The sequence below is a fragment of the Felis catus genome, chromosome X (assembly GCF_018350175.1).
Source record: "Felis catus isolate Fca126 chromosome X, F.catus_Fca126_mat1.0, whole genome shotgun sequence".
In the NCBI taxonomy this organism is placed as follows: domain Eukaryota; kingdom Metazoa; phylum Chordata; class Mammalia; order Carnivora; family Felidae; genus Felis; species Felis catus.
The window spans coordinates 19,607,280-19,679,368 of NC_058386.1; the positions used below are offsets into that span (position 1 = coordinate 19,607,280).

The 72,089-nt window shown below is 44.7% G+C and overlaps 1 protein-coding gene across 1 annotated transcript; it reads left to right on the plus strand.

The window, feature by feature from the left end:
* The first annotated feature begins 3,869 nt into the window (after positions 1-3,869).
* PTCHD1 (patched domain containing 1) lies at positions 3,870-60,358 on the plus strand. The gene is made up of 5 exons (XM_004000355.4): positions 3,870-3,951; positions 4,166-4,241; positions 4,661-5,012; positions 41,151-41,811; positions 53,358-60,358. Exons 3-5 carry the CDS (start codon positions 4,662-4,664, stop codon positions 55,010-55,012), a joined length of 2,667 nt encoding a protein of 888 aa, XP_004000404.1. The 5' UTR covers positions 3,870-3,951; positions 4,166-4,241; position 4,661; the 3' UTR covers positions 55,013-60,358.
* The last annotated feature ends 11,731 nt before the right edge of the window (positions 60,359-72,089 follow it).

Genomic DNA, 72,089 nt, shown 5'->3' on the forward strand with positions numbered 1-72,089 from the left:
TATAAGTTAAAGAAATTAAGTTTTAGCCATTTGATGGACTTCTATGCAGCCATTAAAATGTCCTATGGCGATATTAATCAACATGAGAAAATGGTTACAATTTAATGGAAAAAAAATGTTTACCAAACAGAATGTTTATTATAACTTACAATTTTAGAAAAAAAAGTGTATAAGCATTTTATATACATTGCCTAAGCCCTCCTGCCAAAGACCACCAAGAACACACCAGCAGTTGAATGAATTGGGTTTATTTTTCACTTCAGTGAGGAGAACATGTACCATGGGGAACTGAGGAGCATCTCAATAAGGATTTGGGCTTGTGTTAAGTAATATGGGGAAAGATTTAAGGCAATGGGGCTTGCTGTGGAATGGATGCTGTCAGGAAGCAGGGGTAGTTTTATGACTGGGTGTTTTAATAAATCTTTATCTAGGAGAGAAGACCAGACCAAAACTAAAGCTCCAATTTCTTTAAAAATAAAAAAACATGATACTCTTATTATCCAGGATAGGGGCACGGTTGATCATTTTGGGGATTTGGACAAGGTTCATACTTCACCTATGTTCAGACATGATTATGGGGTGGTCCTAATTTTGTCTGGATCCATCACAGTTACAGAATGACCTTACCTGACATTAGTGTTTAGAGAATGGTTTTTATTCAGAAGAAGAACACTGAAACTTAGTTGTGAGTAACAGGGCAGCTCCTAGCGACACCAAGTCCCAAATGGTAATACCAGGCCAACTTCTGGATGGCAGGGACTGATGTTCATTTTCACACATACACATATTCAAGAACGACCAGAATCATGAAAAATATCATTAACTAGGTGTTTGTGATATACCAGGCACTGTTTTAAGTGCCTTACATTTTTGACCAATTTATTCCTTACAGCGACTCTATGAGGTTAGTATTATTAATCATTCCCATTTTCCAGAACAGGAAAGTATGGCATAAGGAGGTGATGTTACTCACCCAACGTATCATAGTAAGTAGTGGGGCATGGATTCAACTTAGTGGCTATGGAACCAACGGCCTGAATGTCTGTATTGTATTGTCTATGTGTACAATAAATTATCAACTGAGGCTACCCCTGAAAGGTGGTGGGCGCAACAGGGATAGGGATGTCGTTTTGTTTCCTTCTTTTTCTAGTTCTTATTTTCTAAATTTTCTACAATTAATATGTATTAATTCTTCATCAGAAAAAGGAATAATTTATGAATGTACTGATGGAAACTCTATTCCCAAGGTCATTGCCCCAAATGCAAACCTAGGTCTTTGGTGGTGGCAAGGCTCCTGTGAACATCTGAATCAAAAGAAGAAAAATCAAATCGGGAGGAGGCAACGCCCCCCCTCTCCCCCCCCCCCCGCCCTTGCTCCAACTTAATTTAGATAATACTAACTGAATTTCCTGCAGTAAAAAGTGGCAGCAAGATTCGCTCTCAGGCCATTGGGGGTTTCTGAATTAAATCGGGGACTGTGGAAGTTGCCCCCACATATACACAAAGACGATTAGGAATAGAGTAGAAAGGACTAGAAGCAAATGCCAGGGTCTCAAAGGAAGGGCCCTTTCCGAGTGGGAGGACAACACTCCCACCCCCGCCAGCTGAGCAACTCTGGGTTTCTGCCCGCTCAAAGATTCAGCCCAGGTGTTGAGAAAGGGGGCACCTGCTCCTCGGCCTTCGTGGGGGCTAACATTAAAAGGCCAAATTCCAGGGACGAGGGCGAGCCAAGGTTAGGAGGGAACCATTTGGAGGGACAAAGACTTCAGAATGAAAAGAGCTTCGCCAAAATGTTAAAGGCTCCCTAGGAGACCTGTCGGCTGGTTTCCCTTCTCCCGATTCTGTCGCTGCGCTGGCATCAGGGCACATGAAACATCTCTGTTCGCTCCCCGCGCCAAAGACCGACTTTAGGCCTCCTGAGAGGTGCCCACCCACCAGCTGCCGCCAGCTCAGCGGCAAAGAACTGGGCTCACAGTATTTCCCATTGCCACCGCACGCGCACCCCCCGCCCTTTCCGCCTTTCCTTCTGCCCCGGCTGAGAGCCACGCAGGGCATCCACCCTGCCATTTAGCACCTCGGCGGCGCAGTGGTGGGTGGTTTCCCGAAGCGAGTGCCCTCGCAGCCACTTGCGCTTGCCTTGCCAGTTGCAGGGGCACAAGTCAAAGAGGCTTTTCCCTCCTCGATCATCGTGAATCAGCAAAGCGCTGCAGAGCAGCGGCGTCTCCTCGAGCAGGAATTACGATGTTGGGGGAAGGGCACAAGTGGAGTGTTGCAAGGGAATTTCTAGCCCCCTCCCAACGTGTCCCCCCCAGGGACCGCGGTACTGGAGTGGGGATGGGGGAGGTGTTGGCTGGAAGCCTTTGGTTGAACCTAGGCGCCCGGGGGAGCCTTCGGAAACAGAGATCGGTGTGGGGAATGAGCGAGGGTGGGCCGAGAAAGTGGACCAGAGTACAGATGGGTAGAAGGACCTAGGGAGCAGTCAGAGCTGAGCGGGTGCGCCCCAGGGGTGGGCACCGCAGCAGCTGCAGGTGTTGCTGAGGGAATGTAGGAAGGAGGGTCTGGTGTGGGGGAAGGGAGGAGAGAAACCAAAAAAGGAGGGTTTCCCAGCCCAAGACTTTCTGATTCTAACATGCAAGTTCCCAAGTTCAGTTTGAGAAGTGGAGGGCCGCTTAGCATTGGGGAGTGTGGAATAGGAATATTAGGGGAACACCTCCCTGAATCGCGCTCTCCCACCCATTTCTCTCTCCCTGTCCTCTTCTCCGCTCTTCCTCCTCCTCCTCCCCGTACTTCTTTCTCTCCCCTATTCCGCCTTTCTTCAGCTTCAGTATGCAAGTCCATGCTCAGTAGTGCGGGCTACACTCCAGGGACCGCGCCTCCAGTCGCCACCGCCTCTCCTTTGACCCTTGGCATTAGGAATCCAAGCGGCAGCGACTGGAGGCGTGGAATGGGAAAACCCAACACTCGAAGCGCAAAACCTTGGGACCCCTCCACCGCGCACCGGTCCCCACCCCCTTAGCCGGACTGAGCGCCTCAGTAGCCCAGGCTCTGAGATCCGGCTCGGTTTGAGTTGCAATGCATGGACCCCGGGGCTTAGAGCGCACAACGAAACGCGCTAAATTGTACCTGTGCGTGGCCGTTCCCGCCGCCGCCGCAGGTCTATCCCGGGCCCGAAGCCGGCGCCCGCCTTCTCGGGAAATTCTCTGGAGGGGGAGTGCGAGGGGAACCACAGTGGCTGCCTGCTAGCTCAAGGCTGGCGCGCACACGCACACGCCCAACTTTGCCGAGACGTCGGCGCCCCCCGGGCTCCCCCGCGCCCCCTGCGGCTCGGCATGCTCGGAGACCAGTATCTCTCCAGGTCTGAGATAAGGTGTCCCCCACTCCCACACTTGCGCCTTTGAGAATGAGAGGGCGGGGTGTTGGAGAGAAGGGGAGTAACGCTACAGACTCCCGGTTCACGAACACTCTACGCCCGCCCGCAGGGGCGCCCGCTCCAGCCCCGCCGCACCAGGTCCCCCAGACCCGCCTGTGACGACAGAGGGAGGAGGAGGAGGCAAGGCGGAGAGCCCGGAGTCCAGGAGCTCCACCGACTGATCATCAGTACCAGCACTTTTATTACTGGGGGACGGGTGGGCGCGCAGGTTGAGGGGCGCGCAGCAGAACTACCCAACCCCAAGACACTCTGGAGCGACGCTGAGGGCGAGAAGAACGATCCTCTACAGACGCCTTTTGGGTGGCCGTGCCCCAGACGCACACTCGGACCCCGCGGTCCCGCGGCAGCTGCAGTGTTGGGGATAATTTAAATGGCTCTTACTTGAGAGGAGGCGTGATTTCCACGTTCGAGCGTCTTCGCTCCCCACCCCCTCTCCGCACCAGCCAGTGCGCGCCACCACCTGAGCCTGGCGAGAGCCGGGGCGCACGCAGTCTTCAGCCTCCTCCTTTCCGCCTCTGGGGGTACTTGGCTCTGAGCGGGTCCACCCGACGCCCCCCGGGAGAACTCTTTACTTTTTGTTTGGAAAATCAGGGCCATTTCTTTATTCATCTCTGGGTCTCCCCGGAGGAGGACAGGGGAGGGGAGGGCGTGCGCGGCGGCCGGGCCGGGGGAGGGGAGCGCGTGGAGGGGAGGGGACTGGGTGTAGCCTGGAATTCTCCGTCCTCGTGTTCCTAGGCTGGCGCGCAGAGTCTCCCCGAGATAGCGCCGCCGCCGCTCCCCGCGCCACCCCGTCGTTGGCCTTGGGGGTCGGGTGAGTGGGGTCATGACGCGCCGCGGGGGCTGCTCCGGGCCCCTCCCGCGCTGAGCCGGGACGCGGCCCCGCCGCGCGGAGCCCCTCGGGCTGGGAGGCGGCGGGGGGTGGGGAGGGCGCACGGGGTAGGGCGGGGTGGGGGCGGCGCGGAGGCCGCCAGGCTGGGGGGCTCTCTGGGCCGGCGCGGCCGCGGGCAGGAGGGCGTGTCTCCGGCCCGAGGGGACCCTCCCGAGGCGCGGCGCGGGACTCCCCGATGGTGGTGCCGCGGCTCCGGGAGAGCTCCGGGTCTCGCCTCCGCCGCCGCCGCCGCCGCCGCCGTCGCCGCCGCGGGCGCCACCACCGCCGCCGCCGCCGCCGCCGCCGCCCGAGCCCGCGCCGAGCGTGCGCCTCGCCCTCCTCCCGCGCCCGCTCTGCTCTAGGATGCTGCGGCAGGTTCTGCACAGGGGCTTGAGGACGTGTTTCTCCCGGCTCGGCCACTTCATTGCCAGTCACCCGGTCTTCTTCGCCTCGGCGCCCGTGCTCATCTCCATCCTGCTCGGCGCCAGCTTCAGCCGCTACCAGGTCGAGGAGAGCGTGGAGCACCTGCTGGCGCCCCAGCACAGCCTCGCCAAGATCGAGCGCAACCTCGTCAACAGCCTCTTCCCGGTCAACCGCTCCAAACACCGACTCTACTCGGACCTGCAGACCCCCGGGCGCTACGGCCGGGTCATCGTCACCTCCTTCCAGAAAGCCAACATGCTGGACCAGCATCACACTGACCTGATCTTAAAGGTGAGAGAGGGGCGGGCGCGGGCAGCCTCCCGCCCGTGCCGCTGGCGCGGCTGGGCTGGCTCTGCGCGGGGGTCCGGGCTGAGAGCGCCGCCTCTACCATCCCAGGCGGCTGCCGCAGGGGCTCCCCTGCACCGCGTGCCCCTCGGAGGCCGCCCGGAGCCTCCTAGCCTCCTGGGCGGGGAGCGTCCGGGTCCGGGTCCGGGCCCGGCCCTGCCCTCGCCACTGTCGCCGCCACCCCGGCAGCTGCTGCAACAGTTGGGGCGGCGGCAGCCACGGTGCTGTGGTCGGTGCGCTTGTTTTGGTTGCAGTGGTCTTGGGGGTGGGGAGGCTTGGGGGTAACGGCCAGGAAGGAACAGAACAAGAGGAGACATTCTGGAAAGTCCTGCTACTTGAAAACAAAGTATTATGCTTGGGGGCGATTCAGAGTCCCCTCTCCCATTCTTTTCTCCCTTCCTCTGGCCTTCGGAATGATGTGGGAAAGGCTGCTTGCAGGGGCCGGGAGAGGCCAAAGGAATGTGAGGCGGGATGCTGAGGAAAATGCCTCGTACCCACCCAGAAGGAAGTATGCTCCCTGGCGAGGACATGGGGCTGCCCTTCCGCCCTCTTCCCCAGAGCGAGGTGGCCATCTCTGTCTTCTGGGGTAGGGAATGATGTCTGTAATTCGCAGTTATTTCGTCTTTCACAGTAGCTCCCCTCTTTCGAAAAGCAGAAACTTCTTTGGGAAAATAGAGATTCGATTAATCCACTTTTATTTGGGTGCATTTGGGCGTGAGGATGAGGAGCAGAGGCAGAAGGGGGAGGACAGAAGCCAGGCTGTGTGGCTCCAAGAAGAGCACAGGAAACTCAGCAGCTGGGTAGAGGGTGACACTGGTGGAAACAGGTTGTGCCGTCAGCCCGAGGTGGGAATTTGATGTGAAAAGTGAGGTTAATGGTGGTAACTTTCAGGAAGTTCCTAAGAAAAGCAGAGGAGTGAGGACTAGAGATGGAAAAGTGGAGACCTTCCCAGAGAAAAGCAAAAAAGAGGTGAGAAGGTTCCATACAAGCCCCTGGTGGGGATTATGGGGCTTGTTTACTTAAGGTGCCCCTCTGCAGAGGGCCGGCAGGAACCAGTCGCAGCCAGAGCCCTGGGGCAGAGGCAGGAAAGGTGCTGGTTTTGTGAGGGGCTCGGGTCCAGATTTGGGATTATCGGTCCGGTTAGATTTCTAATCTACTTATGCCAAGGGGAGTCAACCAGTGAACCTGGGGAACTCTCTCCTCTTTTCCTCTATAGGTAACCCTTTATCCCTGGAGACCAGCTAATTTTTCTATGTTATTTTCCTTCCTCCATCTGTTGATGTGTTATCAATCAGCAATTAGTAACGAGGGGAATGCGACTAGGGACTCAATGGAATCAGGACCTTCCCACGTTGGGTGGCTTGTGACATTTTTAATGGCACACACATCATCACAGAACCTTAGTAACAGTAGTCCGGAAATATTTGCTTTTCTTATGATCATGCTTCCAACATTGAAGTGTTTTTTGTGTGTTTGCCAGTACTTCAGTGAACATAATATGACACACAGAACAATACTGCTCCAAATGCTTGCCCAAGAAAACACGTAATAGTTTCATTGCAGGTTTAAAGAAACTATAACTTAGCCAGTCCCGACAGTTGGAAAGCTGCCCCATGTTTTGATATATGATCTAGTAAAAGATGTTTCTCTCTGTATCCGCCCCCCCCCCAGATGATGTTTCCACTGGCTTCCCCCCCTCCCAACAAACCGTCACGCCACTGTGACGGGCAGTCACCAGTTACATTCACTCTCAAGGTTAATGAGACACCAACAGGCACATCAGATCTCTTTTCAACAGGATTGTTTCTCTCCTATTTGATTTTGATCTGTTCAGGACAGAAAACTGTATTATCTGACAAAGTTGGGACTGGAGAGAGAGCGAGGCTGTCTTTGCCTCCGTGGCTAAAGGGCAACTTTAAAGGACAGTGGTCTTATCAGTGAATTGTTTTCAGATTCAAGATGGTTTTTCATGTGCTAGGTGTCTGGGGAAAATCAAAACCAAGTCAAATAGTGGTCAGAAGCCATTTCTAGCTGATGGCTGTCTGGTCAAATGAATTCACATAGTTTATAAAAACTCAAACCTAGGAAACTGAGGGAATTGCCTTCAATTGTATATATCCTTTTTTTTTCTTTCTACATCCGACTCCTATAGCGGGTAGGTATGGAGCTGGGCACAGAAAAATGGACCTCCAGTAGTCATGGAAATAGAAAGTGTGGGAATGAGCACTTATCATTATTTTTCTTTCTTTCCATTAGAGACATGATGAAGATTTGTCCTTTACAAAAGGTGTTAAGAGTGAAAGAGTCACTGTTTCTGCCCATACTAGTGTTATCCTGATACTTTGCTGCTGGCATCAAGGACGGCCCTGACAGCTCACATTGCACACAACGCCATCCGGCTCCTGCCCATTGAATGGCATCACATTTGAAACGAAGTGGACAAAGCATAAGCAGGGCTTTATAAAGGCTTTCGCAGGCCCCATTATGAAACCGGAGGACGTATGTTGCAGGGCTGTGTCACTTACTCCTCATAGTACTCTGCGGTTGTACCCATTTAACGAAGGAGAGCCTTCTTCTCAGGCTATTAGTCCAGCTACTTTTGACCAAAAATAGAAGAGGGATGATGACAAAAAGTGAAAACCCAGGTTGATTTTTTTTTTAAATATACTTCAGAGTATCACCAAAAAAAAAAAAAAAAAAAACCACATTTGAAAATCCAGCCTATCTCATTTGGAGGAGCTTTCTCAAATTTGTGCAAGTGACATGGTTGCCGTACTCCGGGTCTGCAGCGTAGATTTCGACCCCAAACTATGACAAGGGTGACCATCCCTAGCAGTGGTTTCCTCTGAAGTCTCTGGGGCCAAGATGTAGTTTGGGGTGTAGGTGGGTGGGGCCTGATGGTGCTGGTAAAGGATCAACCATTAATTTCTGAATGTCTTTAAATGTCTTCGTTTCACTAGAAGATTAAATTTAGCCCATTATTATATTTTAACAGAAAATTCATGATGTTCATCTCAGAGCAAATTTCAGAGGAGTGCCTCATGAGCTTTCATAAATATGTTTCTTCTTGATCGCTGAAAATGAAGTGTAAAGTGTTGTTGGTAATTGACCTGGGGTGTGACCAAGACAGTGCTTGATTTATTCCAGAATCATCCATGTAGAAGGAAGAACCTGTTTAACCCAGTGCTTATAATAGTGACATGACCTTTATAGCACTCTATAAGTTATAAATGTATATGTATCAACGTATATAACTTATAATGTATATGTATAAACATATACAGTAAACACCTTAGGGTATAAGTGCTATGATCCCATTTTACAGATGAGAAATCGCCATAGAAATTAACTCACTTATCCACGGAAAGAAGACAAGGACAGAATCAGGGCAGGACAGGGTTTTGACTCCCAGACCAGTACTCTTCACTATAATGTACTGCCTCGCATATGATAAACTACTTGAATGATTTAAATGTACATTTTTAAAACCCAAATGAACTATACTTGGCTAAAGTCTCACGCCCATCTCATAGTGTTGTCCTAACAGTAGTAACTGGATAATAAGGACATTTTCTTAACTGATTCTGTCTGGTGTCAGTGAAAATCCACATATAGAAACTCTAAATGCCCAAAGTAAAGCATAAGATACTTGAAATTAGCAATACACAAAGACAGAAATCTAAAATGTTTTACTGGAAAAATCCCTGGATGACTGGATGAAGCTATTTCCTATGTGAGCACCGTTCAACTGTCCAGGTGGATTCAAATCCAGTGCCTCACACAGTTTCTGGCACATAGTAAACCCTCAAGAAACAACTTGTCAAATGCACTTGCCCTAGTTTACTCAGACACTTATGTGATGGGTAAAGAAAATTCCATAGAAACTACTTTGACATGCATTTTCACAATGACATTTTTAAAATGTTTACGGCTCTACAAGCAGTTTCTAGTCCTTTCTTTTTCCAGGATTCTTCCTGGATAACCTCTGTAGTCCTATTAAAACGTATTTCAGTTTGGGAATTGTGTGGGGGCATTTCCTTTGTACACCGTCCTTTTCGAAGGACCCTCACAGGATAGTTTATTCCAAACCAATGGAAGGACACATCCTCACCATGCAGACATTCTTCCACTTACTGGGGAATCTCACTTTGTTCAACTGTTGACTTTCTATTTCATTTAAACTTCTCACGTTTGAATACATTAAATAGAACTAGGTTGCAAAACAAGATTCAGAGAATTTAATTTGGGATTAATTACTTCAGGCTTCCCAAGACGGGCAGCATAACTGCTAGGTCAGGGTCATGAACACATTGTAGCAGTATCCAGACCCCAGTGTTTCCAAATACTGCCTCAGCACTTGCAATCATTGTGGGAACTGCCATCATCATCACTCTCTGTATATAGGCTAAGGATCGGCACATTCCAACCTAGCTTTGAGGTCAGAAGGAGTTTTTATGTTTTTAAAAGATTGTAACAGAACAAGACAAAAACAAAGAATATGAGGCAGAGATGGCATGAGGCTCTCAAAGCCTACAAATATTTACTCTTTGGTCTTTTACATGAAGAAGTTCCCGTACTGTATTCCAAGCCCCTTTACTGGGACAATTACAGGAAGTTAACACTATTAAATAGCCTGGAAGGCAGTGGGTCTCACCCCTCCCCCCAGGGGACACTTGGCAATGGCTGGAGACATTTTTAACTGTCACATCTGGGGGTGAGTTGCTGCTGGCATCTAGTGGGTGGAGGTCACAGATGCTGTTAAACATCCCGTACGCACAGGACAGCACCCCTCAGCTAAGAATTATCTGGCCCCAGCCCTGCTTGAAGAGGTTCATTGTGTTTCTCTTGCTTTCTTAGGGTTTTTTTTTCCCCAGCTGCACTGAGTACACAGAATAAAAGAATGCCAACAAGAAGTTCATATGTTACAGAACTTGGGCTGGGGACAAATACTACCACCTCTGAGGAGATGCTCTTTTTGTGAAGTTGGGCAGAGATCAGATTGTGCAGGGTAAACTTCCCCAAGATGCAGTTCTCCTGCTCTGTCTCACACCTCTGTCCTTTATGGTCTAAATCTCGCCGTAGCAGGACCCGAGGAACTGAATGCAGTCCAACTGCTGGGATGGCAAAGCTGAGGCTTGTCAGCGTGGCCGTCGTTGTCGGCAGGCCTGACCCGCCGTCAGCAGCAGTCACCCACGAGGCCGGCCTCCTCCTGACAGTGTGTGAGACCTCCCTGTGAGCGGTGGCCTGCTGAGGAGGCACAAGGCAATGCCTTGTTGCCTGGTCCATCTGCTTGGCTTTGCTGAACATTAAATGAAAAAAGAAAGAGCTCGCCCCCAAGGAACAGTGGACCAAAGAGCCTTGGGTTTGGAGGCCACCTTCAAGGGCGTCTGTGCAGATGCTGGTGCTGGAATCTGCTCTTGCATCTCAGGGCGCTTTTCCTGGTGACAGGTGCTCTGACGACTCGAGCAGCCCGGGTCCTCCAGTGAGTTATTCTAGTGGCAGATAGTCTTAGAAAAGATTGAGCACGAGCCTGAAAGGGCAACATGCATGCATCTGCTGGGCCAGCCAATTGGCTTTTGCATTTTATCTTTGCACTAGGGGAAAATTCGGGAGAGAGAGATCACTATTCATTCTCCTTTCACTTCATAGGTGTGCATCCCAATCATCCAGGCACAGTATTCTTCTCAGGTTGTCTGCCTCCTGAGCACATTTCCGTGGTGCAAATAGTATTCTCAAATGCCCACCCGGCTTGTCTCTTCGAGATTTGGGGAGCAATCTCTTACTTCCCCATGTGGATAAGCACTTGGGACAAATCTGGGTAAAGTGTTCATTTAAACTGAAATGTAAAGCTAAAGCAGTAGTGTGAGAGGAAGGCCACCTTTTTAGTGACTCCTAGTATCTTAACAGATGCTCTATTAGAGTAAGAGAAGCATGATTTTCAAATCTTAACACCAAAACCAAACTGCTCAAGACTCAGCACACTTCTTAACCTCACAGAACAGCTGAGCATCTAACTGGTGATTCCTTACAAAGCCCGAGGGAAGGAGAAGCAAGCTGAAAGAAATTCGTTCTTCCCTGCCTGAGAGGGGGCAGCACCCCTTGGCACAGGAGCTAGGGAGGTACACGGTGCTAGGGATCTGGTCAACTCTGACTCAGTGAGATGGTGAGATGCGCCATCTGGTACCTGACTTTGGGGCTCAGTGTGAGCCCCAAGTGATACTCAAGAGAGGCTTGACGCAGACCTTTGAAGTCACCTGCTTGGTAGCACATCACAGCAAGCAGGCCAGTCTGCCGCCACATGCCCGGAAGGCCACAGAACTTCCGAGGAGTCCTGCCAGACTGATTTAATGACCAGCAGGGGAGGTGAGTAATCTCTAACCTTTAAGAGACCAAAAAAAAAAAAAAAAGAGGGAAATCAACACCAGTTGTTATTTTATATGGGAAGCCCTGAATAGTGTGTCATGCCTTCAACTTCAGAATTCATATTTTGAACCAAAGGAGGCAATGAGGGAACCGGGAGGCTATTTTTATCTTCTTGCTCTCTAAGAAATCCTCTTGAGAATATTGTTTCTGGTATTTTCAAAGATCCCCACTGTTAGGTCTTCCACTTAAAGTTGAACTTGTGGGCTCCGGGTATGGTCGAGATGAGGATTTTAATGCAAGCAGGTACCTGGGAAGGTGATACCCAAAAATCTCGGCAAGAAAGTGGGGACAGGAAATGAAGAAGCAGGCAGCCAGTCACAGGAGCCAAGTGTCCACTGTGGGCATCTGGGGCCCCATGTCACTGGGGAACTCTGGGGGACACTGTAGAGCACATGTCCAAACTATCCCACCTGTGGAAGAAGAAGCCGGCTATTCATTCCCCAATATCCGGGGGCACTAAATAAGGGTTTGACAATTCCAGATTCCATATGTGTCCCTGTAACAGAATTGTTGTTTTATAAAAGCCTCAGGCAAAGAGTCGTAGGTGTTCAGAGCGAGAGGACTTGGCATGTAGAGAGGAGCATGAGCTGAGAGATGTATCTAGAGTTATACATCTCAGGGCTTAGGACTCACATTCCTCAGGAATGTTCATCCCTTCACTCAATAAAATGGCCATGACCCCATTTCCATGAAGTTTACAGACAAGAATGATCCAGCGTAGACGTTTCATTATTCTTGAATTCGATTTGATCCACTGCCATTTTAAGGATTTCAGTTCTGCCACTGGATGGCAATAAAGATGATTCCCAACAGGGCCGGGACACCACGAGGACTCGGGGTTTTCTGTGCTAAACCCCCAGGTCTGAGTGGCCTGGATCCAGCCCCCCTTCCCTCTGTGAGTCCTAGAGAAGTCTGCAGCCTGCTTCTCATACCTCCACCTCCACACATGGACCTGTTGCTCTCCTCCCTAGAAATGCATTCATTCCTTACTTTGGGTCCAACTCACCTGCCTCCTACTTTATGAGGCCTTCCCACATTCGTGGCTCCTTCCCTTCCTTAAATCTATCTGGCTTTAAGCCATATCCACATTCCTTAATGCTTAACTATACATTATTATATAATTTGCTGTATTGTCACGTGATACTTTCTCTTGAACAAGATTGGAAGCTCTTCAAGGGCAGGAACAAGGTCTCCTACTCCTAAATTTCTCCCAGAGCCTACCACAATGTGGAGTATGCGGCAGGTAGTTGATAAATTACTGCTGGTTGATGGCTTGTAGAATGGAAAATGTGCTCTTCCTTCCCTATTGATTTATTTTGGTCACACTAGAACTGCTAATTTCTCAGCATTGAAGGTGAGATTCCTTTGCCCATTTTCCCACAGGTTCCATGACTTTGCCAAATACCACAGCTGTGCCAACTCTGCCTAATTATCTCAAGGGGCAAAAATGCATCTCTGCTAGAGAACTATCACTAGAAGTGCCCCCCCAAAATCTTTGTGATACTCAGCACCTTAGTTTTGTGAGGCCTGCATTATTGCCTTTTGTTTTGGTTCTTGCTTTGGTTCGGCATCTAGGCAGGTGCTTGTACTGAGTAAAAGATTACTGGCTCTTGGACTCTTTCATGTGCCCACACATCACCTGGACATCTTGTGAAAATACAGATTCTGATTAAGCCTGGGAAGACCCCCCCCCTGCCAAATTCTGGATCTCTAACGAGCTCTCAGGTGATGCTGGGGGTCAGTGGGGCGCACTTTGAGCAGCAAGGCTCAAACTTCACTGTTGTGAACAGAATACTGGATTTGGGGTCAGAAAAGCCAAGCTCAGGTCCCAGTTTTCCTAAGTATGTGACTTTGAGTTAGTTGCCTAACTCCCTGAGAAGCAGGTTCCTCCTGTGCATTGACTGTAATATCACCCACCTATGTAAGGACGCACCAAGACAAGGTATGTGATGGCACTGTGTGACCACACCCTTCCGCTGGGTGGATTAACATTTCTGCTCTTGGCCTTGAAAATGACTGTTATCCCTTCATGTGTGCCAGCACTTCCAGAGCCATCACTGCCTGTTGAGTAAATACACATGTAAGCATTTATGTGTTTGATCCGCCAGGCAATAATGGGTGCTCAGTCTACGTTCTTAATACTCAAATTGGCAATGTGTTGGCCTCTAATGACTCTGAGTCTCAACAGATGACTGGCGTCGTCCTACTGCTGAACATGCAGCTCTTAAGTTCCTAGGCATGCAGGGGTCGGGGCGGGGGGAAGGGGTCGGGGGACGGACGGCTGGATTGCATTTTGCCTCATCAAGATGCTTCCTCAGAGTTCAGAACCTCATCTTCCTGCTCGACAGGGCTTCACACACAAAGGAAGCCTTCACTTGCTGCCCAGGGAAGTGTCTTTGGAATTAAAAGCTCTGGGAGGCCACGGGCCCCTGTTGGAAGGTTTCCTTCACCACTCCTCACAGCAAGCCAGACAGGGATTCTCCAGCAATTTCGGTGAGAGAGTTAATTTACATGACTAGAGTGTTTCCCTGAGAAATCTCACCGACATAAGTAGATCTGCAAGCACTTCAAAGGGAAAGTGTGTCCGGAATTGTCAGAGATCAGGAGAACCAGGCAGAGTGATCATCGTAAAGCCCTTTGAAACTGTGAAATGTAAAATTTTGCTGACTGGGGGTTTTAATCATTTAGGTCAATGCATTTCCCCCACCTTCTCCTTTCTAAAATTTCTTTTTATGGGGTTATAAAAGAAATCTATAATTATTTAGGATCAAAATCAAATCCAGCAAAGAAAATTCCCCTGCCTCCCTGGTTCTCTATGCCTGAACTCTTCAAATGGAACGAACCTCAGTGTAAGTGACAATTAGCAGTCCTTCTCAAATCTGAATATGCTTTCAAATTTCCTGGGAATTTTATGAACACGCATATTCTCATTCGGTGTAGGTCTGGGACAGCAGCCCTGAGTTCCACACTTCTAACAAGCTCCCAGGGCCGCTGCAGCTGCTGGTCTGAGGACCACACTGACGAGAGCGGTGGCTTGGGAGAAACCTTTGTGTATTCTGACTAATTACTCAGGGCCATTTAATTGCCTCCATTCTGTAAAACAGTGCTTCTCCAGCTTGAGCGGATCTCCCCTGGAGGGCTTGTCCAAACACAGATTTTGGGTCTCACCCCCAGAGTTTCTGATTCTATAGGTCTGAGGTGGGGCCTGAGGATTTGCATTTCTAACAGGTTCCCAAGATGATGCTGTTCCTGCCGGTCCAGGGAACACACTTTGAGAGCTGCTTCTATAATGCATCTTAGTAATTAGCTGCCAGGTCTAATTCCAAAACTACAGTCTCCCTCTGTGTAGAACCTGGTCCACATATATAGGCAGGGTGCAAAATATATTTGCCCAGCAGTTAATTCTGAACGAGAGTGTAACAGCTGTTGTGCAAAGGGAACTACGTAAGTCCAACCCTTTTAAGTCTGCAGTTCAAGGCGAGCATATTGGGCAGAGGGGCCGGCTCTACTGCCTGTCTCCAGGGGCTGGAGGCTAGAAGAAGATGGCTGAACAGAAGAAAGGACGCTCTAAGATGGAATGGGGGAGAGAGAAGCTCCCTACCCACACACACACACATCTACACTGTGGATGTTGTTGCTACCATCACTGTGCGATTGCCAAGGCTTCCAGAATTTCTCCCAAAGACTTCCCACACAGGGTGACCTGCCATTTGCCTTTGTAGAAGGTCTCTTTACATCAAACCAGAAGGTGCAGTGGGTACACAGAGGAGCTGCACGTTGCATTTTTGAGACCAGGACCCAGCTCTGTGGTTGCCAGAGGTGAGGTGTCCGCAGCGAGGGCCCTGGCAGCTAATGTTCAGTTTCAACTACTGTCTGATGTCAGTGATGTTAAAGGGAGGTAAAGTAGAACTGGAGCGAAGTTCAGTAAGTGCTGGTTTGGGCATAGTGGAAATAAGTATTTCAGAGCCCCAAAGTTCTGGGTTTGAGGCTGTGAACCATTAATGTGTCCTTGATCAAGTCACTTAACCTATCTGGGGTCTCAATTTCCTCACCCATAAAAGGGGACCAGCAATATCATCACGGGGTAAGAAGATAAAAGGAGATACATATGTAAACAAAATTCATAAAGTGCAAAGTGCCTAAAGCCACACAAATTGCAGAGTATCTGCAATGAATGCATGTTTGTCCAGAGCAAGAGAACAAGCCTCTGAGGATTCCCAAGGGAAAAGAACAAGCACCAGAATCAATTCACATGTTTGACATCACCATCTCCTTTTGTAAAAAGTACCCGTAGGGTCCGTGACTACCTTTCGTTAACCAAAAGCTTTGCTGACATGGCCTTAGACTCCCAGATAGTGTAATATTACATCTTTCTCTATTTTCACTTTGAATGACCCAAGGAAAATTAAAAAATAGCATATCTGTTCATCCACTGTTTATACTTCTAAAGCCTTAAACCCGCACTGTCCAATTCAGAAGCCACTAGCCATGTGTAGCTATTTGATTTAAATTTAAATTAACAAAATTAAAAATTCCTTCCCTCAGTTGCAATAGCCACTTTTCAAATGCTCAATAGCCACACGTGCCTGTAATGGACAGAACAGGTAAAGAATATTTTCATCATCAGAGAAAGTTCTAGTCAACAGTACTGCTTTTCACAGATAAATAACTGATACATCATAGGGCTTAATTAATAAGCAGTGGAATAAAGATTCAAACACAGGACCAGCTTCTAAATCATCATTTAAAAACAACTACACCAGACTGCCGCCATGAAATACAGAAATACATGAGTGAGGCGTGCCACCCCCCCCCCCCCACCCCGTGTCTGATGGCCTTGAGGCAGTATTTCAATCAGTATCAGAGTAAGGGCGGGGTGGGGGGGAAATCCTGCAGTATCGGCTTCAACATGTAAAGAGTTTGGAAGTGGTCCCGCCCACCCTTACACAAAGAAAAACATAGACAAACTGAAAATCAATGACTTCTCTTGGACATATCAAAGAACTGAGGTCACAAGGAAACTGTCATCCCAAAATCTGTAGAGGCAGACACATCCAGAGAGACACAGACATAATCTGCTTACCTGAAGCACAAGGCTCTGGTAGAAACACTTACATGGTAATTTTGACAAATCGATGGAACCATGAGTGTAGAGAAGCATGAGACTCCTGGGAGCTGCGGTCACTGTCTTTAAAGGGAGAGGAATCAGGAGGCCCACACTTTCTTGGGCTTCACTTCCAGAAACCCCACCAGATTCCAAGGTGAAGGTCTATCAGGGAGAGGTGGAAGAGTAATCATTGTGATGAAAACCACCCAGTTTCCTCCATAAGAAAGGCCTACTGTCTAGAGAAGATTTTGCTAGAGAGCAATTCTGAAACTTTGTCCTAGGTTCCTGCCCACTGAAGCCCCCTTCAGCCTTTCTGTCTCACCTAAGTGGGGGAAAAGAGTTCACAGGTGTCAGGACTTCAAGGAAACAGACCAGGGAAGGAAGTAGGGGATGGGGAAAAAACTTTACCCCTGGAGAAATATTTGTGAAAGTCACAGCCCCAAAACACACAGGCCCACTTAAAGACTGAGATTTCATCAGGAGATTATATAGCATTTGCTGTCCCTAAATCTTACCATATCAACAAGGTTCCAGTATAATAGTGGATTATAGCTGCAAGACACAAACTCTCTCCGTGAAGGAGTACACAGGGAAGCCCGAAGTCAAGAGAATAAACAAAAACAATGACGATGGGGGAGTTTGAAGCTTTTGGCACATATACTCACAGCAAACATGAAATACATCCCAACTCCCCTAGAGTAACATAAGTCCTCACTATAAAGGCCTGTTTACCTCAGTTGATATTAACTGAGACAAGTCCAGATTTGGAAAAGAAAATTGTATGGCATGCCAAAAGAAAAAAATATATAGTCCAAAGAGACAAAGGAAGCATCAGTACCATACTCAGATATGACACAGATGTTAGAATTATCAGACAGGAAGTTTAAAATAACTATCATTAATATGTTATGGGCTTTAATGGAAAAAGCAGACATTAAGAACAAATAAATGATACAAGTAGAGAGATGGAAACTCTCAGGATGAATCACGAGGAAACGCTAGAAACTGAAACTGTAGCAGAAATGAAGAATGGTTTTGATGGACTCACAGTAGGCTCAACACCGCCCAGGAAGGAATCAGTGAGCTTGAGTACAAGGTAACAGAAACTTTACAAACTGAAGCACAAAGAGATACAAGAGTGAAAACATCTCAGAACATACAAGAATTGTAGGATAATATCAAAATGTACACACAATTAGAATGCCAAAAGGACAAGAGAAAATGCAGCAGAAGAAATATTTAAAGTAATAATGGCCAAGAACTTTCCAAAATTAATGATGGACACAAAACTACAGATCCAGGTAGCTCAGAGAGCACCAAGGGGATAAGTACCCATAAAACCATACTTAGGCATATCATATTCAAACCACAGAAAACCAAAAACAAAGAGGAAATCTTGAAGGAGCCAGGTAGGAGTGGGGTTGGGGGGAAACGCTGTGCATATAGAGAAACAAGGATAAGAATTCAATCAGACTTCTCATCAGAAACCGCACAAGGAGTTAGACAGTGGAATGAAATATTTATAAAGAGTTGAAAGGAAAAAATCTCACCAGCCTAAAATTCTATATCCAGCAAAACTATGCTTCAAACTGCAGGAGATATAAAAAAAAAATTTCTCAGACAAAAAGTGAAAGAATTCACTGCCTGCAGACTTGTCCCGTAAGAATGTTGTTCAAGCAAAAGAAAAATTATATGGGTCAAAAACTCAGATCTATTATATGAATGTTAAAAAAGGAATAAAAGGTAAAATAAAATCTTTTTAGTTTTCTTATTCTTTTCTTTTTTTAGTTTTCTTATTTGTAATTGATCTAAAAGATAACTATTTAAAGCAATAAAAGTAACAATGTATTATGTGATTATAACATACAGATTAAGTGGAATAAATGTCAGCCATGTCACCAGGGACAGGAGGGAGGAATTGAAAATACTCTCTTATAACCCAACTATACTACACATGCAGCATTACAGTATTATTTGAAGGTGCACTTAGATTAGGTGTAAATAGATGTTGTAAGTACTAGGGCAACCACTAAACATTTTTTTTGAAAGAAGTAAAATTGATATGTCAAGGGAAGAGATAAAAAGAAAAAACTTAATTATCAAAACCAGATAAGACAGAAAAAGAAGGGGGAAAAGAAAGAACAAAGGAAACAAATAGAGAGCAGTTACAACCACAGTACATATTAATCCAATTGTATCAAAAATTACTTTAAATGTGAATGCTATCAATATACTGATTAAAAGACAGTGACTGTCAGAGTGGACTAAGAAAAAACAAGACCCAACTCTATGTTGTCTATAAGAAACCCACTTTATTATTTTTTTTTAAATTTTTTTTTCAACGTTTATTTATTTTTGGGACAGAGAGAGACAGAGCATGAACGGGGGAGGGCCAGAGAGAGAGGGAGACACAGAATCGGAAACAGCCTCCAGGCTCTGAGCCATCAGCCCAGAGCCTGACGTGGGGCTCGAACTCACGGACCGCGAGATCGTGACCTGGCTGAAGTCGGACGCTTAACCGACTGCGCCACCCAGGCGCCCCAAGAAACCCACTTTAAATATAAAGACTTAGGTTAAAACTAAATGGATAGAGGAAGCTATACCATGTTAACACTAATCAACATACAGAAGGAGTAACTATATTAATTTCAGATATGGCTGACTTCAGAACAAGGAAAATTATCAAGAATTAAGAGAGCATTATATAATGATAAAGGGATGGATTCTCCAAAAGGACATTAGATGCTAAACATGTCTGCACCTAACAACAGAGCATTAAAGTACATGATAGAACAGAACTGAAAGGAGAAAGAGACAAACTCACTATTCTAGTTGGAGACTTCAACATTTCCTCTGTCATTGACAGGGCAAGCGGGCAGAAAATCGGTGGGGATACAGATGACTTAGAAGGAAGGGGCAGGATGTCTTACATTCTGAGGAGAGTCATGATCCAATTTTTATAAGGATAGCTCATAGAAGTGTAGGGGTTAAGTTGCAGCAGCAAGATACTGGCGACAGAGAAATCCCCTCCTCCACCCAGGGAAATGTTTTATGTAAGCAGGAGGCTTTTAGTAGGATAGCTATAGAAGAAAAGAGGAGATAGATTAGGCCACCATTTTCCAAAACGTGTTTTAGGAAAGTTTCCCTTGATGTTGCAAAAAAAAAAAAAAAAAAAAAAAAAAAAAAAAAAAAAGTTCTGTGACTAAATACCTTTGAGAAACAATGTTTATGGTATCTCAGTATCAGATCCCCTGTATTGAATGCACATTAGCTGCACATTAGCATATCAAAGGTTTTTAAAAGTTACTCTTAAAGAAATCTATTTAACTCTGTCCAGTTCAGCATTTCTCAAGTTTATTTGGTCATGGATACTTTTTACCTTTTTTGTGACACCTAATAACATCCCAAGGAACTAATATGCTTCAGAACATACTGAAAATATTATCCCTAAAATAGGGAGGTAGAATCAACAGGACGCCAGGTTCACTGGATCTGTGAGTAAACAAAGGGAAAAGGGTGATACTGGCCTAGAGGTTCCCCAACTGGGTAAGGAGAAAGAGGAGGATGCTGTTAAGGATAATAGGAAACAGGTGGAAGAACAAATCTGGAGGAAAAGATTCTGCTGTTGGATATACACCAGTTGAAATATTGCCATAATATGGATTTGCAAATCTTTAGGAGGAAGCTGGAAATACAGACCTGGAGTCTGGAAGAGAGGTGAGGTATTGATGTGAATCAGTGATAGGACGGCATAAAGGTGACAAGCCAAACCATGGCAATGGAATTCACTGCCTAAGATGAGTTCATTTGAATGTGAAAAGATCAGAAGTGCCAGAGACAGAATCTTGACTAATATCGGATTTACAAGGTAAGCAAAGGTAGAAGGAGTCAGTTAGATGGACACAGGAAAGCCAGGTTTTAAGGTAGGAGGAGAGGAGAAGTCATGTCATGGAATTCATCATGGCAGAGGAAGAATTTAGGTCAAATCACACATATTTATTGACCACCTTTGTTTGCCAGGCACGTAGTAGAGGATGCAGCAGTGAAGAAAGCACACCCATGCTTCAATGGAGCCTACTGGATTCCCTTTGAAAAGCTCAACATGCTTAACCATCTTACATATTTTTAAAGTACTGCTTTGACCCCACATTATTGACTTAACTGTGAGTATCTGCTAGGAGTTTAGGAAAGGGAGGACTAAAAAGTAGCCATTGGATCTGCATGCTTAGAAGTCATTGTTGAGTTTTGGTTGAGTGCTGGGATACAGTCTAGTCTGGAGTGGTTTGAGGAGTGAGTGGGAGGTGAGGAAATGAAGTTAGCAAGCATGAATCACTCTCTGAAGTGTGGTTGGAGACAGAAAATATAAAGAGCTCCTTAAAGAAGGGGAGATGTGGCAGAAGCTGGAAGTGAAGTAGGGTCAATGAGGCCTGTTTTTTAACATGGGAGAGACATCAGTGTATTTCAAAGCTCATGGTAAGGAACTAGTAGAAACAGAGACATGTTGGAGGAGATAAACAAGACTAGGAAGAAGGAAAGGAAAGCCAGAATCTAATGGAAGAAATGGATCTTAGAGTAGGGGTCATGACCTTGATTTCCACAGGAGGAGAGGACAGAAACATATAGATGTGAATATTTTTATAGATATGGTGGCAGGAAGTTGAAGGTAATTTCCATCTGATGGCTTAAGTTTTTCTCTGCAAGACAGAAAACAAGGTCAGTAGCTGAAAGTGAATCTTGTCAAGTGCTAAAGAAAGTGAGCATTGGTCTAATACCTATGGGCATGGAGGGCAAGTGACAAGTGAATGAAGAGAGACTAGGTAGCAAATCAGAAGCCATCTCTTTGGCAAAATTCTGGTTTGAGAGTCTCATCTTCCCTTTTGTCTCAAGATGGGCAACAGCACAGAGAAGAAACTGAAGTGGAACTGAAAGGCAAATTGAGAGAGTTCGCACCTGATAGTTTTAAATCTCAGAAAACCAGTGTGGGTTATGTAGAAAGGAGGATTCCTTAATTCCAAGGGTTGGTTGGCATTTGGATGGCTCATCAGAGGAGAAGGAAATGACCTAGAATGGTTCAAATAGAAGTTGGAACTATGTGACTTCCAAGGGTCCCATCGTTCAAATTCCATCACATGGCTCAGTGGTTCTCAACCCTGGCTACATGGCAGAATCATTGGAAGAACTCAAACCCACCATGCCTTGGTCTCACACCCATAGATTCTCATTCTCTGGGTCTGGCAACATGGTGGCCTACTCCAAATGTGGTCCACAGACTCGCAGCAGCAGCAACAGCAGTGGCATCCCTTGGCACCCTGTTAGAACTGCAGAACCCCAGGCTCCACCCAGACCCACTAGATCAGAGTCTGCATTTTTACGAGATCCCCGATTGATTTGTGTGCACATGAAAATCTGAGAAATGCTGGACCAAAAGCATGGTCTACAGTGGGGTCTGAGCTGGGTACTTTTTTAAAGCTCCCCCTTGACTTCTTTTTTTTTTTTTTAATGTTTATTTATTTTTGAGAAAGAGAAAGAACACAGGGAAGTGGCAGAAACAGGGGAAGAGAGGATCTGAAGTGGGCTCAGCACTGGCAGTGCAGAGCCTGATGGGAGGCTCAAACTCATGAACCACGAGATCATGACCTGAACTGATGGTGTATGCTTCACCGACCGAGCCACCCAGGCATCCTATCCCCCAGGAACTTCTAATGTGTGACTACAGTTGAGAACCACTACTACACAGAAAAAGAGATACTTCTTAAACTGTATTTAGCTTGTGATACAATGTCATAGTATTCTATGTGCACATGCACACAGACACATACAAACACAGTATGTGTAAAAACTGGAGAAATCCAAATAGACCTGTGGTTGAGTTAATAATGTTGTACCAAAGTCAGTTTCATGGTTTTTTAATTTGTTTAATGTTTATTTTTGAGAGAGAGAGAAAGAGGGAGAGAGTGAGAGCATGAGTGGGGGAGGGGCAGAGAGAGAGGGAGACAGGGAATCCGAAGCAGGCTGCAGGCTCTGAGCTGTCAGCACGGAACCCAATGCAGGGCTCAACCCTACGGACCATGAGATCATGACCTGAGCCGAAGTTGGCCGCTTAACAGACTGAGCCACCTGGGCGCCCCCCCTTAGTTGCATCATTTTAATCATGTACTATGGCTATGTAAGAAGTTATCATTAGGGGAAGCTGGGTGATGGATATACAGGAGCTCTGATCTACATTTACATCTTCTTGCAAGTCTTAAGTTATTTTCAAAGAAAAGCTTAAAAAGAAAGCATTTTGAGCCGAGACAGATCCTGCCTAGGATGAGGATCAGCTGTTCTCCATCATCATCTAAGAAATAAACAGGCTCCATCATTCATTCGGAGGGGAGCCATTGGAGGATTTAAAGCAGAGGGACTACAGGTTTGAATCTGTGTTTTAGAAACATAAATCTGGTGGCAGTTGGAGGATTGACTAAAAGCAAAAAAGATGAGTTGGGAAGCGGTCTCTGTCGTCCAGATATATTATCAGGGCTATCCCCAAATCTGGAGCGATGGAAATGGAACACGAGGGATGGATTGGAGAGACTGGGGAGGTGGAATCGGCAGGACTGGAGGAATGATTCCAGGATTGTCGGTGGCTGTGTGTATAGGCCCCCGGGAAGCTTTTTAAAATACAGATGCCCGAGTCTTCGCCGCAAGATTCCAATTCCGAGGGGCGAAGCTGGGCCCAGGCCTCTGAGTTTGTAGCGTTCCACAGGTGGTTCAAATGAGCAGGGTTGAGAGCAGCTGGCTGAGGCTGAGGAGGCGGGAAGTGCAGGGTAAACCTCACAGGTTTGCAATCCAGTCGTGCCGCTAACCGGTAGAGGAGGAGGAGGCAGCAAAGAGACAGCCAGGATAAATTAGGGAGGTAGCCCTTCCTCTTCCCCTTGTTTTATGTTGAGGAAAATTGTGAAACTTGGGAGTTCCAGCGCAGAAATCCATAATGCTTGCAACCTAGCTATCTTCCCATGGCTTATCTGAACAAATACACCTTTTAATGAAAATAAAACCTGAGTCCGATTATTTGTGCCATCTGGGCACAACCTCAGCTTATTAAAAACAACAACTTTCTGTTAAACTCAAAGTGTGAAATATTTACACAAACAAAGAAATCTCCAGGAGGCTGAGCTAAAAGCTTCCAGAAAAGATGAAATTCCATGTTTTTAGTGCTGCTAGCCCGACCTTCCTCCTAAATCCACCGAGATACTGTATCCATCTTCCTCCACCCAAGACTTGCATGTTGGGTTGGTTGGTTTTTGCTCCCGGGAGGCTGTGTTTTGGAACCCTTCCAAACTCTGCAACAGGTGCCGAGTGTGGTCACTGACTCTGCTCTGCTGGAGCAGCAGGAGAGCAGGCGCACGTAGCCTGTGATGTCAGCCCTCACTGCTAATAAACCCCTAGGTTCCATGGAAGGTGTTCTGGGAGAATGCTCCGAGCCTTCAGAGCCGCAAGGGGGAAGCAGCCGATGGCTAATGGATTGTCTTTTACAAGGTGACCTGCCAAAGCCACCAGTCTCCCCTCACAAAAACAATCTGGGGATTCCCTACTGAGAGTTGCTTGCTGCCCATTGGGAGCTGTCTTTACAAAGCTGTGTGCAAAGCACCGTGAAAATGTTCCCATTTCAAAATGGTCTGCTCTTTAGCATTCCGGTTTTCCCCTTTAAGGACATTTTTGCCCGCTTTTTAACTTAAAAAGAGAAGTTACAAAACCCTCTCATATCCATTATAATAATGCATAAGCACATGGCAGAGTTTAACGATTATTTTAAGTGGTTAATGTGAAAAAATGTTCAGGTGGCATTTGCAAGGATACTTCTGTGTCCCAGGTTCTATTACAGCTCAGCTTTCTACTAGCTATGTTATTTACAAGGTAACAGAGTAACACGTAAGCTCATCCATTTTTTGAAATGAACCTAAACTTAGTTTGAAATCTGTCGGCTTGTTTCTATCGATTCTGATAAAGCTACTAAAGCCTGGAAAAAGGGAGAGGAAATGATAGACTGAGAATTTAAAAATCTCTTTATTCCTAATTCTAATCTCTTGTTCTTTCAGGAGCTGCACATATTAATACCTGCCTGTGTATTCCCTTGAGGGCTGGGCTGGAAAAACATTGCTGTACTGTTTAGTTTTGTGTGTAAATTGCCACAGCATCTTTACCTTTAGACATGAAAGTACATATACTCACTGCAATAGTCACCTTTCCCCACATGTTCTGGTTCCCCTTGTTTGCTTTTTTTGTTTGTTCTGCTTTTTTTCCTTCTGAGTTTTTGTGAAGTAGCTAGTACTTTTGCTCAGTCACTCATTTGCAGTATCTAACTAGGTTTCAGGACATGAAAGAGGAAACTGCTTAATGCACACCGGTGATGCTGAGGCGATCAGACAGGAGTCTGCTGGCTTGTCCAGAACATTTGTGTCTTGAGTATTGTGTGCCTGCACTGTGCTGGGAGTAGGGACATAATAAAGAACAAGGCTCAAAGAGCTGAAAGAAGATGTCCTTCTCATATGACAAGAGAGGAGACAGATGTGTCCCCATGCAGGGGACCTGGGAGGATCTCAGGGCAGACTTCCTGGAGGAGGTGATGCATGAGCCAGGCACATCACTCCTCGCAAGGCCTAACCCCCAAAAGGGAGGGTTGGGGACTGGGACTTGACTGCTCACTGGGCGGCACTTTCCAAAGCGGCCCATTCCTCATGGCTGCCGGCCCACAGCAGCTTCGCCCTCAGATAGAGGACGGGGCTCTAAAAAGTGCCCTGCGCATCCTCCTGCCTCACATCAAATACGGCACTGCAGAATATGATCGCAAACCTTGCCATCGTGCCTCCGCAAAAAAGACACATGCTGCTTCTCACAGAGAATGAAGCCCTCACATCAAGAGACGGGCAGTTGCTCTACGACAAGAACACCACCGGTCAGCCAGGAAGACTATGGGATTTCCAGGCGTTACGTTAAAACCATCATGTGCTTCAGGAAACTATGGGTGAAGATGCCAGCGACACTTTCTGATGGCAGTGGGGAGAGGTGCCAACACTTATGAAGAACTCATGATGTGCTCTTCTGCCAGGCACACCATCTGCATCATCTCATTCAGAATGAACAACGCTTCTAGACCATCATCCCATTGTGATGATGAAGACGGTGAGGCTCAAGAAGGGGAATTTGCTCCATGTTATCAGCTGGTCACTTCGTGAGCTAGGAACACAAGTCTCCGTGACCCCTTTGTCAGGTTCTTTCTAGCATGCCAGGCTGCGTCCAGCGCTCCTCTTTCTTTCAGTCTCTGTAGTCAGTCTCAGTTATCTTGAATTAGATAGTCTCCTACAAATCGGTAAGGAAAAGACGAAACAAGCCAATACGCCCAGTAGGGCAAAAGGCTGAAATAGGCCCTTTGGAAAAGATGACAGCTGCATGGCTAATGTGCACGTGCAAAGGCGCTTAGTTAGCTTCAGGCAGCGTGGAAGTGCAAACCGAAACCAAAATGAGATACCAGTACACACTCACCAGAACGGTAACAGTTTCAAAGACCGACAATGCTAAGTGCTGTGGAGGATATGGGGCAACTAGAACTTTAACACGTTGCTGGTGGGAATGTAAAATGGTACAATCCCTTTGGAAAACTTTAAATATATACTTACTCTCTGATCCCCAAATTCCACTCGCGGGTGGTGTCCTGAGGCTGGCTCTTACTGGCTCCTGAGAGCTGATTTGGCGTATCCCTTTCTAACTCACATCCCCTGGGTAGCTTGAAATTGGGCCACAGTGGGATATTTACAAACGCTTTTGAGTCAGAGCTGCTTTCGTTGATGAGCTTCCTGTTAAACACGTAGCCACACCACACTGTATATACCTGAAAGACACGACTGCATGTGGCCACCAAAGGATTTGCACAAGAATGTTCATCGCACTTTTATTTCCTTCTAAAAAAATTTTTTTTAATCTTTATTTATTTTTGAGAGAGAGAGACAGAGTGCGAGCAGGGGACGAACAGAGAGGGAGACAGAGAATCTGAAGCAGGCTCCAGGCTCCGAGCTGTCAGCACAGGGCCCGATGCCGGGCTCAAATTCAGGAACCGTGAGATCGTGACCAGAGCCAAAGTCGGCCGCTTAACCGACTGAGCCACCCAGGCGCCCCGCACTTTTATTTCTAATAACCCCAAACTGGAAATAACCCAAAAGGTCCACCAACAGGAGAAGAAAAATAAACTGTGGTATCTTCATGCAATGAAATCCTACACAGCAAAAATAGGTAACAAACTACTGCTAAAGACAACATGGGTGAAGCTCACAAGCTGTGGGTTGAGTAGAAGAAGGCGGACACACATCAGTGCAGACAGCACCGTTGCATTTATCAGAAGTTCAGAATAAGCAAGCTAATCAATGTTGACAGAAATCAGAAGCACTTTGCTCTGGAGGTTGTGGGGAGACTGACTGGGAAGGAAGATGAGGGAGCCTTCTGGATGCTGCAGTTGTTCTATTGTGATCTGAGTGATACTCATATAGGTATGTACATCTAAAATTCACTGAGCGGTACACTTAAGATCTGCACATGTTCCTGTAGAGACATCATACCTCAAAAGTGAAGAGCACACACACATACATTCTACTCAGCCGTCCTATTCATAAGGTGGAAGAGTCACTCCCATCCCAGCAGTGCAGAGCATGCAACGATGGTGAGTAATGACAAGAAGGCAGCCTGAGTCTTGGCAGACAGATGATCTTAGTTTTACTGACGTCCGACACACTGCCATCATGGACACTTTCAACACCTGTACCAGCAGCAGGGCCGGTGCATGGAGACTGCCTCCACCGGCACATACTCCCCAGGCACATCACTGCCTGGGAAGGAATCCAGTGAACACATCAGCTGTCTCTCCCACACACCTACCACCACCATAACAGCAGAAATCTAGAAGTGTAAAGATAGGAACTCTCATCCAACTTGGGCAATATGCCAGTCTTTGCCATCAACAGAGAACACCGAAGCCTCAGACCTTACCTGCTGAGTTATTCCAGAAGGATGCAAAGAGGCTGCTGTGTCTCTGAGTATTTTTTTTTGAAATACAGTGAAAGCCGAAGAAATGCCTGCTTCCTTTATCGTCAGCAAGAAGAAAGACGAGCGATCATGTCATCTCACAGTTCTCTGTTCCTGGCAGGAGGTAGGCCTAAGCCCTTCTGCACGAGTTACGGTGCGTTCTTGTCATGAGTATACCCTAGACCCACCGTGCTATTAGCTTTAGACTTTAATGAAAAGACTGGACAATATCCCACACGAGGGAGAAGTGCAGCTGACAGCACTGGCCATCTGTACTCATGAACTTATCAGAGCCGCGTGAGAAATATTTGTTGCATCATCCCAAAAAATCTGTCCACCGTCAAAAGATTGAGGATGAATAGAAGCTCGAAAGATTCCTCCCTCAGGGTTGCGTTTTATTCTATTTTGACATAACCATATTTGGGTTTGGGGTGTTTTGAGGGAGGAGTGCTAAGTACTCTATTTTTTTAAGTTCTTATTTAAATACCAGTTAACATACAGTGTCGTATTAGTTTCAGGTGTACAATAATAGTGATTCAACACTTCCGTACATCACCCGGTGCTCATCATGACAACTGGACTCCTTAATCCCCATCCCCTCTTTCACGTCTCCCCCCTCCCATCTCCCCTCCAGTAACCATCAGTTTGTTCTCTACAGCTAAGAGTCTGTTTCTTTTGACATAACCGCATTTTAATACATAGGAAACTGAGAGTTGGTTTTAGAATGCTTTAGTGTTTTGGAAACAGCAGGAAACTAATTCCGGAGACTTTGACCATTGTTAGACATTCTCTTAGTTGGGGTTCCCCCAGAAACAGACCTTGAAACAAGAAATCAAGTACAGATTTGGGAGGTGAAAGGCAACCAGAGGGGAGCAGGGCAGCAAGTGGAAGGAGACAGAAAGGGGAAGGAGCCTGAACTGGTGTGTGACAGGCAGGCCACGGCTGGAAGGAAATGGAGCACAGCCCCACCAGGGAAGCTCTGGGAACCAATTTAAAACACACTCACCCATGAATAGTCCCACCCATGGGGAGGGAAACAGGGTATTTCCATGCCAAGTCCCATCTGTCATTGGTTGAAGTCTGCTCCCAGGGGGTGTTAATGCCCCAGAACTTCTGGTCTGCCAAGCAGATGGCGGAGTGGGCTCTCTGACAAAGAAGCATGGGCGCTGGCATTTGCAGTTAGGCAGGTGTGCTCTCAAGAGGTGAGCACTAGAGGATCTGAGCAGGGTGCCAAGTGCATCTGCGACAGAGGAACTTGAAGCGATTGGCCAAGAACTTCTGTATTTGTGCAGTCTGTGGTTGCACTTGGGAGGCATACGCACAGAAGAGTGAGAGGCCACACATCAGCTAGATCTGTACCTTTATAAATCTACAATCCATTGATGTGGCAGCTCAAATGCTTAATCTGTACCATGGGTCTAAGAATTGTCATCACATTGGACTACCTGGCTTACTCCCTGGGCTAAGCTGTACAGATCTTTAAGAAAGTAGAGACATCAGTGTTCTGCCTTCTTCATGCCAATATGTCCACCGTGGTTCAGACCTTCATTTGCATCTCCCTGCCTCTGCTCTCCAGCCTTCGCAGTCTGTCTACCACACTGCACACAGAGTAATCTGCCCACGGTTCTGATCATCTCATCCTCTGCTTGAAACTCTCCACTGGCACCCAGTTGCCAGCAGGACAAAGTCTGTCTCCCAAGTTCAGCAGACAAGGCCCTGTGTGATTTGGACTTTGTTTGCCTCAAGCTCTACATAAAATATAAAAACTCTCATGTACCTACATCCAATGTCATGTCTATTTGAAGATTCTGCCCCCCACCCTGTATTAATGCTGTCCGTGGGTGGGGTGATCGTATAATTTATCATCCAGACTGGAATACTTTTGAGAGTGCAGGAGGGCATGTTAATTTCAGAGAAACACCAGGCATAATGTGGGACCATCATAAGCAAAGCAGGATGCTCTCCTTATCTATGGGTGTCTCAGAGGATGTGAGCACTAATACGACTTCATCCATTTATGCCTCACAGCAGGCATGAGACGGCAATGCTTTGGTTTTCAGACCCATCACTGCTGATGGAACCTACACTTTTATTACAGGTGACACTATCCTGTCATCAGGCCTCCAGGAAAGGAATCTGGGAAAACCCCTTACACCTCTAACTACTTCCTACCCTCCCACCATTGCAACTTCCTTCCATGGCAAGGCTCGGATGTTTTGTGGAATTTGGCTCTCGTATAGCCCAGTTCAGCTCACTACTGCAGAGGTGGAGCGCATCTATAGTGTCCTCATAACATTCCATCTACTTGCCCTAAGCACACCAGCCTTGCTGGCATTGACAGATGGCTTCCGCTTGGTTGTCTGAGTGACGTGGCTTCACCCAGCCAGGAGCAAAGACTGCTTTCATGTCCAAAGATGTCACTCTGGGTGATTCTATCTTGCTTTAATGCTGGCAATGGCTCACAGATTTGGGTGATTAAATTTTGCAAGGCTCGCACATGTAAAACCTGTGATGGGTCTCAGATAGGCAGCAGGTGGGAGGCCACAGCATTTTTGCTTTGCTGGGAGAAAGTCATCTCCATTTCATCACCAATTATAGCAATGAACCATTTACTGAACATATATTAAGTGTCTACACTATGCTGGATATTAACATAAGCGCTGGGGAGATAAGAAACATTAAGACATAGTTTTACCTCAAGAAACTTAAGTAAGAGTCTAGCAGAAGGACTTCAGGCAGAATCTCAGAATTGGTTAGTGCATGCCACCAGCTCTATATCTCTCAACTTTTCTGTATTTAAAAAGAATTCTCCAAAAATAGAAATCCAACAAATACACAACAAAAATTCAAGCTACTCTGTAATTAAGTATAATACATAATTATTTCAGTATCCAATCTCCTACCGAAATTGTTTCTCTGCTCTTATATTTTTTAGATTATAGTCTAACCATATCCATTTATCTAATGAGATCAGCCATTTGCAGCATAAGCGACGGGACTAAATTCAATGTCATCTGTTTACTTAAGATGGAAATGATATGCATGTAGCAGAGTAGCCTTTGGGTACAAGTGAAGTATCATTCAATGTCATCAGAGAAAATATAAATCAGCGAGAAGGAACAAACATGGAAGGCTCAGTCAGTACATTATTGTTGGACTTCCCGTATGTGCCAGGGATACAGGATGGAGTGGAACAGAGTCCTTGCCCTCAGGCCACATATATATTCTGGTCTTGACCAGCCTTTGGGGAGGGGCGATACACGCATCCCGCAGGATCCCCAACTTCAATCCAGTGTTTTGCAATAAATTCCCAAATTGCCAGACCCATTCGCCAGTATGTTCTGTAAAGTGTTTTTTCTCTTTTTCCTTCTGTGTGTGCATGGGGCAAGAGGCCGCTAGTCACACAGGAAACATACAAGACAGAAAGGATGCTGTTTAGACTGATGAAAGTCTCATCTCTACACGTCTGTCTTCTTCATCTCCAGCTGGCTGTGCATGCCTGTCATTGGTAATGGGCTGGTGGCTCCTCTCTGAGTTTTCTGTTGTAAATATCTTTGCGGGGTCCCAGTGTTCAGTACTTTGGTCTCGGCTGCTCTGTCACGTTTGGCTCCTTGACTTTGCTATGTCATCACCACTTTCAGTTCATAACTGCTGCTGAACATCTCATGCTGTGGCTTGACTGTGCTGAAGCCTAATCCCCAAACACAAATTTATCAATATCCAAATGGCCAGAGCATAGACATTGGGATATGAAGTCTTTACTTTGCCAAAGGAACTCCAGTTGGGGAACAATGTACCCAGCCCAGGATTTAAATGTGGGCTGATCCATATACTAAATCTGTGACCATGGGCAAGTTATTTAAGCTCCCTGAGGCTCAGTTTCCCCACCTGTGAATGTGGATGTAACAGTCTACCTCCCTGAATTCCCATGAGGATGAAATGAGGTGAACACGGGCAGCATTCTCTGCACAAGGCCCAGCACAAAGTACGCACTTAATACCTTTCAGTTTTCTTCCTTTGCCCCCGTCACAGTTCCTGGCCTGCTCTGATGTGCACAGTAATGTAACTAGGCAGCGAACCTGGAAAAAGTGGGATGGTGTCAGGGTAGGAGCTGATCCTGGAATTGGGGAGTGCCAACTTTTAAACATATACTACCCAGCTACTCTCTTCAAATATTTGCATCAATGTATGCACTTATCCCCTAGTTTCTCAGCGAAGATGTGAGCAAAAATATGTCACCTTTCCATTTCACTGAATATACTTTTCAAGACCAACTGAGGAACTGTTGTTGAGTTAAAGAAAAAAAAAACGTTATGGGGGACAAGGCAAGACAGAGGGTAGGAATGGAGTATTTTGTTTTTGCTCACTAACCTTTACTGGGAACCGCTTGTTTGTCAGAGACCATATCGACCAGTGCACATTCAACTTCTCATTTATCCTCCAGCAATCTCACTGAGGTGGGTACTATGATCGGCCCCATTTTACAGATGAGGAAAGTGAGGCACAGAGAGCTATTCCAGCTTAGTGTCGAGGATCACACAATCACTAAGTGCCAAAGCTGGCAGGTGAGCACAGGCAGCCTACGTCCACCGAGCCAGACTGTGCCACCAACACGAGCACTTCCCAGAAGGGCCCGGGCCCAAGCAAGCTGAATCATAGCCTTGACTATTTGCTCCATAAGGCCTCTTTCCAGATCCAGAAAAGGAGGGCAGTGGCTGGCATCACTACTCTGAGTTTTAAGGGCAGTAGTTTTGTTGGAGAACCTTGATAACAAAACGAAACAAAAACCCATTATTTCCAATGGGAAAATGCACCATCAGGTAACACACTCTTTTCTGAGTTGTATCACATGCTCGGTCTTGTAAAGCTCATGGACCATCCTTCAGGAGTGCCATTACCACATCATTATGTGTAATTTTTTTCTTATTCCTTCTTATATCAGCCATAATTTACACTGTTCTCAAGCTCAGTGCTCATTAGAACCTTAGTAAATCCTTGGAAGGAAATAAAAATTGCCAAAGAGTTCATCTGATAGAGACATTTTTTCATAATTTTGTAGATTTAATATTGTTATTAATTATTTGCCGCTTCAAATATTCCAGGGATGTGGGTTATACTGTTTTACATTTTTTTCTTAAGCCAAAACTGCTGAATGTGTGAATTCTAGTTGTATGCAGGGACTCATCATGCCCACAGTATCTGCAGTCCTGTTTGTGGATATGGGAGAGCTTTCCTAGCCCAGAACCGTTGTCTTTTTCCTAAAAGCCTGTCCCAGTACCACCAAACTGTACCTTGGAAAGCAAATAAAACTCTCTGGTACTCCAACAAGGGAGGTGCTGGGTCTGTCAGGGCTTGTGGAAAGGAAGAGAGGCTAACGGGGGAAAGAACAGACCCTCACTGAAGGTCAATTAGGTGAACTACAAAAAATTGCCAATACCAAACCACTTTGTTACCTACAGAAATGGCAATTTCATATGGTTTAATGCAACAGTAAATGCCAGGGAAGACGCCTTTTATATCTTTCCACACTTGATCCTCATAATGACGCTATGAGGCCAGAGTGATCCCCATTTTACAGATAACGAAACTGAATTAAATGCTGAAGTCATCGTTTTAGTTTGGGTTCCTCCACAAGTTGACCCAGAGTCAAAGACACAATACCAATAGTATGTTTGGAAGACAACCCCAGCAAGCACTGGTAAGAGAATGGCAATATGCAACAGGGAAGGGAAGCGGTAAGTTACAGGGACCTTGTCAAGCTAGTTACCCTCTGGGCCGCTGGAGCCTAATCCTGCTGGGGAACTCTGGGAAACAGGAAGGAACACGTGCTGCAGAGTCATCCCACCTTGGGGACAAGGGAGCTAGGGTATTTAGTCACAGGTCCAGGCTGCTTGGGACTAAGATAGCACATTAGTGCCCCAGTATTTCCACATCAGGCTGGAAGTAGGACCAGTGGGTAACGAAGTCATGAGACGAGAGGGCCAGGGTCCAGCTGTGTTTGCTATGGTCCCATAGGTAGAACTAACAGAGGCCGGATTTGAACTTATGGCATTCTGACCTCATAACTCATGTCCTTCCCACTAAAGCACAAGATACTGTCAAAACCCAGGAAAGATCAGGGGCACCAGAACTATCAGGAATCAACTCTAGGGCTACATCTGGATAGCTGTGGGACATGTGCCAGAAGAAATACCATTCCATGCTTCCCTGCTGTGTAATAACTGCAGACACATTTGTGGATCCCTCTAGAGTTTACAAAATGCATGCACTCCATCACTTCACTTGGCCCTCCTCTTGCCCATGAGGCAGACTAAAATCCATTCACTCACAAGATTATTATATTTTCATAAGTTTACTCTAGAACTATTGAGTAAATGTGGTAGGAATTGTTCTAGGTGGTGGAGATGTGGAAGTAGACCAAATAGACAAACACAGCAGCACAGTAGAACTCCTACTCCAGTGGGGGCAGCAGAATAAAGAAACAAAAAGAGATGCATAACACAATGTCGTACCACAGTCAGTGCCATGAAAAACTTTAAATGAGAAAAACTGACGGAGATAGCGAGGGATGCTGATGTTTCCAATCGGGGGTGGGGTCAGGGAAGACGATTACATCTGGGCAGGGAAGGGAAGGAAGCAAAGCTATCTGGAGGAAGGACATTCCTAGCAGAACTAAGAGAAAGATGAGCCATGTGACTAGGGCATGGTGAGAGAGGAGTTCCGAGATATCAGCAAGAACAACGTGCCATCTTGTTGGCTATAGTCAGGACTTAGGTGTTGGCTCTCAGTGCCATGGGGAACCACTGAGGGATTTAGAGCGGGGAAGTGGCATGATATATGTTCTAAAAGGCTCATTTTTTACTTATCTCTAACTCATGTGGTCAGCAAGACCCGACACCAGAATTTAAGTGGAAGTCTTGTGACTCCTGATCCAGTGCTCTTCCCACTCAGGTTCACAGTCATTTTCCAGACCTGGAAGTCCTTGGTACCGTGTTTTTCCTATCCCTTAAAGAGTTATTTGTAGCCTCCTGGCCAAATATTAAAACTGCTGTTGCATATTCCTCAGGCATCTGGCTCTCTGGGACTTCTCTTTGCCTCTTGGCCAATCAGCTTTGACATTCTCCCATTTCTGAGAGCATCCTGTCCTCTTACCAGATATCCAGCAAAACTCGTGACCCACAAAGTGGCTCACCCAAAGCTTAAGCCTGACCATGAAAGTCAAGTGAGGACAATGGGATTCAAAGATAACCACTCTAATCATAGAGTTTAACATAACAGGTTTCCAGGGGTCTTCATGGTATCAAGGGATTTTTTTAAATTAAGACCAAATGAAAATTCCCCCAGGCTATGGAAACAGAGATTACTGGATCTCATTGTCTTTCTCCTCCAGACCAATATGGAATCGGGCAAAAGATGCAAGGAGATATTGTAGTTGCCTTTTCCTTCATCATTACTATTTTTTGTTTCTAAAATCTCAGATTTATTTGCTTCAAATCGAAAGCTGCATTGCTTTTTCAGCCAAGGCTGCAAAGACAAACAGCCTGTTTTGGGAATTACAATGTGGGGCTTTCTTGGCTGCTTTTTAGTGTCAACATCTGCAATAAGAGCATTTACCCCCTGGTAAGGCAAGGAGAAGAACCGACACATCCCACTCTCCAGGACCTCCGGTGACACTACAGTATTGACAGAAGTCACCATTTGTCTTTTGTCACTGGAGCAGGTCAGCCTGACACCAGGCGCACATGTATAGAAGAAGCGTGTAGACAGATAGTCACTTGTTTGGCTACATCCACAGCTTAAATTTGGCGTCCTCCAAACATGTAATGTTTCAAAGGCAGAATGATATTTCTGTTCACTTATTAAGGGATGACTAACTTGCTTTTGGCTGCACTACAAATGAATCACGGTAACAATCCCCAACTTGCGACTTGTGGTGTTCTGATGTAATGCATTTCTATTAAAAGAAGAGGAAAGAGAGTGGGTGAGAGTGAGATCATGCAAAGACAGAACATAACACCGAGGGAGCTAGCGTAATTGATGAACTGCCGAGACCAGGTCTGTCCACTTCAAGGTGTTTTCCTGTGTCCTGGGTGGGGATCCCTTGCCAATCAGTTCCTACCCATTTACAGTTGCACAATATAGACCCAGATTACGACCTGGAATTTGGAGGGATTCAATGAAGAAAACATATCATTTGGGGTTGAAAACCAGATATTCCTTGAAAGCATTTTTAAAGCAGTTTTGATTTAGTGTCACTTTGTAGATAATTATTTGGGAGCAAATGATACAAGTTAGAAAAGCAAACGGACAACCTCACCTTTTAAGGTGTTTTAATGGGGGTGCCTGGCTGGCTGGCTCAGTTTGTAGGGCATGCAACTCTTGATCTTGGGGTTGTAAGTTCAAGCCCCATGTTGGGTATAGAGATCACTTAAAAATAAATCTTTTAAAAGGTTTTAATGAATGCAGCTCCTTTGTGAGTGGCAGAAGGAGGGTGTGGGAAGGCGAGACAAGGAATGGAAGGCAGCTAATAAAGGTGGGTCATCAGACAGACTCCCCCTGGGGAGCTGGGGGACCCTCACCTCCTCCACGTCTCCCCTCACAGGCAAGGTTGCCAAAGACACCTTGAGGCCCCTCCCAGAGCCTGTTAATTGCCTGGCCTGGCTGAGTGGCTTTCAGGCCCTTTTCAACAAAAAACAAATACAAAAAGACCTGAAAGGTATCCTAAAAGATCCTGTGAACCCACAGGTATTTTTCCTGTGTTAATCACCATTCGGGAGCGGACACTTCCTTCCTCCCAGATCCCTTCTGTACTCTCTACAAGGTGCCCCTGCTGTCTTCTGAGCAAGATCTGAGTGTGCCAAGGAGAGGCAGAGAGGAAATTAGACTCTGGCCTGTCGTGACCGGCAGCCCACACTGGCTTTGTCCCAGGCTCTGGCAGAAGGGGATTATAAGAGCCAGTGCCTCCCCAGAACGGGAAATCACTCAGAGAAGGGAGTCTTTTTTTTTTTTTTTTTTTTTTTTCAGTAAACCTATTTTCCCTACCCTGTGGTTTTCTTTCTGGGTTTCATCTACTATCAGATCTGTCATTGACCTAAAAAGGACTTCAATGTGTTGGAAAAGCATGCTTCAAGCAGCTATAATAAATCTCAAATTGATATTTATGAAGTTAACTTTCTCTCACCCAGAATCTGATCGCATAGTATGTGGATGTCACTCATCTTAGAATTATGTCGTGTTAGAACCAAAAGGGTCTGTCCGTAAAGATTAGCTAAACCAACCTCCTGTTTTTTACTGATAAATCTGAGACCTGAAAAAGTGACATTCTGAGGGTCTCTGACACTCCTACGTAAGCAGCAGAAGCCAGACTTGAAGCCAAAACTTCTTTTTGCTGGGTTCCATTGTGTCCCACAGCCTTTCTTCTTGGTAAGGCTGTCTTTGAAAAGTTTTATTTGGCAACTACAGAGTCTGGATGGAGGATAAGAAAAGGCAGTAGGCTCAAGACCCATCCCCTTTGCTGCCTGTTAGTATCGTCACCTAATGCTGCCATCTACAGATGAGGTTTGGCCCTTGGGATTATTTCTGGTCTCTCTTAGTGGACCCCAGATCTCCAACTACGGCCAGCCCACAGCTCTGTTACAGCCATGGCCCTTCCTCAAATCTTCTTCATCCTTGTACAAACCGGTCTGTGCTGGGCTAGGGCCACACGTCCCGCTGCACCCAAGATCCTACCTCCACCCTTTACTCACTGGGTCCGCTTAGGTGAGCTACTGACATTCTTTAGGCCTCAACTGCTCCAGCTAGAAAATGAAGGTAATCATTTAATCATTTCCATAGGGTCTTGTACTGAATAAATTTTTTAAACTGTAAAGAAAGAACTTAGCAGACCAGTTACTATTACTGTTACCATTCTTCACCTGAAGGGTGATGAGAGCAGAGAAGCTAACAGCTCAAGTGGCATGTTCAGAGCCTGGGAATCAATCTCGATTTAGCATTCAGTTCTGGCCTCTTTGGCAGCAAACACAGAACAGAAAATATTGTGATCAAGATTGACATTGGATTGGGCCTTACCAGTACAAAGTGCTTGGCACTGGCTACTGTTAGAAGATTGCCTTTGTTTTGAATGTTGTTATCTCTTCTGTGATTTTCCATGTGTGAGTGTGAGTGCACTAAATTCAGGGAAATTATCCTCTTGTTGACAACACGGTAGACTTGATGAGTACTTATTGAATGTGTGTTGAGTGAATAATCTAGAATCTATATATAGGTATGGAAACATGGATTATGTGTTGATTCACACGACAGACCCCGACTATATTAAGGGTCAAGACTATGACTTTGTGTCATTTCCCCCTGCTTTTTTCTGAAGATCTCTTACCTAGCTCAATAATAAGCCTGTGTAGCTTGAGGTTGTCCATTTTGCGGACTGAAGTGTCTCGGTCACCATTTCACTATTGTGCTCTGATGTTTTCCTGGCTTTCTTTACCCCTTCCAGACCCAAGAGAAGAGATTAATTTAAGGGCAAAGATAAAATCACTATAAACTAACCTGTCATCAGTTTCACCTTCCTTTTCCAGTGCAGAAACTAAAAGTAAGTATAAAGAAAAAAAAAAAAAGAGCATAGCTTCAATCCCTGGCTTCCTTTTTCCCCTGTGAATATATCAAAGAACACCTACTAATGTCTCTACTGTCCTGAGTGGGGCTTCTTTAGGAAAGTAACATCCTATACAGGTTGATATCTGGGTAGCATGTGGACAGGCAAGAGTAGACAGTGCGTGTACTTGATATGCTTTCACAACAACCAAAAAGCAGAACTGAGAGGTTTCAGAAGTCACAGAAGGGAGTCTCAGTTCTTCCCCATGCCTCCATCATCCTCTCCCCTCTGATCCCACAGTAGAATCCCACAGACTCCTCCTGCCAGGTGGGTGGCCTCAGCCAACACCCCCTCTCCGGATGGTTTGTCACTCAGCATCTCCCTGCCACTCAGAAGGAAGAGTGACACATGTTCCACCCACCTTTCCATTGGAAATTCAAAGCAGCTGCGTCTCACAGCAGCTCGCGTACTGAGAACTTAGAAACCTTCCTTGTTCACCTTCACGAAGGTCTCCCTGCCCAAGTCTCCATCCTGCGATCTGCTGGGACAGGACTTAACACAGTGGCTGCTTTCTTCGGTCTGTCATCCCAGGGGTCATGGCAGTAGATCTGCAGATCTGGCAGATCTCTAAATAGTTTACAATGCCCCACCCATCAGGGCATGGTCGCCTTAGAGAATGGATGGAAAATATCCCCTTGCTGTAACTGGGTTCAACCCTGTGGCTTAACACCATCTTATTTGGCAATCTTTTTCTCTTGACATATTTAGTAATCACTCTAAGGGAGATTTATTAGACTGCTCATAGGAACAAACAATGCACTAAATATTACACATATGCATGCTTTCAATACCACTCCTTTTCTAGCCTATTCTGGATCTTTCCGCAAAGTCTGTCTTTTAACAGTTATCAAAACTCTCTCTTGTCTTTAAATTCCTCTTGGTTCTTCCCTCCCCAAAATAACTTTATTGTTGGGATTTTTTGTAGCTGGAAGTTCTTTTAATCAAAATTCACCAGGCCATGCTTAGAGAAAGAAGAATGGATAAAAAAGACACACTCACAGTTGAAAATCATTGACGACATTTTGCTCCTCATTAATCTCCAAGCATCAAAACAAAAAGCTAGAGTTTTATGAAAATAATCTCTTAGGTATCTCTGGGAGATTGTGTGTGTGTGTGTGTGTGTGTGTGTGTGTGTGTGTGTGTGTGTGTCAAGGAAAGAACTCAAAATGTTTCAGCCAAATGTCGTACTATGAAGTGTTTCTCAACCTGAGGGGTGGCGCCCACGAGGAGATGTTGGGGAGGGTACACTGAGAATTAGGGTTAACAACTCATGCTCTGTGCTAACTAAAAGACTGACAGCTGGTGCCCCTCCGACATTTTCAAAGAGCATAATAAATATCCCACACACCCTGGCACATGCACAGCAGAATGTCTTCACAAATAATCCATCTAGAGCAGATTCAAGAGAAAATATATCAGGGTCATGGAGATGCTCAGGTTATGAGTTATAATGGCATAGTCACAGTGTGGTGACTGGATGTTAAACTATTCCCTTTACATACGAAATGTTTTTCTTTATCCATTAGATACACAGAGGCTATCTCTGCTCTAGAGAGTTTTAGGCACAGTTTTAGGCACAGTTTTAGGCACAGTTTTAGGCACAGGTCTACCTCGCCTACCTGGCACCCATTACGTGTCCACCACCGGCCTCATGTTGCAGACCGGGCACATTTCACAGAGAACAGGCCTTGGACCGTAGAGTACACACACTCCTACCTATGTGAACTTGAGTACTTGTGATTTTTTAGGGCTGGGGCAGTGAAAGCACAAATGTGGCCATTAGTTGTGAGCACGTACCTTGATTCAACTGCCGGCATTGTTAACCTAGAAGTGTGTGGCGAGGCGCTGGGAGCACGGGTTCCGGAGCCAGACCCCCCCGGGAGAGCCCAGCTTTCTCTCATACTAGGTGCGTGACTTCGGGCAAGGAACTGTGTCTCGGTTTCCTCATCTGTAAAATGAGGCTAGGACTTGTAGCGACTTCATAGTTTCCTGTAAGGGTTAAATGAGTTCATCTGTATGAAGGCCCTGGTACTGTGCCGGCTAGAGGAGGAGCTGTTCAATGAGTGCTCGTATTCCCAGCGTCCACTTCGATCACAGGTGTAGAGGGCGTGACGTGGCCACTGTGACTTGGGGTGAGGTGTGCTTACTAAATCCCACTGTGCTACTTTAGCACGACTGCCACGTGTCCCAGCCAGTGTCTTGCAGTTACGTCTCCCTTCCCATGTAAGCACGCAGGGAATGCCAGAGTATACAAAGTCCCTCGAGGTGAACCTCTTATCTTTGAAGGCACTCAGGGACTAAGTTGGACGGGGAAATCATTTGGCTGCCCTACCAACTGGCAGCAAGGGAGGGGCCCACGGCAGACCTCTGCACCTGAAGCTGCGCCTCAGTTCACACCATACCTTCCATCTTCAAGAGGGTGGACGTACGTGAGACTTTCAGGCATTATAGACCAACTGAGTCACAAATAACAGAATGTGTGGAAAGAATGCTGGTGCAGTAGCCCAGCACGTCTCAAACTGTACCTTTATCAGAATCCTCTGGAGAACTTATGAAAACCCAGATTCCCAGGCCCCACCCCCAAGATTCTGATCTCCCAGGTGTGAGGTGGAGCCTGGCAGTTTTCACGTCTGGTAAGTTCCCAGGTTGTGCTGCTGCCGCCGGTGGTTTTGAATCCTTACTACGTATCTCTAATGCAAGGTTATACCATTTAATGTGAACTCTTTAGCTTAGAGACGACATGAGAAACTCCCCCACCCCACACAGACATACTTGACTCCACAGAGCCAATGCCATGCATGAATGTCTCGTTCTGGGTAATAAACACTGACTTTCATTTTTTCCCCCATAGTTGCATGCTGCTGTGACCAGGATCCAGGTTCCAAGGCCTGGTTTTAATTACACGTTCGCCCACATATGTATCCTGAATAATGATAAGACTTGCATCGTGGATGACATAGTGCATGTTCTGGAGGAGCTAAAGAATGCTCGGGCCACCAACCGGACCAATTTTGCTATCACATACCCAATCACTCACTTAAAGGACGGGAGGGCGGTGTACAACGGACACCAGCTTGGAGGCGTCACTGTGCACAGCAAGGACCGGGTCAAGTCCGCAGAGGCCGTCCAGCTCACCTACTACCTGCAGTCAATCAACAGTCTCAACGACATGGTGGCTGAGAGGTGGGAGTCCAGCTTCTGCGACACTGTCCGACTATTCCAGAAATCCAACAGCAAAGTCAAAATGTACCCTTACACATCCTCCTCACTGAGGGAAGATTTCCAGAAGACCAGCCGCGTATCAGAACGTTACCTGGTCACCAGCCTGATCCTGGTGGTCACTATGGCCATCCTGTGCTGCTCTATGCAGGACTGCGTCCGCAGCAAACCCTGGCTAGGCCTGCTCGGGCTGGTGACTATAACCCTGGCCACTCTCACCGCGGCCGGGATCATCAATCTTACTGGTGGGAAATACAATTCCACCTTCCTGGGAGTCCCTTTCGTCATGCTAGGTAATTACTGCCCTTCATTTTTTTCTTTCCTCCTGCTGTGTGGTGGTGAGTACGCTCCTGGAAGGCAAGGAGTAGCCATATGACAACTTTGTTTCATTTATAGGGTCTTGCTTTTGCCCAAATGTCCTGGGACCAATTCTGTAATGCACTGGCCATCAGCAAGGGGAAACCTTATTTGGTAAATGTGCCAGAAGTCCAAAGTCCCGGGTCCTAGCCCTAGTTCTCCATTAAGTAGCTGTGTGGCATTTAGCAGATACTAATCTTCTCCGGTGCCCCAGTGTCTGAGGTGGGGCTTCCCCCGAAGCAGAGCCTGAGACAAGGATTTAGATATAAGTAGCTTACTTGGGAAGTGAGCCCAGGAAGCCCCAGGAAGGAGAGAGGACATGAGCCAGGGAAGGAAGACCATTCAGGCTAACAGGCAGGTTAACTTCTTTAGGCACCTGTGGCTCAATCCCACTGGAGACCTTTGGGAGACTTAACAGAACACACCCCAGAGAGGTCCTCCTTGAGGGCTGAGGAAGCTGCCAGCTGGGCTACATACCCAGAAACCCTGTGTCTGATTCACTGAGGGCTCTCCCCGAGAAAGACAGAGCACATTCCTGCAGCTGGAAAAATCCCTCAGGTGAATGGTATTTGTAGGAAGAAGCCTTGAGTGAGCTCAGGAATAGGGAATAGAAGGGCACGTGGGTTGGGCGCTGACAGTGTCTGCTACCCTCAGTTTCCCCACCTTATGAATGGAGTGGATGTGAACATCATGGAAGGGGATATGATAAACGTACAAGAACTTCGAAAGCAACAAAGGAGACCTAAGTAAGAAGGGTCTTTTTTTCTACTCTTGCTATAAACTCAGGAGAATGTCTGAAAATGGCGGCGTGAGAATCCCAGCATATTCTCTCTTGGGGCCTGTAAGAACTTCCTGATAGAGGTAATGGTCGAAACAAAGCCACAGTGTTTATAATATCACATCAGTTGCTCTGTTCATCTAGTACTGAAGATGGCTGATGGCAGGGTTCTTGCGGGCCAAGGGTTCCAATGGCTAACTTCCCCCTTTTCTGTGGCAACTTCTCATCCATTCCTTTAGCAAAAGAAAGTGTCATTTGAATCAGATACTGACATGACACATGAAGTGGCATTTTTCACTGAATGAGAAAGAACTCTGCTTGAGTCCATTAGAATGCCTAACGCCCTGCGTGGGGGCGGCAGAAGGAAAGGGAAGAACTTACTTGGGATGTTTCAGCTGCATTAAGGTTAAATGACAAGCGGGGTGGCGGGGCTGCAAGGTCGCGGAAGAACGTGAAGCCCTGGGGGCTCTGAGGCCTGTGGGAAGTCAGGCCTGGGCAGTCAAAACAAAAATGGTAGCTCCTGGGAAAGAGGGAGCCGCAGAGACCCAGCGAGCTGCAAAACTACCAGGTTGAAAGCCACAGAGAAGGAGGCTGCTGCACTTCCTCCTGAATTCAGTCTGTTAAAGAGGCAGCATAACTTGCCTCCTTAACCCCAAGTCAGTGAGCACAGATGCTGGGATCCATGGCGGTTCCATGAAGACAGTGTGAGCGGTTCTCAGCTTCCACGGAGGCCTGAGTCAAGGTTTCTTGAAATTAAGATGTTTTGTTCATAATTAGGCCCATGCTTAGATTTTATTTTTTTAGCTTTTCATTTTTAAAAATGCAGTGTTTTGTGTTTTGATTGTTTTTGCGGGAGGAAGAAGAACAGAAATAAGAAAAGAGTGGGGAACTGAAGGAAGACGGTGGGTTTTTAAGGTAAAGACAAAAGGATGTCCGAGCTAGAAAAAGGACTATTGGGCTTGGTTTTATGGCACTCCAAGCTGTGACCAATGAGCCCAGAGGATGATACAGTCAGTATTTAAAACTTCCTAAAAACTGACTGTGTTAAGTAAATTAAAATTTCAATATTTAGAGCTTCTTAAAATTAATTTTTAAGTAAAATAACATAGCAATAGGAGTGCCTGGGTGGCTCAGTCGGTTAAGCGTCTGACTCTTGATTTGGGCTCAGGTCATGATGTCACCGTTTGTGAGTTCGAGCCCCATGTCAGGCTCTGCGCTGACAGCACGGAGCCTGCTTGGGATCCTCTCTCTCCCCCTCTCTCTGCCCCTCCCCCGCTCACACTGGCTCACTTGCTTTTGCTGTCTCTCTCAACATAAATAGACATTTATTTAATAATAGTCAAAACTCCTTAAAATCAATTTCACCACGTGAAATGAAACTGAATATTCCACACTTCTAATAAATTTTATTAAGTAAAATAAATTACGATATTTAAGATTTCTTAAAACTAATTTCGGTACTTCCTAAAGAAGTTTTAAATATCGTAAGTAAAAGTCGGCACAAAAAGGAATACACCAGCTAGTCCTGGCGCAGGGAAGGATGTCAGAGATGGTAAGGTGCTGTGAGCCGAGAAGTGGCTTTAGAAAACAAATCCAGAAATCGTAGTGCCACAACTCCACAGAGACTGAGTATCAGCGAACTGTACGGCAGAGTTCAAGTCCCAGGAGTCTGGCATTTGCGATGAAAGACACCAAACGCTGCAGGTACCCAATACTCCCTTGTTTGCAATTTGTGAGGAATGATACATGCATTGATTTGACGGCGGTTTTCCCTGCTGACAATCAGTATGCAACCTTTCTGTACATTTTCAGCCCAAAGACATCTCACATTACTGAGTCACAACATTAAAGGAAGCTATGCATTTTAGTAGCTAAGGCCCATTTGCAATAAATACTTTGCACCATGTAATGGGTGCTTCATATGCCCATAAAGCCAACAGTGCCTGGATTTAGGACAGTTACCCTTCTGTATTGCACAGATAAACTGTTTATTCTCAGAATTTGATTGTAAAATGAAATACAGGCAAGGGCATGTTCGTAAATGTCGCATTTAGGGCCAGTGTTTAATTCTGGATTTTTGACGACCAGTCCTAAAATGCCAATAAATATTTCAAACGACCAAGGAGAAATATAGTGCTAAGGGGTTTGCACTAGGAGTCAATAAACTGTCCAGTTTTAAAAAATCTGCCTGTCTATACCATAAAATGGCTATGCTTAAACTAAGATTCAAGCAAAACTTCTTGATTTTCTGTTGTATACATACAGTGTCAAAAATTTAAAACTATATGGCCTCATTTAAAAGGAAAAGTATCTTATACAAAGTCTCTAATATACAGACATTTCCTTGGCAACAACAGGTCTATAATGCGATAAACATTATATTTAAAATTCAACAAACTAAACATTCTCAGTGTGATGCCGGTCACATAAGGCCAGATCCAGCCAAATGCCAAAATGGCAGAAGATTTAGAATGGAAAATTTTGAGACCACGTGTGTCAAGCAGTATTAACCTGACAAAATTCCAGAATAGGAAAGAATTTGGATAAACTCTGAGAGTTCGCCATAATGGGATGTGACTGTGTGATTCTAGCCAAGCCGATACGTGACATCTCTGGCAATAAGAATATATCCTACACAGATGAATCATTTTGGCAATGATGTAAGCACAGATACATCATGATTTAGAATGTTTTTAATCAGTGTCATGCATATTAGACAATCCCACTTCTGCCAAAACCCTTGTCCATATGAGTCACATCAGTATATTTAGAGCTGAAATCCTTAACGGTCTACAGCATTATAAATGCCCATTGACATTTTTTGGTTACTATAAACTTGGAAAAGAGTTTATTTCATCCCTACCCCTTCTGCATAAAGTAATATCCTTTCTTTCCAAACTATATTAATTCCAGGTACTGAGGTACTTGAACTGCCGTTTGTAAACATGTGACACTCATCATTTTAATCCGTTATAGAACTTCCTTTAAAGGATGAGAATTTACACCATTGTCCTACAGTTGACTATGGTTTAAGAAACGGGCATAGATTTTGTGCATGCAAGCTCTCCTTACAGGCTTACTAGTTCCATGGCTTTCTTGGCCAGATGCAAATCAGGAAGGGAACAGAATGCTGGAGAATCTTTGGGATTTTGAGACCGTCAAATGCCACATCCAGGGTGCCCTCTTCCTTCTGACTTATCAAGCCAAGCCACTCGAATTCGAGGATGGGAAAGGAAGAAAGGATGTAATTAAGTGCTAGGAGGAGAATAATAGCAGAGATGTTTGGTTCCTTTCAGGTATATTCTAAGATTATCTGTATTTAGTAGAAACCAGAAGATCAGGTTCAATTCTCTAAGAATACATTCTCATTTGATGCTACCTGGAATATGATGCAGTATTGAAGTACATGGAGCTCAGGCCTATAAAGAGGTGAAAGTTCTTGGGCAGGAAATTTAGTTCAGAGAAATGAGAACTCCTAATTATTTTTTCTCTGAACTCAAGCAAACCTGAAAGGTTTTGCTTTCCTACTGCGTATTCTGATCTAGTTCCTTTTTTTTTTTTTTTTAAGTAATCTGTAGCCAAGGTGGGGCTCAAAACTTATGTCACATGCTTTACTGACTAAGCCAGCCAGGTGCCCCATTCTGGTATATTTCTAAAGTCATGAGACAACGTGGGGGGAAATCAGCCAAATAATAATAAAGCTCAAACTAAATGAAATTGCGACAACTATTTTTTACCTCAAAATTGGTACCAATAAACAACCATTTTGGAACTCCAAAGCAATAACTTCTCATGGTTCAACCTAACACATTATTGTAGAAGTCCATTATTTGCAACAATATGACAGTCTACATGATGGAGTAGAATGCTGTGGAAATACTCTGCTTGGATATAAATCACTAACTGGTTTCTAGGGGAAAAATTTCTAGGGGAAAAAACCTGGTTTATAATGGTTTGATTTTTCCCAGTTTTGTTTATATCTGATTAAGAGAGTAATTCCATACAATATTTTTGAAGATTTTTTCCCTGAGTATCTTTTTATAATGTATTATGGGTCATTTGGGGACTAATTTACAAGGAGATTGTGTAATCTAGTTTTGTGGGTAGTTTTCACCCTTTTATTATGCCTCACCAATCGTAGTACAGTAAGGGGTGGGTGAGGAGAAATAGGTTTGAGGATACGGAACAAAACATGCTTTATTGTTCTCTTCTTAACCATAAAGGAGGACAAGAACAGGACTGAGGGGGCAGGTGCAGGGAGGCACAGTATCCTGTCAGAGTTCAGTAAGGCAGAGGAGTATGATGACACTTCCTCTTTGACCCAAGCCTGCTGGTACACTCTGACAGGTCTGACCCCTAGTCTAAGGAATGGGGGAATGGCAGATTCTACAAAGGTCAGGCAGCAGGAGGCAACATCAGGACACTGAACTGGTAAAAATGGACTATGAAGAAAAACACTTAGTTTACTGTTGCATTGGAACCAGCATCTCAGAAAGTTACTACCGAGGCCAGGTAGTACTCACCACATGGGTCTACAGAGCTCACAATCCAAGCAGATTCACAGTCACTGTCGAGGAAACCCTGCATTTCCCCTAGGCTACTTCAGCAACCAAGACCCAAAATGTAGACAGAACATAAGAGAGGGATTCTAGCCTCTTTTCTGCACTGATGGTAAAGGAGCACTAGCATGTTTTCTCTTCCTCATCAGTACAATAAATTTCAAATCAGCCTACTGATACACACATACACATCGTGTGTGTGTGTGTGTGCGTGTGTGCATGCGCATAATCCAGGTGCATAACATATATATCACATTGGGTATATTCTGTGTACTATATTATGCAATCAGTTCATGTGTATATATATGTATTTCATGTGTTTATAACATATAGTACATATTGTTTGAATATTTGAATATAAATGTACTATATATTTCCCTATATATTACACAGTATATATTCACACATTTTATAAATACATAAAACACGTTTGAACAGGATATGACATATATGCGTATATTTATATATTACATATGTCTTCTATATGAAAAGATATTACACAATTACCATAGCATATATAGTGGGCCCCATTTATACACACTGATTTTATATAGTGCATGCACATACACACACACACACACACACACACACACACACAGTATCTAAATACCTTTCTTTCAACAAGAAAGAGCTATTAGCATATTCCTTTCTTGGACTCTTATTTGCAGCTCTCTAATGAAGCAAAAAGCATTTTGCAGATTAAAATCCAATGCTGTGATTAGACCCGCCACACTGTGACGAGACTCCGGTAGAAAGCATGAGATATGTGCATTTGCCCTGATGTGTGCCTCTGTCTTAACTTAAGCAGAGTACATCTTCCTTTACTCTCACTCTTAACTGTGACACAAAACAGGCTGTGATAAACCAAACAATTCAGCACAGAAAGTAAATGTTTATAACTGGCAAAGTGTAAATGTAACCCAATTAATGAACTTCTCCCTGAAAATAGATGTTACTTAACCCAGACATACATACACTTTAAATTTCTTCTCAAAGAAACAAAAATCATGAATTTATGTGGATGTCACTGAAAGAAAAGCATTTTATAAACATGAGCTACTTAGTGAACCTCGTCTAAGAATAAAATATGTTTTAAGCAGATTTTACTCATGCATTCATTATACTCTGGATTTTCTAGAAGAATGCAGTACTTTTATTTCCACATATGAAATTTGGCAATGCCCAGGCATGCTATAAATGGCTTCATTGTCTCCTGATATTAAATGTTTTCACACTGAAACTAAAAGATCATCCATTAGCAAGCCATCCCATTTCACCTCCTCATCTTCTCAGCTATTCCTTGTTTCTGGGAACCCCCATGAGGAAATCCTGCTAGTATGGAGGGATGAAGACGTGAGCCATGCCCAAAGGCATCAGCCTCTGTGCTGTGCGTGTGCCGGGGAAGGCATGAGAATCTGGGCCTAAAGAAAATCTGCCTTACAGAATTCAGATGTACAAAATAGATCAATTTGCTTGTGATTATTCATTGACAAAAAATTAATAAACAAACCACCCAGACTGCCTCCGATAGCAAAACCATGAAATACATTAAAAATAGGATTTATTGTATGAACAGCTCTCCAGAAGCACATCTACTGGATAGTTAGGTTAACTCTCAACTATTCATTGGTGGATTCCTACGTTAGTGGATTATAAACAACCCTGAAGGCTTTGGTCAGGCCCCAGAAAAGAGTCCGGGTGAAGGTGAGATTTAATCTGTGAGTTCCTGAGACTCCCCACAAGAGACTGCAGGATTAGCCAGGTGAGGGTTTTCCACCATTAGTGCTATATATATCATTTGTACTGCTTTTTCTCGTCATTGGCCCCAAAGCCTAAAAGTCAAGTGCACATAAAGATATAAAATCACTTGGAAAAGAAGAAAAATTATTAGCCTAAATCCTCTAGTATTTGATTTTACTAGATGACAGTTCCAAAGCCTACTGCTAATAAAATATAAATTGCACTCCTGGTACAAACTGTATCTGAACACTGGTGAAGAGCTCGGCTGTCCTCATCTCAGGACTTGGCTAAAAGTCCCCGTTGCGTCAAGGCCTTCACTCGTGAATAATGAGAACTTGGGCCTGGATGTATATCTTGACACATACTGATAGGCATGGAACTACACGGATATGCAATATACCAAAATAGAAACAAATACCTTGCGTGTGCTTTTGAAAAAGTGAATACTTTAAAAGCTTCTTTTTCTTAACAATTTGACAGAATCAGTATGTGGTGTTTACCCGTGCCCTTTGGCAACTCTTCTGCCTTAAATACCGTGCCTGTAAGAGAGGGAATGCCCTGGGATACTGGTCGGTTCCTGGCGCACTCACCATCATACAGTCTTTACTTCCAGGTCTTGGGCTGTCGACCTGCCGTGGTGATGTCATGCCCGGGCTCCTATTACCACCACAGGGCCTCTGGTCACCAAAGGCCGAGTCTGTTTGGAACTTCATGTTTAGGTGGCTCCCTGTGTGAGTCCTGCCACCCGGGAGTGCTCATGAACAGGCGTGGAACACCGGAGATGGATAATGGCCCCTTGCCAAAATGATGCTTTGGGCCAATGACATAGGCCCCTTGGTCAGAGTGAACACAGAGGCTTGTAGACTTCCGACTTCATACAGAAAATATAAAAACTAGAGTGCAAAGAAGACAGCAATATTTTTGCTTTTGAAGCACCTTTCAAAAATAGGGGAAATGACAGCCAAACCTCTGAAAAGCATCTTCAGTCCACACGCACTGTTTGCCTGCCGCTGTAAGATCTGGCCTCAGAGTCCTGCTTGCTAGACCCCAGCCCCAAAGTGAGGAGAGTGGTGGATGATGGTGAGGCTAAAGAAGGGAGGCACATGCTGAGAGAGGAGAGTGAAGAGGAACAGAACCCACCAGAATCTTTCTTCCCTGCCTTTCCTTGAATTCCACTGGCCTGTTTCTGAAGTAGCGACAAAAGATATGGCCAGGGCTGGCTGTGAAGGAAGAACTGAAGGATTCGATCTCTGTGAAAGCCACCCACCTACAATTTCCTCTTCACTGCCTCCCCATCTCCAGCTTCTGTCCTACCCCTCAGACCTAAGGCAAGCTTCTTCAGGAGACCACTGTCTGAGAGGGGTTTGCATTTCTAAGAACACCCTTGAAGGCCCAAACCAAAGGGAATGTGGCTATAATTATGGACAGAGCAGGCATTCTGAGGAGTTAGGGAAGCAGGCAATGTATTCCCCATATCAAGGGCTCCTGGAATAGGACTCCCCTGGAGTCCAGGCCAGAAAACAACAGACCCCACAGTTCAGCTTTCCTTTAGGGTAACAGACTGACCTCTTCAACAGAACTACCCAGCTGTGAATCGGGTCTAGTGCCAGCTGCGCGCTCCACGCTGTCACTCCCTGGGAAGCGCCTAGAGCCATGTGGGCACCCATCCTTCTCTTGACTGACTGCGCTTCAGGAAGGGGGCCCAGTTATGGCGTCAGCACTTGTCCCTGAAACCCAGAGAGCTCTTCGAAGACACTGTACAACTCCAATTTGGAATTTGGGAAAACATGCATTCGCCAGAGAGGTGTGGCTTGAGAAACGAGAATCTGCCTTATCAGGAATGACGGTGGGGGGCTTTGGAAGCAAGACCAACAAGGACTAGCAACAAATTCTGAGTGACCAGGTAGAAAAGATTCTTTGTCAGGGCCTCTTCTTCTTGCCTCTGTGAGTGTCTGCATGCACACCCCTGTCACAAGAGGAATGAAGGAAAGACATAGTTTCCAAAAGCCCCTAAGAATAAAATTAAAATTCTCTCCGGAGCTGCCCCCAAAACCAAGAACCTATGCAAAGAGAGTCAGGACTCAATAAAAATGATCAAACCATAGAAGGACAAGGCATTTAAAATCCAACAACAGAACTCAGGAGACAAGCTAACAGCCTCTTTCTGCCTTTCCTTGAGTTTATTTTCATTCTGGACCCTCGAGCCTCACTCTCTTCACCTAATAGCTCAGTTCATTCCAATTCCTTTCCTCAGTTAGCCTCTAAGATTACTCAACAGCATGGTAAGAAATGGAATCTTATGGTATTTTCCAACAAGAGTTAGGGTCAGATAATGTCCAAAAACATCACATCAACCTAAAAAAAAAACAACAACAAAGGACTGCAGAACAGATTTCACTTAAATTCTACTATATGACTAATTCTAATCTTGCTCTATGCTTCCTTATATTCTTCCCATATTTAATGACTCAGGACTATAGCCCTGTTTTAAAACATTTTTCTTGTTTCTAGCAAGTAAATACTACAAAAAAATTGTCATTTGCCATTTTCAGTGAAACTCCAAAGTGTGTCTTACCCATGAAAACAGTCTACATGGCCCCGGGTGAAATGGTCAGCACTGTTTCCCCAGGCCACAGATGCCTCGGAGGTATTAATCCTTTTTACTCTCATTGTCCTAGAATGGCTTACTTTTAATTGAAGGTCGGTCAGTCCTCTCTGAGAACAGTGTGGGAACAAGACTTAATAAATAGTTTTCCCTCCTGAGACTAGACGTTAGCTTTCTGAAACATAATTAGCGGGACGCCAGTCAAAGAGTGCATGTTTTACCACACATCTGGGGAGTTTCGGTGCCTCCAATTTAATAGGGGCCACGGTGCTAGTTATCAAATTGACAGTCTCGACCTGACCTCTAAAAGGGGCTGTAGAACGATGCCTAGTAAATTAAGATAAATGCCAAATCCTTCGGAGGAAACAGGCCTACGTCATGACTATGAAATGGGTATTCGGGTTTGAGACCACGCAAGACTTCACAGTAAGGATATAAACACGGGCCTGAGCACGAGAGAAGATGTTCACCCAGTTATTGTGCACACAAGATAACAGTGACTCTCTTTACTCAGCATTACACTTGGCCAGAGATTTTAAATTCCTTTTTAAAAACAAGACTATGAGGGTAATACTGCACCACCGAGTAAAGATTTTATTATCCTCAATAATGGGATTGAATATGCCAAGGCAAAGAAGCAGAAAATTAGATCTGCTGTTCCCAGTGCCGAGATAGGGGTTACTGAAAGCCACAACAGGTCACTTTTGCTGGGCTTTCTGATGTTGTAGTGGCCTAGAAACCCAGGGAGAGCCATCAGCGCAAGTGTCCGCCTCCAGATGGGAGAGGTGGGAGAAGTCAAGCTAGATCAAGCCTCAAGCAGTAGAATGGAGTCAAAACACGAGCACTTACCGTGCCTCTGCCACTCCAGTGTTACTGGAATACTAACCAACAAGGCAGAGGCACTAAGTAGTTAGGGAAAGAGGTGACAGATCAGCCTCTCTCCCTCAGAGGCCATTGCCACATAGTGCAGAGAAGCCAGCACAGTTACCCCCTACTTGATATGTCATCTATGAACAAGGAAAATTGGTCAAACAGGTCCCCGAAGACAAAATGTAAGCCCTACACCTACAAGCTGAATTTTAATTTTGATCAATTGCAGGCAGAGTTCATGTGAATCGTGTTCCATCTTCCGTCTTTCCTACTCACTCCAACTCGTTCCTACTTATTGTGCTTCCCTGTGTGTCTCAGATTTATTGCTTCCTGAACTGATGCTTGGGGGGAAAAGGGAGGCTGTGGTTTAGGTTCCCGTCAAAGCTCAAATTAAACACAGTGCCTCTTTCTCCCTAAAGCCCTCCACCTGGCCAAACTCAAATGAGGTGATGAGACATTCAGAAACCTCTGCCCACTCGCTGCCTTCCTCCGTGCTAACCTCCAGCCAGACTCGTGGGGATGACAAGCCAAGTGATGAGTGGCCAAGAGCCCTCTCTGGAGTGTTGCACCAACCAAGGGGAAACAAAAACTCTGCAAGCTGCACCAACAACCCTAAACTAGCACTGTATATAGTCCCCAAGAGACAGGTGCAAGTCTACTCGGCTTTCTGTGGGCAAAAGTCCACCCAGCATTCTTCAGGCAGAAGGGAGCATGAAGGTCTTGGCTCCTGTCTCTCCCCTTTCACTAGCCATTCACATTTAAGATTCACCAAAACACAGGTCTCGCTTCCACAGGAGAAATTAGTGGCATTTACTTGTCACCACCAGGGCTGGTTAGATTTCCCGTGACCCCATAACCAAGTTGGTTCCCCTCTTGAAAGATGGTGGCAGTCTCTGCAACTTTTGATTTGGTCTTTTTCTGTCCCCTCAGGTCATGGATTATATGGGACTTTTGAAATGTTATCCTCCTGGAGGAAAACTAGAGAAGACCAACATGTTAAAGAGAGAACTGCAGCAGTCTATGCAGACTCCATGCTCTCCTTTTCTCTCACCACTGCCATGTACCTGGTCACCTTTGGCATAGGGGCCAGCCCTTTCACGAACATTGAGGCAGCCAGGATTTTCTGCTGCAATTCCTGTATTGCAATCTTCTTCAACTACCTCTATGTACTCTCGTTTTATGGTTCCAGCCTGGTATTCACTGGCTACATAGAAAACAATTACCAGCATAGTATCTTCTGTAGAAAAGTCCCAAAGCCCGAGGCATTGCAGGAGAAGCCGGCATGGTACAGGTTTCTCCTGACAGCCAGATTCAGCGAGGACACAACTGACGGCGAGGAAGCGAACACTTACGAGAGTCACCTATTGGTATGTTTCCTCAAACGCTATTACTGTGACTGGATAACCAACACCTATGTCAAGCCTTTTGTAGTTCTCTTTTACCTTATTTATATTTCCTTTGCCTTAATGGGCTATCTGCAGGTCAGTGAAGGGTCAGACCTTAGTAACATCGTAGCAACCGCGACGCAAACCATTGAGTACACTACTGCCCAGCAAAAGTACTTTAGTAACTACAGTCCAGTGATTGGGTTTTACATATATGAGTCCATAGAGTACTGGAACACTAGCGTCCAAGAAGATGTGCTAGAATACACCAAGGGGTTTGTGCGGATATCCTGGTTTGAGAGCTATTTAAATTACCTTCGGAAACTCAATGTGTCCACTGGCTTGCCTAAGAAAAATTTCACAGACATGTTGAGAAATTCCTTCCTGAAAGCTCCCCAATTTTCACATTTTCAAGAGGACATCATCTTCTCTAAAAAGTACAATGATGAGGTTGATGTAGTGGCCTCCAGAATGTTTTTGGTGGCCAAGACCATGGAAACTAACAGAGAAGAACTCTACGATCTCCTGGAGACCCTCAGGAGACTTTCTGTCACCTCCAAGGTGAAGTTCATTGTCTTCAACCCGTCCTTCGTGTATATGGATCGATATGCCTCCTCTCTGGGAGCCCCCCTGCACAACTCCTGCATCAGTGCTTTGTTCCTGCTCTTCTTCTCGGCATTCCTGGTGGCAGATTCTCTGATTAACGTCTGGCTCACTCTCACGGTTGTGTCCGTGGAGTTTGGAGTTATAGGTTTCATGACATTATGGAAAGTAGAACTGGACTGCATTTCTGTGCTATGCTTAATTTATGGAATTAACTACACAATTGACAACTGTGCTCCACTGTTATCCACATTCGTTCTGGGCAAGGATTTCACAAGAACTAAATGGGTAAAAAACGCCCTGGAAGTGCATGGGGTAGCCATTTTACAGAGTTACCTCTGCTATCTTGTTGGTCTGATTCCTCTCGCAGCTGTGCCTTCAAATCTGACCTGTACACTGTTCAGGTGCTTGTTTTTAATAGCATTTGTCACCTTCTTTCACTGCTTTGCCATTTTACCTGTGATACTGACTTTCCTGCCACCCTCGAAGAAAAAAAGGAAAGAGAAGAAAAACCCTGAAAACCGGGAGGAAATTGAATGTGTGGAAATGGTGGATATTGACAGTACCCGAGTGGTTGACCAAATTACAACAGTGTGATAGAGTCTCTGCTTGTTATATTTTCACCCTAGGTCTTATCGAGAGCAAAGAGATTATGTTACTGAAACAAATTCAAAGTTGTTCTTTCTTTTTTAAGTATAAGAAACAGACATTGCCAAAGTAAAGGACAAGGGGGGAAATGGGCATTGCACATTTTCAGTCTTTAAAACAAAAGGACTGTTACCAGAAAGAATGTACACACACACACACACACACACACACACACACACACACACGCGGAGACAGTCTTAAACTAAAATCAAATAGAAGAAAGCTTATTAGCAAGCAGAATCCTATTTTATTCACACTGCAGATGTTGCTGGTATTGTGACAAAAACCTACTGATTGAAAGGTCAGCTGCCAAGGCAGAAATAGCTTTAAGCATTGTTCACACAATAAAGCTTCCAGAACTTCTGCAGAGCAGTAGCTCCAGGCAGGGTCTGTGGTTTGAGGTCTTAGCTGTCTCATCTAGCTCCGCAGCACCACAAAGAGATGCTTTCAAAAGTTCTGGCCAGCAGAAACAAGCCAGAACCTTGGAAGTGACACACAGTAGAGTGGCCATCACCCACGGAGTGAAATTGAGTGATGTCTAAATTCACCCAGGTGAGGCAGTTTTGTTTTGTAGAATGAATTGATCATATCCCCCCATCAGTATACTTTCAACGTTTGTATGATTTGGTTAATACACCTTTAAACCAATGACAGCTCCAGCATCGCGGAGTTGGGGCGATTCTATTTTGGAATATCTTGTTGCTTGTCACCAAATGGATCTGCTTTATTAGTTACAGCTCTTGGCAGGAAGCTCTGAGTACCCAAAACGACAGAGCCAAACCCAAATACCTGGCATGATGGAGAAGCAGGAGTCTACTTGAACCCAGAGACAGCGTCTCCATTTTAACAAAACAATATGGCCAGCTGGTACAGCTGTTTGCAGTTTGACCCTACATGCAGTTTTTGCGTGGATGCCCAGAAACAACATCTGCCTACGCACAGCTGAGGAAGGAGAAATGAACACTGACATGGTTGTTTGCCATAGCTTTCAACTAGTAGAGCCGGTCTGCCTTCACGATGAGACACGGCTGCTCAAAGACACAGAGGAGAAAAGAAAGTTCTTTGGTGAGTGTAATCCCGAAACGAAGAAAATTTTCAGAAGTGCAGGCAGGGAGATGAAGGACTGAAGGGGAGACAGATGGAAATGACCGGAAGATGTAATCACCGATACTAGCGTATCACTGGTGACAGTCAAACGTTCCTGCTAAGCCGGCTGCACTTTCATCTCCCTGGTTCCCTCCCCCTGCCCCCGCACACACATACCTTTGCTGGTGCCCCTCTAATGCATTGCACGGCCCTTCTGTACATTAATGAGCCTAGTTTATACTGTTTATACTGTTGATTGCCATATCCACAGGCTCTAAAAAGAAACAGCTTGATTGGAAGAGGCTGTGTATGCTGTCCCAGACCCCTGCATTTCTTTATGTCTATAAAAATGAAGCTAACTCCTGGTCACATTTGAGGCAAACGTCTACAGTATTTTTCCCTTTTAGAGACGTAGCTTATTTAGACATCTATAGTGGTAAGCATTTCCCAAAAGCACCTTTGCTCTCTGGACCTTAGCGGATGTACCGTGCAACTTCCCCATCCTCCACAGAGGAGGAAACCAAGACCTAGGAGGAAAAAGCGACTCAGCCAGGGTCACACCACTAGAGGGTTTCCATCATTTTAGCATGCCTAAGACAGGGCAGGCCACTTTTAGATTTTCCCTTAAGAGGGCTATTACTCCCTTCAAGGTACATTTCCAAGGAAAGAACATAGGACTTTACTGGCCACAAGGCAGACTTTTTTTTTTTTTTTGTAATGTCTGGGTAATGTTTGGGATTTAGCTTTGCCATTGTCTTTCCAAACAGCAAAAATGCCCAAATGATTCAGATGTAACTGCACCAAGTGCAAACCTGTGCTTTCTATTTCATGTACTGTTGTTCACAGAGTTCAAAATACACATGCAGGGGGTCGTAGCTAGTGCGTTACGCACTTGTGCAGTCTCTCCTGCAGACACACTAAGTGATCATACCAACGTGTTATGCACTCAACTAGAAGATAATGAGCTTTAATCTGAGGACAAGTATAAGTCCTCGAAAAAGGGCAAGTTCGCATAATAGATCTGCGATCAATTCTCTCTCCAAGGGGCCTGCAACTAGGCTATTATTTATAAAACACAGATGAAGAGGGGATTGGTTTTATTCTTGAATCATATGTTGCTAAATCATTTTCTGAACAGTGTGTTCTAAATCAGCCATTGATTTAGTGTCGGCCACGTGGAGTACCTCGGGTTAAAGCTACTCCACAAAACTGATAAAACACACACGCCAATTAAACAGATTTTGTTGAGAATTTCATCATTCAATTTGGTCAACCAGAATGACTTGCTGTGGGACTTTGTTTTATGACAGATGGTAGTTTTCCAACTTGATTGAGTCTCTGTATACCTTGGAATATTGTATTTTTAAATGAAGGGCATTTTCAACCTTGTCAACTTCCCTTTTCAGCACTTGAAATCAAGGCTTATGGAATTCTGACTGTGGAATGATTTTTTTTTTACTAGGGGACTCTGCATGTCAAGATTTATTATTTATTGTTACATCATTATTTATTTGTTAATGATTATTGCTCTGACAGCATTGGTTTAGCCCCACCATGGAGAAGCCACTTTAGAAGCAACTCAGAATCACATCCCCATAAAATTTAAGTCTTTACTTGGTGAAGTTTTACTTTTGCAATTGCTATAAAGAGGGAGGGAAGAATCCTGGAAAACACTTGCACAAGTTTTATTTTTCAATTAATTCCAACCAAGACGTTAATTTTCACTTTACCAAAGAAACTTTTTTGGTTGGTTTTCAGTTGGTGTTTGTTTACCAAAGAAAAATATTCCATTCATCAAAAATATGTCTCCTGGTCAACTAAAAAACTGTGATACTTGGGCGTTCTTGGCCAGTTGTAAGGAAAAAAAGAAAAGTCAGGGTCAGGGTGGCAATTCTTTCATTGAAGAGAACTCAGCAGAAAATGTAAATTCATAAGACACTCGGGGTTTGCAAGCCAGAAAATGATACTTGAAATAGGGCACTGTTGTTGAGCCCTATACCAACGGTCCAACACGAAGCATGCGGGCTCCTCAGGCTAAAAGGAGTACATTTTTTTCCACAGGAAAAAAAAATAAGACAAACCCTCATGAAGCTCCCTCTTCATCGTTGCAGTGCATAAGTTTTGTCTGGGTTTGGTTTGAAGTTCTGGGGTTTTGTTCTGCTTTGGTTTGGTTTGCAGTGTTTGTTTGCATTTGCTTGTTTTGCTCCCATCTTTCCTACTATTTTTACCTCCTCAGTTTTCACTCAGAAGGGAGATAATCAGATGCCATCCTCCATTGCAATGGTTATTCAGGCAACATACTGCTGTAAATGAGGCCCATGATAACCCAATTGTTTTAAACTTATTTAACCACCACTCAAGTGTTCTAAGTGGCATTCCAGGACCATGGTACCACGGCCCCCCAGTCCCAGCAGTGGTTGGCTGTGTCTGTCTCACGAACAGGTGGGCTGGGCAGCCACCTGGGTAGGGTTGGCCGTGGGGCGGGGGGGGGGGGCAGAGGCAGAGACTCTTGGACACAAATGGTACCCTCCTCATGATGGCTTTATTCCTTTGGATTCTATTAAAGTAGCCCTGCAGCTTGTAGTAGTGTCCGAACTCTGTGAATCTCTGTTTTCTCATCTGTAAAATGGGGATAATAACAGTAAGTATCTTTAAATTCGGCGAATACTTACTGAGGGCCTACTATCACCCAGATACTGTTCTACAGACTGGGGACAGAGCAGTGAGCCAATGAGATGAAATATACCTGCCCTTGGAGAGTATACATCTGCAGGATGCTGTGGATATACTGGGAGGATCAAGGGAGATGATGTTCAGAAAGCACTCATGGCAAGGGCTGGTGTAGAGAAGAAATTCAAGACATTGTAATTCCTCTGTCCCACACAGTAGCACTAGGGCCCAGGACGTTAAGCTACGGAGAAGTATGTTTTTCAGATCTGGGCACAGAATTAGGGCTATATAAAGATGCAATGAGTTCTCCTGGTCATTTCAGGGCACTCAAAATGCAGCCAGATCACCATTCAGCAGGGCAAACTGTCAAGAGGGCACAAGCTCCAGATGTGGGGGTTGGATTGCAATCCTTGAAAAAAATGGGCTATAGGCACTTGGGGATCAGAGTTGGGAGGCAAGGGCACTTGCTATTTAATTACTGTGCCTGACTTGATTGAAGGTATTTGAACATTCCTGCTGGGTAATTTGCTTTTAAGTCCAGGCTACACAAAAAGCACCAGGTATTTGAAGACAAAGTTCCCACTTTTTAAAAGCACGGTAAAGCGGCAACATGGAGGAAAACATTAAATTAGTACCACCAGGTTCTCTGGCGAAGAACTGAGGATGGCTGCAGCCAGCACATGGCAGCGTTCCTCCCCGTGGTGGCTACAACTGTTTCTGTTTCAGGCCAGTCCAGGAGAAAGCAAAGAGGAGAGTGAATGAGCTAGAAGCTGTTCACCTGAACAGGCAGTGTCAGGAGGTCTTCCCCAGCCCTGCCTCTCACCTGCCCCCCTTCTGCCCACGACATCTGTGTGAAGTCCTCTTTGAGATCTACGAGGGTACCGTGCAAGGGAGAGGAAGTGAGGCGACCAGAGTGCTACGGCCTCTGTGCAGATTTCCAAGTTAGAGTACAACTAGCGCCGTAAGGGTCCAGAGGAGCCTACCTCATAGGGAAAGAAGGCTTCTCATTTCAAAGTACAAAGAAAGCAATATATACCAAGGAGGCAACCCACAGAGGATCCCTGGTGGAAGAAATGCTGTTCGTGTGGAATGTGCCAGCCTCTTCTCCCTCCAGAATGTTGGCACCAGATGAATCTTTGGATAGAATTAAGCTTACTCCCTCATTTTTCACGTGAGAAAACTGAAACCTGGAGAAGTGAAATTACATGCACAGAGCTACTTAAAAGCAGATACAGGACTATAATTCAAGTCTCCTAGCTCCTAGCCTCAGTCCTTTCTCCATTCTACCACTTTACTGCCAAATTCTATGTATCTAAATTATGGGATCTTAACGTAGGGGCCGCGGATGAGTTGGTGGGAGGGCGGGGCTCTGAACTCCCAAAAATTAAATCATATGCAAAAATGTGTGTATATGTTCAATATGTGCATTTTCCTAAAAAGAGAGTTCATACTTGTCATCAGATTCCAAAAGAGGTCTGTGACCCAAAAAGGGTGAAGAACCACTGTCCTAAATTAATAAAGACCTCACCGGGAGTGTGATTCTGGTGTCCTCATTTTGGCTAATGGGCAATCAAGAGTTTCTCCACCATCTTTTCTTCAAGGAGCCCAAAGTGCTTCCAAACGTTGGTCTCTTCATGCCCAGCCAAGTGCCTACTTCCACTCATTTATTCCTCAATCAGCAATCTGTTTATTCATTCTGCATATTCATGTTCCATCACCAGCTACACATAGTCTCCAGGGCAGAACAGGGGAAGGGACCCCTGCACTGTGCTCTTCTTAGCAGAAAGAATACCAGGTTGCTACCACATTCTCACTGTCGCAACAAAGTATATGCAGCCTCAAAATTACAGTAAGCACACCCCACACACACATGCACAGAGGGGGCAGTCAGCAAAGCCAACATCGAAAAGTGGGCCCTGTTCAAGAACCTGTGTCCAAGTTCTGCAGGGACACCCTGTGCGGCAGCAGTACGCCCCGGGCTTAGAAGGGGTGCTCCCAGGTGAGCCCTCTTCTGAGATGTCTACGTGAGGCCTGCGTGCACACGGTTGCGGCAGCTGACTCGCCAACAAACAGGGAGAGGATGTGTCTCATTCATCTTGATAATATTTGTAGTAGGCAAATAGGAAATCGTGGCTATGGACATATGGTTACATTTACGGACAGGTGTGTCTTGGACACAGAGATGCAAACAGAAGCCCAGTTTTCTTGACTCGTAGCCATAAGCTAGATATAGTGTGCACACTGATGGAGGAAGTTGGAAAAGAAATGACTCTATTTGTACCTGGTGGTTCTGCTTCTTCTGGTGTAACTTTAGGCAAAATGGAATGTACCCGGGTTGTCCTAATAGCGATACTGGGGGAATCACCGCTTGGTCTTCCCTGAAGCACAAAGAAGACAGTGGCAGCCCAACACTGCCCTTTACACGACACTCTGCCCAGCCACAACAGGGAGGCCTTCTATTGAGAGGGAGGAATATTAGTTCCACTTAGTAGCATCTGATGTGAAGTTACAAGACTTGGTTCATTGAGATATATAAAGTGCTTTGTTTACTTTCTACAAAATGGCAAAGACTCTACTCATTCCAGGCTCATCACTGGGAAAACCCATGTAAGTCTCCTTGGAAAAACAATGTACCTGGGGCGCCTGGGTGGCACAGTCGGTTAAGCGTCCGACTTCAGCCAGGTCACGATCTCGCGGTCCGTGAGTTCGAGCCCCGCGTCGGGCTCTGGGCTGATGGCTCAGAGCCTGGAGCCTGCTTCCGATTCTGTGTCTCCCTCTCTCTCTGCCCCTCCCCCGTTCATGCTCTGTCTCTCTCTGTCTCAAAAATAAATAAACGTTAAAAAAAATTAAAAAAAAAAAAAAGAAAAACAATGTACTTAATTTCCAGGGAGAACCTTCAATGTGTTTAACTCGGACTTTCAGATCTTCATTTTTTAAATTAACATCCTGCCAAAATTGACTATGCCCCCTATCCAAAAACACCAAGTCAAATTCCATGATGCCTCCCAGGACCAAGGATGACTGGCCAAAAACTGGTAATGACCCATTGGCTCTGCTACTCTCTCTCTCTCTCTCTCTCTCTCTCTCTCTCTCTCTCTCTCTCACACACACACACACACACACCCCGCGTACACATAATGTACATATATTCAACACGCCCGTGTGTGTAACAGTGTAACACATGTACAACACATAAACACACATATATCCCCATATACACATAACATACGCACACGCACATATACACATTGCCATTTACAACATAGCTGGCACATCTAAAGCACATTAAAATACTTTAGCAGGTCCAGCCCTGTGGTTCCGTGGGGTTTGGCAGGCCATGGTCTTCAGCTATCTGCAGGGAACCACAAAACATATGATCTTCCCATTCTAAATGTTTTCTTTGCATGAGCATGTTTGAGGCCAGACCAACAGTACACTTAAAAAAAAAAAAACAAAGAAAACCAGGGATGTAAATGTTTCTTGAAATTTGTAAATTGCTAACAGTTCTACAACAGGAAACTGCATTTGATGCAATTCTCTAAGTTATAGATGAGAACAGCAGAGACCCCAAACCACCGAGACCTCTCCCAATGTACAGAATTGTGGATATTATCTAAAATTTTGCTTTGTGACCAAGACAAAGGGAAAAGGAGTCGGGAGGAAGGAGGAAGGACATACCAGGTGTTCTCCAAGTTGCCAATTTCCAGTCCTGCATGTTGCCAATTCCCAGTCTTAAGAAGGAGTGGACATTTTCCATTTATCCCTAACATTACTTTGATAGAAAAACCAGTACCTTTCATTCACCTCAAGGAAAGAAAGTGCCATCCAAGGAAGCCTGATAATAGGAAACATCAGTTTGGGAGAAAAGTGACACAAGTAACAGAAAGAACTATCCAAGACCAGAAACTTATAGCTAACACACACACACGCGCACACACACACACACACACACACACACACACACACCATTTGGGGAGTGGACATTAGGACATTAAGAAGAGTGGGGAGAGAAACTTAGCAGAGTTCCTAACATTTAGACGAGTATAGAAGGAAAAAAGTAATTATTGGGAAGATGAAACAACTCAAATTTGAGCAGAAGGGCTAAAAATATGAGCTGCAAATATGGGAGTCATTCAGGAATCTCTAGAAGATAAAAATATGGAGCCTGAATTTGTACTTTTTTAAAATAAAGTCAAAGGACTGAACATTTTCTTTTGAATTCTCAGCCCAGAATTCCTCTTTAGTAATTTGGTAAGAACACATTCGGGTTCTATTTCCATTGTCTATGATCCCATGTTCAACCACCCACTCTTGGTTGTGTGTTCAACATTCTGACTTAGAACCTGTAAGCAGAATTATTGAATGTCAGGCCCAAACAAGGAAAGTTTCAGCTTGGGTTTAATAACTCCCTGGTCAATCTCTCTCATTCCTCTGGATGTGCAAATGTGTCAAAGCTGTAAAAAGTGTGTCTAGATAGGCAACGAACATAATTTTTTTAACATCAAAGATATCCCCTGCCAATAATAACAATGACATACTCATAACAGTTAAAAGTGCCTTTAGCAGTCCAATTTTGGTGAGGGACAAAAGGGAAGAGAGTCCATACCAAATATTTAATGATGTTAGAAAAGAGTCTCACCTTAGACATAAAATGGTTTAAAGCGCAAAATGTGGTCCCTCTCTTGTTCCCATCACTAATGAAAGAAGTTTCTAAAATCGTATATTATTTTGTACAGTTTTGAGCTAAACCACAATGGATTTTTAAGTTATATCCATGGCAATTAGTCATAAGATTACATCTAGTCAATCAGATTAATCACTAATGCAGCATTGGGTAATCTTTTCCTCCAAAAGCAACCCCAGCATTCTCTTGTGTTTCTTCACACTTGGCAAGTAAATGACTCTGGGAGTAATAAACTGTTTTTAAACTATGAAAGAATACCCAAATCCTAGAGTACATAATTAGTTCAGTTTGGTCACTTCTGAGACAGGTGCAAGGATTAGACCCTGTTGGGAAAAATAGCACAGTTGCATCCCAATCTTGACAACGTGTGGGTCATTACACCTATGATCTGTGACAGGCAGCACCTGCTTGGGTGGGATCAGTTGAAAACTTGCCTGGAAAAATTTTCCACAAAGAGTTAAAACATGTGTCTATCAAGCAGCATTAATAAACTATACTTTTTACTTAGAGTCCTGACATTTTAAAGATGCTTAAGGAAAGTCAATGTAACGAGTGACCGGCTCTTCAGGAAAAATGATGTCCTATATCTTAAAGCACTTGAGTTTCTCTGACACCTAAAATATGTATTTACCTCATCCCACGGCTACAAAAAACAAACAAACAAACAAACAAACAAAAAAACCCAAAAAAACAAAATCGGCAGGGAAAACCATTCCAGTGATGATTGGGCCTCCCCCAGCTCCCCGCCATGTGACCAGCTTTCAGCAGAGGGCAATGTTTCAGGCCTGCACCGGGAAACGATAGACTGCAGAAGTCCCTGAGGAGCTCAGCATATTAAACCTGGGAAACGGCTCATGACAAATACATTGAGTTGTTAGTTGACTATCCTTTCATATTTCAATCCCACCTTCCAATGAAGCATCCTGTTTCTAGTCCTGATATCAAATTTCAAGTGTAAAGAAGATTTTGCATGTATCGCTTTCACTTTTTCATACATGTGTCTAATTCTCTGATAGGCACACACCAAAGAGTGAAATGGCAATGAGCCAGAAGAATGTCTTCACTTTTACTTTTTTCCCTTTTCTTTCATTTTCACATCCAGATCATTTCAGGGCTCTTTAATAGCAAGTAGTACGTGTTCTGTTTTGTTGTGTTGTTTTTTTTCCCAACTGAGCAGTCAAAAAGTTTATATGACTTACTGTCTTAAAGTTTGGGTTATTTGTTTAGCCAGGAGGTGTCTTTACAGAACTTCGCATATATATAGTACCTTCATTGGCTTAAGGGTCGCAATGTTACACCGCGGTCTCTGGAGAAAGAAAAATCCATTTCCTGGCCTTAGTTGAATACAGGATCACAAACAGGGCACAAAAATCATAGCAGGAAGCATCCAATATACCTACATGCCAGAGCTTAAAAGAAGCCAGTAGACACCTAAGAAAATAAGTTTAGCCTTGCTCATCTGTAGCATCTGATCTTCTACAGGTATTCAGGGTTGAGGAGAGAGGAAATACTGGATGTAATAGTTACAGGTCAACACCTGTCCGGAGAAAGAAGAGAAAAGCCTGAGACAGGAATAACAAAGCAGCATATACGAACAGGGTGTTAAATCAATTGTGGAGGAGTAGTGGGTCAGTTTTCATTTTTAGTTTATTTCACAGGGCTAACTGAACGGATGCATGATTATCACTGTGGCAAACAAAGTTTAAATCCAAAATTACATGTCACAGGTACCAAATTATACTATTGATCTCCTAATGTAAAGGACTGGAATGATGTCAGATTTTGTCTCAATAGTTCTGAGCTGGGAATAGCAAAGAAGTTGCACTCGTACTCCTGTCTGTTAAAATCCTTATTTAGCCCATTTCCATGGAAACTGAAATCAGCTCGCTCGCTCTCTCTCTCTCTCACGTTCACACACACACATACACACACAGAGGACAAAAAGTGTACAGAGTTTGGCGTGTGCACATGTATGCGTGCACGTGTGCACGTGTCTGTGTGTGCATGTGTAACCATCCACAGGATAATTTCTGTGGGGACACTCTCTCATCAGTGGTAACTCTCCCACAAATGGAAGAAAGGCCAGGCTGACTTCCTTTTTCAGAAGCCAACTGGTAATGTGGATAAAAATCCCCGGTCAGAAAAATAAGCACATCACACCAGGCCTTTGTTACCAATTCCTTGGAGAATTCCATTTCAGAAGTGCATGTTCATTTAATCTAGTTAACTAACTTGAAATATTTTATGGTGGAAAGTCATCCACAAGAACTAAATTTAATCCCTTGGACTTGTGCCCACTTTGCTTTATACTCAAGCATCGACATTTCCCTAAATAGCCCAGAAAAGTAAGGGCCAAGGGAAAAGAGAAATGAATGAGTTCATTTGAATATTTCAACATATACTTGGTTAAGTTTCCATCCTAATGGCAAAATAATATGTGCACATTCCCGATTTATGGAGACATTTAGTCAATTATTGCATCGTTGTCCACATCTCCCTTGAAGTTAGACCAACATTCAAATTGCTGTCTATAAAAGGGCACTGCTAAAACCCAGAGTAGGTTTGGAAAAAGAATGAGCACTGCCCCCCTCCTTATTTCTTGAATGATGTCATCGGGCAACCAGGATTATCTTCTATACATGGACAATTTGTGATGGGGGAAATATTTTACTTGCTATTTTTGTTCCTCTTTTCTGTAAGAAAAGAGAAAATGGGATATCTTTTAAAAGAATTTCATCTTAAAACGGATTGTAGATGATGATTTTGAATCTTAATTTAGACTCTCTTACCATTCCCTTCAGCAATCTTGGGGAGTTTTACAACCCATGAAAGATCTGGCTTTTGCCAGAATCCAAAACAGAATGAAGAGCTGTACAGTTCCGCTGGCAAAGATCAACAGGGCAACAGGACAAAACTCATGTTTGCTCTCAAACATGAGATTTTTGTTTTAAACCTCACTGCAGCGTGTTCTCATCCATGCTTCACGCTTGGACGGGTGGGCTTACACAGGAATGAGGGTGCATACAGTCTGTATTCGAAACCTGGGGGTGGGCAATGACGTTCTCAAATGGAAAAGTCATTTCTTAGCATCAAAAAAATAATCAGGAATGAAGAGCAAGGGGTGGAAAACCCAAAAGCTCTTAGGACCAGGGCAGGGCGCGAGAGGCCAGGTTCTCCTCCTCAGGTGTAAGTGCTCACCTTCCCAAGGGTGTCACGCTGACAAGGCGTTTCATCATCAACATGAAAATCTGCATTTCTGCGGAGAGCATCACTTATTCATGAGAATATAAACAACAGAAAATCCCTCGAGTCACTGACTTAAGTCACCAAATTGAAAACATCCGTTGAGGAGAGGGAGCCCTAAAAATGTGTAATCACAACAGCTTGAACTCATCACAACAGCTTGAACAGGAATCCAGATATTGAATCTGTAAGAATGGCGAGTCCCATGAACTGGAGGCCATCAAACAAAAGATCCCATCCTGCCTGTATTTATATGAATTCACAAATGTAATGCTATTAGCAAAAGGCCCACTTAAGTTTTCACTTCAGTTGACCTTGTATGGTAGAAAATGATTTGAAAAACACCCCCAAACCCTGGAAGTAGTACTGAACGTTGTCAGGCCGCAGCAATTGAACTTCCATGGTTAAAAAGTAAATTTTAGAATCAGTGCTACTGAATAATCTCTATAAGTATATATACTGAGTCCAACGCTGAAACTTGAAATAACTATAGTTAGGGTATTCTGAGATTTGTATCCCTGCATGCCTTTTACGAATGTGAAAAAGAAAATCCTCTTCATCCTTCATACTTTTACTGTTTTAGAGGTTTCCAAAAATATCCTGAGACTTCAGCCACTGTGGCTCAGAAGCTCTCCAAACAAACTTTTGCAAGTGTAAGCAGGCAGGTGTTCCACAAAAGGGTGGCTGATACAGATTCCAGATGATTTGTATCTTAAGAGGTACAGAATTATGTTCCAACATCTAAAGGACACAATTACAAGCTGAAATACTGTGACACATTGTGTAATGTCATATTCAGCATTTAGTAAGCATACACTTTTTGTCATTTTGTATCTATTTTATACAGAATTAAAAATAAAGCACACCACTAAAAACAAATATATATGTGTCCCTGCTGCATTGCTTTTATGATGGTAAAAAGAAAACACAACAAGCACCACTGCAAAATGTTTGGCCATCACACAGCATTAAAAATAAAGTTAGATGCCAAGCTGAACATTTATTAGTTTGTGATCTGCCAACCAAGAATCTTCTTGTTCCAGGGGCGCCTGGGTGGTTCAGTCAGTTAAGCGACCGACTTCGGCTCAAGTCATGATCTCACAGTTTGTGGGTTCGAGCCCCGCGTCGGACTCTGTGCTGACAGCTCAGAGCCTGGAGCCTGCTTCGGGTTCTGGGTCTCCTTCTGTCTCCGTTCCTCCCCTGCTCATGCTCTGTCTCTGTCTGTCTCTCTCTCTCTCAAAAATAAATAAAGATTTTAAAACTGTTGGTTTTTACAAAAGAATCGTCTTGTTCCAGTGTTAGAACTCAAGTATTTTTCAGAATGTGGTCCATAAGTGCCTTTCAGTTTGGTACTGGCATAAAAATGAGGGTGATGAATATCTTAGATTGGGTCTCCCCCAGAATAAGACCCAGAGACAAGGATTACATGTATAAGCAGTTTATTGAGGAGGTGATCCCAGGAGCACCCTCAGGGGAGAGCAAAAGTGAACATGGACAGGAAGGAAGACAATAGGGGGTATGTTAATAAACAGGTTACCTCTGGACAACCAGGGCCCGATCCCACAGGAGACTCCTGGGAGATGATGGTGGGAAATGCATCCGAGTTGATCCACATGAGGAATGAGGAATCTGGGATTTTTAACTTCCAACGGCCATCACACAATGGCCAAGGGCTTCTCACGGGGCATTAATTTGCTAGCCCCTCTGGCCTGTCCCATCTGTGACCTGAAGGGCAGCCTTCAGGGAGAGAACTGCAGGTGTTCTGTAGATGTTGCTGCCATATGCTAAAATGGTGAGTGCCAAAGGATGTGGACAGAGCACCAGCAGTGTCTGCCGCAATTAGGAATAGTCTTCAAGATACGTACAATGAACAGAATCTTGTTTAATTCTCTGAGAGATCAAAGGTGTAAGGGCTTCAGGGCCATAAGCCAAGACTGAAGGTAATTAAGGTTAAGGTCCTAGTAGAGTAACACCACCAACAGAAAACTAAAACTGATTAAGGATACAGAATAACTAAGGCTATAGTTGTGGTCAGCACAGATAAAGATGATGGCCCATCCGGTGCTCTGGAAGCTAGGTCGTTCTGAGGTATGAATAGGATTAAGAGACTGAATGAGTTTGGTGAGCTCTTTATAGATTTTGGATACTAGCCCTTTGTCCGATATGTCATTTGCAAATATCTTTTCCCATTGTTTTCACTCTTATGTGGATCCTGAGAAACTTAACAGAAACCCATGGGGGAGGGGAAGGAAAAAAAAAAAGAGGTTAGAGTGGGAGAGAGCCAAAGCATAAGAGACTCTTAAAAACTGAGAACAAACTGAGGGTTGATGGGGGGTGGGAGGGAGGGGAGGGTGGGTGATGGGTATTGAGGAGGGCACCTTTTGGGATGAGCACTGGGTATTGTATGGAAACCAATTTGACAATAAATTTCATATTTTGAAAAAAAAAGAGAGACTGAATGATTCGAGAAAAAGCACGTCGAGGTCTAGCGTTAGAACCAAGAAAAGTTCCAATTCTAGTAATTGTATCCAGTGGTGTGCTTATAAACTTTAACAACTGGCTTTCCGGGGAAGAGGAGGCATAGCCAATTCCAAAGCCATTCACAGTTTAATGAGTGGCTCACAAAATTCCTAAAACTTTAACAATCGTCTCTCACAAGCCGGCATGGGCTGGCCCCAACACATCACTGCCAGCCGCTCTCCTCCCAATATCCACCCTCTTATTTGATATTTGAGGTTTGAAGGGCTAATGGCCAACTATTCAAATATATCCAGTGCCTGATGTCAGAGGGTATGCCTGTAATGACCAGTACCTGGATGGGTGGATGACACTACTGATTTAGGTCTTGGGGATACTCAGTAGAGGCTGTGGCCTCTTCACACCCTCTGATTTCTCCTTTGTCGTATCTTTCCTGGAACCTTTGAAGCCCTTTGTGTCTGGACTTGAGCTTTTGACAGAAGTGCTTCTGGGTCAGACTTTGTCAGTCCTTCACTCCCACTTGCACACTGGCAGACATCTATAATGTGTCTACTCCATTCCATGTCTCTTCCGATAGCTTATGCCCTAAGAGTCATGTCACGTACATACAAGTAAAATCAAACTATACTCATATCCAAAAGCAGAAGAACCTGGAGCTGTCATGAGTACTTAAATTAATGAACATTTATTGCACCAAAGCCCTGTGTTCAATGGATATTGCAGTTAATGTAGACTTTGTCTGCCCTAACCATGAACAAAAAGTTACACATGTGAGGCGCCTGGATGGCTCAGTCAGTTAAGCGTTTGACTTTGGCTCAGGTCATGATACCATGCTTTGTGAGTTCGAGCCCCGCGTCAGGCTCTATGCTGACAGCCCAGAGACTGGAGCCTGCTTTGAAAACTGTGTCCCTCTCTCTCCACCCCTCCGTTGCTCTTTCTCTCTCAAAACTAAACATTAAAAAAAATGTTTTAAGTTACACATGCAATTCAATAGAGGAGCATGTGCAATTCATACAACATCTAGCTTCCTTCCCACCCAGAGTTCATGGACCCCTTTCTCACTCCATCACATCCTAATAGAGGTCACTGTCAACCATAGCTATAAGAAGCCACTCCTTTTTCTGCAAGAAATGGCTCCAATTGCTGCACACCACCAACTGGCATTCACCATAACATTCATGTTTTTTAAATAATTATTGTCTTCCAAGTGACTTATATCATCTAAACCCTGTGTGTCTTTCACTATTCAGCCCTACATTTTTATAAACTCCCCGACAGTCCACAAGTTCTACTCTGGATTCATGCTGAATTGTGGCCCAATTTCTTGGTTGTTTCTTCTGTGTTCAAAAAAGAAATATAGATCTATTTTCAAAGTAAATATTCCCCTTTCCCTGTCTTCCTCTGGTCTTACATAAGTTCAAAGTTACTAAGACAGCTCTCATGTACTCTTTAGATTTCTTTGCACCTCGGTAAACTCTCCCTATACCTCTTTGCTGCTAAGGTGGCAAACTGGAGTTGAATTCTTTTGTTACCATGTTTTAAGGCCAAAAAATCTCTTAATTATGTCTAGTGGAGTATTAGGGGATAAAAAGAGTATGCCGTTGTGATTATTTGCACCTGGCTGCTCTGCATGTGCCAGTGTTCGGAAGGCATCTAAAGGAAGGCCTGGAAAGGAAAGAACTAACCAGAAGCTCACAATTCTTTATCTTCCTAGGGCTTCTTTTCAGGGTAGCTGCCCCTAAGCTCTGATCAAGGCTATGATTTTAAACTCCCTTGTATACTTTTCTGCTCTTATCTGATGCCTAGCAGCAGAAAATAGCAAAGTGAGTAACAAAAACTTTTCAACAGAGTTCCAATATTTCCTCAAGAGGTATTCAAATGGAAGCATTTCTTCACTATTCTCTGGCACATTTTCCTTTGGAGAAATTGTGATCTACAAAATATTTCATTTTCTACCACATCTTTCCCATCCTTTTGTCCACAGCAGCCAGATGGTATCTCTTATTAGGGGATGAAAAAAATGAGACAAGAATAACTGGCCACTGACCAATTAGGAATACTGCCTGATACATGTTTTTCCAAGTACTTACTCTTGGTTCCAGGTAGCAAGAATGTGTCAGCTTTAACATTCCCCAGCATCTTAAGTCTCAAGGCAACATTTCTAAAACCCTCAGCTTCATCTCAAAACCAAACTGAGCTCCAGGGACAGTGACAGGAGGCTGTCACTTAGGAATCACCACTGGATTACAGACCTGAATAGGCAAGGTACTAGGAGATGTGGGGTGGGAGTGGGAAGAGGAAGAATGGAGAGCCTAATCTGTATTTAAATAAACTTCATTTCCTTAATACACTACTTTTTATAGTATTTCTTCATATCAGATGCTTGGCTGTTTGGAGCTGTCATTTCTAGCTCCCTAGTCAATGCTAGAAGCATACTTTTAAAAAAATACATAATATTATAAAAAGACACCTAAATGGATTTTTCTTTGAAAGCCTACTGATTTGCATTATCATTCCAGAAAATTTTTTCTTAATTTCAAATTAATTTTTGATTAACTTACTCTTGAGTTTAAATTGTTCTGCCCACCAGGTTTTCAAGGAATAACTGCCAAATTCCTTAATGAACTAAGGAAACTGCTATATCAAAGAACCTCTTGGTTAAATGGAACCAACATATCTCACCATAAAAGAGAGGTTCTATGGAGTAAGGTTATTTCCCCCAACTGACCAGGAGACTGACTGATTGAGGACTGATTAAATAAAGGAATAAAGAAAACACTTTGTTGATCTTATTACAAATTTTATATACTTAATTGTTCCATGTGAAAAATGGCATCTCTGGCAAAGTGGTCCTCTGTTAGAAAT

Bases quoted from the DNA above. Each gene is read 5' to 3' on its own strand.
- PTCHD1 (XM_004000355.4), top strand. From the start codon at position 4,662: ATGCTGCGGCAGGTTCTGCACAGGGGCTTGAGGACGTGTTTCTCCCGG. The intron at 5,013-41,150 runs GTGAGAGAGGGG...TTTCCCCCATAG, and splicing joins ACACTGACCTGATCTTAAAG to TTGCATGCTGCTGTGACCAG. The intron at 41,812-53,357 runs GTAATTACTGCC...CTGTCCCCTCAG, and splicing joins AGTCCCTTTCGTCATGCTAG to GTCATGGATTATATGGGACT.